We start from the raw sequence: 72,089 nt of genomic DNA on the forward strand, positions 1-72,089 counted from the left end.
TAAAAACATTGCCCACCACGAAAAGTATAACGTTTCTCATTGGCTAGACAGAATTTTTGGTAGGCGGAGCTTAAGGGTAACATTGAGACCCTGATTGGTCAGATGAAAACACAGCCAGATAGTTTTTTATTTAAACCAACTTCGGTAAATTATAGTAAGGAGAAGTTAGGAGAGAGTTGCTTCCGAGACGGCGAGGCGAGCGGAGCTGTGCTGCCCGCCGCCTCCTGACGAACACCGACAAGGTAATGAACGCACGCGATGCCGCATAACAGCACATAAAGCTTCACTCAGAACTGCAGAAGTCTCATCTGTTACACCCCCTCTTCGCGTAATACTAGTGTCGATCGTCAATTAAAGCTCATGATGTTCACATTTGCCACTTGAAGTAAAAATCTGAAACGCGATGATTTTTCTGTTATATAGTTATTGAGAAGCCGCATCAGCCACTGTAATTTACGACAAGTTAGATAAGTGATTAAAGATGATTGAGAGTCACTGTATACCATTTTGATAGTTTTCTCGTTTGTGAAACTTAATTTAAACCTAGATTAAACATGTGATATGGCATAGGTCATCCTTCGATCCATTGTAGAACTTGGAAACCCATTCAGGGAATATTCGTTCACATTTTTGTTGAACGCAGTTGGTTTTTACCATCCTGTATTAAAACATTTCCTTTTATCAATAGTGCAATTTATAAACGATGTTTTGTGAGTAGAATAAAATTTCCAATGGTAAACTTAACTGCTTTTTCGACGTTATTTTACCAGCTAGCTAAAAATAGGAAAGCCTTGAACCCCTTCCACTAAATTTAGTTAGTATTAAGATTCTTTTACAGGGAGTGCAGTGGAGTTGACGCTGAAATCATTAAGTATTTGGTTATATCATCGCTAGTCTCACTGAACTCTTCTGAATTCTACATGTCATGTGTGGTCTGGCGTCTCCTTACCAGCAACAGGTCCCAGGTTCAAAATAGTCAATTCCCTAAAAAACACGCTCAGAGCGTCGTTGCGCGAAAGTGGTAGGGAGACACGATATAGAACAAACAGACACCACGCAGAATGTTAGAAGGCGATCACATTAATGTAATTGATCAGTGTTTCTTCACTTTGCTTAAGTTTATTCATTTTTATTTTCAGTGTACATAGTGCACAAAATTTCAAAACAATTCGGCAGAAGTGATCGAGTTCCCCCTCCTCTTCCATTGCCGTCAATATCTCACAAATAGGAGGGCTCTCGTGATTACTCCTCTAATAATACTTCGCACTCGTGCATTTTGTAGTTGCAGAGGGGAATGGCGGCAGGGGGGGGGGGGGTGGGGGGGTGGGGATGGGGGCGATGGAGCGTGTGGACGAACAACCAGTACGCGCAAGTTGTACATAAAGAAGGTCGTAATTCTGTACCATCACAATTATGGCCCAAAATTTCGCACGGGATCGATTGCTGGGGATAATGCCTTGCAAGCGAGCCTTTTTCTCCTTAAAATGCGAGGTCGAGTTGCTGACGTTTTGCCTTTTGACATGAACATTCTAAAGGAAAGGATAATAACCGACTGAGTAGGGCGAAGAGGTGGTGCAGGTTAGGCGGGCAGTAGCGGCCGTGGCGGGTTCAGTGACCCACAGGCCGCCCGGCTTCCATTCATAAAGAGGTGGTCCGGGCCACGCAGGCCACGCGGGCGACACGGCCGCTGTCGAGGTGACCCCGCGACCTCCGGCACAGCCCTGGGAAGGGCCCCGCGCTCACACGGCCGACGGCCGCCTGCCTCAACCCGCCGGCCTGACCGCCGTTCACCCACCTCGCCGTCCCCACTGGCTCTTCCTGCTCCGTCGCCTCGTGGGAGGCCCGGAGAAAGCCACGCACCAAGAGACCGAGGTGTTTCTTGACTTCTCGGAAGCAGTGCCGCAAGATCTCTTATCGACTTCCCCCTCCTCTTCCATTGCCGTCAATATCTCGCAAATAGGAGGGCTCTCGTGATCTCGAAAGCAGTGCCGCAAGAGCTTATGAGATACACATGGAAATTTGTGAGTGGATTCGGGATTTCTTGGCAGGGAGGACGCAGTATATCTACATCTACATCCATACTCCGCAAGCCACCTGACCGTGTGTGGCGGAGGGTACCTTGAGTACCTCTATCGGTTCTCCCATTTATTCCAGTCTCGTATTGTTCTGGAAAGAAGGATTGTCGGTATGCCTCTGTGTGGGCTCTAATCTCTCTGATTTTATCCTCATGGTCTCTTCACGAGATATACGTAGGAGGGAGCAATATACTGCTTGACTGCCCGGTGAAGGTATGTTCTCGAAACTTCAGCAAAAGCCCGTACTGAACTACTGAGCGTCTCTCTTGCGGAGTCTTCCACTGGAGTTTATCTATCATCTCCATAACGCTTTCGCTATGACTAAGTCATCCTGCAACGAAGCGCGCTGCTCTCCGTTGGATCTTCTCTATCTCTTCTATCAACCCTATCTGGTACAGATCCAACACTGCTGAGCAGTATTCAAGCAGTGGGCGAACAAGCGTACTGTAACATACTTCCTTTGTTTACGGATTGCATTTCCTTAGGATTCTTCCAATGAATCTCAGTCTGGCATCTGCTTTACCGACGATCAACTTTATATGATCATTCCATTTTAAATCACTCCTAATGCGTACTCCCAGATAATTTATGGAATTAACTGCTTCCAGTTGCTGACCTGCTATACTGTAGCTAAATGATAAGGGATCTTTCTTTCTATGTATTCGCAGCACATTAAACTTGTCTACATTGAGATTCAATTGCCATTCCCTGCAACATGCGTCAATTAGCTGCAGATCCTCCTGCATTTCAGTACAATTTTCCATTGTCACAACCTCTCGATATAGCACAGCATCATCCGCAAAAAGCCTCAGTGAACTTCCGATGTCATCCACAAGGTCATTTGTGTATATTGTGAATAGCAACGGTCCTACGACACTCCCCTGCGGCACACCTGAAATCACTCTTACTTCGGAAGACTTCTCTCCATTGACAATGACACGCTGCGTTCTGTTATCTAGGAACTCTTCAATCCAATCACACAATTGTTCTGATAGTCCATATGCTCTTACTTTGTTCATTAAACGACTGTGGGGAACTGTATCGAACGCCTTGCGGAAGTCAAGAAACACGGCATATACCTGGGAACCCGTGCTTATGACCCTTATGGACGCACAAAACTATAGGCCTGTATTTGTGACCTCGGTCTTATGTAGAATTTTAGAACCTGTTTTCACTTGTTATGGCATTTCTGGAGACCGAGAACTTCTTCTACAGGAATCAATACGGATTCCGAAAAGAACGAGCATATGAAACCCAGATCGATCTGCTTGTCCACAAGACCGAGAAAGCAGTCGATACTGACGCCCAGGCTGATGTAGTATTCCGGAAGGCATTCGAGACGGTTCCGCACTGCCGCCTAATACGAGATTACGGAATATCATACCAACTGTGTGATTGGCTTGAAGAGATTCTAGCAAACGGAATACAGAATGTCAATCTCAATGAATAAGAATCTTCGGACGCAAAAGTAAATTCTGGCATATCCCAGGGAAGTATTACAGGACCACTACTTTTCGCAATATACTTGGTGCCCTTCTTAAGAGCCGTCAGATGCATTTTCGCTGCAGTTTCAGTACGTATTTGCAATTTCCATTTTGCAGAGTGTAGCTGGAGTCAGTGCAAACAAATGCTGCTCATCACGCCTTTCATAGGATGCCCAGTGTCAATGGAAAGCGACGGTTTCTTTCCTGTTACCAACAAAATGCAAAAGGGTTTTTAAAGCGGATTTGTACTTGTCGATTCGATAGAGCGGTCTCAAGTTAGTATTGTACGGTGTTCGTTTTGTCACTGTGTATTAACAGGGACAGTAAAACGGGAAGAATCTGCTTTAAAAACCGTTTTGGTCGTAACAGGAAACTAACCGACGCTTTCTGTTGTCACCAGGCGTCGCATGAAAGACATGATGAGAAGTATTTGTTTGCGCTAATTCAGTACACACTGCAAAAACAAAATTTCAAATGTCTTAGCTAAAACACCAGAGAGAATGCACCTGACCACTCTTAGGAGAGACACTCAGAATAATAATGACCAAGTACATAACGTCGGTAGTTCCATTAGACTTCTCGCCGATAATGTTGTTGTATGCAGAGGGGTCGCAACACTAAAAAACTGAAGCGAAATGCAACACGACCTGCAGTGAATCGACGCTTGTTGCTGGGACTGGCAGTTGCTCCCCAACGTAAACAAATGTAATGTATTGCGCATAAACAGTTAGAGACACCCATTGTTGTGTGGTTACACGATTGTAGAACGCCCACTGGAAGCAGTCACATCCATAAAATATCTAACAGCTTCCGTACTGAGCGATTAACAGGAAAGCGATCACATAAATCTAATCGCAGGTAAGGCAGATTTCATATTGACCGTCATTGCAAAAATGAAGTGTTGGCCACCCACAAAGGAGATACCTTACAAAACCCTCGTAAGACAAATATTTGAATATTGCTCGTCAGTCTGGTATTCATACCAGACACGACTGACGGAAAACACAAAGAAGAACAGCTCTTTTTGTCACAGGTACATTTGTTTTTAGTCATCAGTCTTTTGACTCGTTTTATGTGGCCCGCCACGAATTTCTCTCCTGTGCCAACCTCTTCATCTCAGTGTAGCACTTGCAACCTACATCTGCAATTATCTGTCTAACTCTACAGGTTTTGCCCTCTACAGCTCCCCTAGTACCATGGAAGTAAGTTCCTGATGTCTTAACAGATATCCTATCACCCTGTCCCTTCTCCTTGTCAGTGTTTTCCACATATTCCTTTCCTCACCGATTCTGCGCAGAACCTCCACATTCCTTACCTTATCAGTCCACCTAATTTTCAACATTCGTCTGTAGCACCGCATCTCAAGTGTTTCGATTCTCTTCTGTTCCGGTTTTCCCACAGTCCATATAATGCAGTGCTCGAAACGTATATTCTCAGAAATTTTTTCCTCAAATTAAGGTCTATGTTTCATACTAGTAGACTTCTCTTGGTCAGGAATGCCCTTTTTTGCCATTGCTAGTCTCCTTTTGATGTCCTCCTTGCTCCGTCCGTCATTGGTTGTTTTGCTGCCTAGGTAGTAGAATTCCTTGACCATAAACCCAGATGTAAATTTCTCGCTATTCTCAGTTCTGCTATTTCTAGTTACTTTCGTCTTTCTCCGATTTACTCTCAATACGCATTCTGCACTCGTTAGATTGTCCATTCCATTCAGCAGATCGTGTAGTTCTTCTTTAGTTTCAATCAGGTCAGCAATGTCATCAGCGAAACGTATTATTAACACCCTTGCACCTTGAATTTTAATTCCACTCCTGAACCTTTCTTTTATTTCCATCATTGCTTTTTCGATGTACAGATTGAACAGTAGGGACGAAAGACTACATCCCTGTCTTACACCCTTTATATTCCGAGCATTTAGTTCTTGGTCGTCCACTCTTATTATTCCCTCTTGGTTCTGTAAGTATTGTATATTAGCCGTCTCTTCCGATAGCTTACCACTTTTTCCTCAGATTTTCGAACATCTTGCACCATTTTACATTGTCGAACGCTTTTTCTATGTCGACAAATCCTATGAACGTGTCTTGATTTTTCTTTAGTATTGCTTCTATTATCAATCGCAATGTCAGAATTGCCTCTCTGGTATATTTACCTTTCCTAAACCAAACTGATAGTCATCTAGCACATCCTCAAGTATCTTTTCAACTCCTCTGTGTATTATTCTTGTCAGCAACTTAGATGCATAAGCTGTTAAGCTGACTGTGCAATAATTCTTGCACTTGTCAGCTCTTTGCAGTCTTTGGAATTGTGTGGGTGATATTTTTCCGAAAGTTAGACGGTGTATTGCCAGACTCATACATTCTACACACCAACGTGAATAATCGTTTTTTTGCCACTTCCCATAATTATTTTAGAAATTCTGATGGAATGTTATCTACCCCTTCTGCCTTATTGGATCTTAAGTCCGAGCTCTCTTAAATTCTGACTCTAATAATGGATCCCCTATCTATTCTAAATCAACACCTGTTTCTTTTTTATCATGTAACACAAATCTACCCCCTCGTAGAGGCTTTCAATGTATTCTCTCCACCTACCCGCTCTCTCCTCTGCATTTAACGGTGGAATTCCCGTTCCACTCTTTATGTTACCACTCTTGCTTTTAATGTGACCGGAGGTTGTTATGACTTTCCCGTATGGTGAGTCAGGCCTTTCGACTATCATTTCTGTTTTGATTTCTTCGTATTTTTCGTGCAGCCATTTCGTCTTAGCTTCCCTGCATTTCCTACGTATTTCGTTTCTCGGCGACGTCTATGTTTGTATTCCGGAATTTCCCAGAACATTTTTGTACTTTATTCTTTCATTGATCAGCTGAAGTATTTGTTCTGTTACCCATGATTTCTTTGTAGTTACCTTCTTTGTACCTACGTTTCTCTTTCCAGCTTCTGTGACAGCCCTTTTAGAGATGTCCATTCCTCTTCAACTGTACTGCCTACTGGACTTTTCTGTATTGCTGTTATCTACAGCCTTAGAGAACTTCAAGTGTATATCGTCATTTCTTAGTACTTCCGTATCCCACTTCTTTGTATATTGATCGTTCCTAACTAATCTCTTAAAGTTCAGGCTGCTCTTCATCAGTATTATATTGTGATCTGAGTCTATGTCTGCTACTGGGTACACCTCACAATCCAGTATCTGATTTCGGAATCTTTGTGTGACCATGATGTAATCTAACTGAAATCTTCCCGTATTACCCGACCTTTTGCAAGTATACCTTCTCCTCTCGTGATTCTTGAACAGTGTATTCGCTATTACTACCTGTAATTTATTACAGAACTCAATTAGTCTTTCTCCTCTCTCATTCCTTGTCCCAAGCAGATATTATCCTGTAACATTTCCTTCTATCCCTTCCCCTACAACTGCATTCCAGTCTCACAGGAGTATTAGATATTCATCTCCTTTTACGTATTGTATCGCCATTTCAATATCCTCATACTTTCTCTATCTCTTCATCTCCAGCTTGCGACGTCGGCATATATACCTGAACTATCGTTGTCAGTGTTGGTTTTCTGTCGATTCTGATAAGAATAACCCTATCACAGTAACCCTACCGCAATAACACACTCTCTGCCTTACTTTCCTATCCGTAACGAATCCTACTCCTTTTATGCCACTTTCTGGTGGTGGTTAGTGTTTAACGTCCCGTCGTATGCCACTTTCTGCTGCTGTTGATATTATCCTATACTCATCTGACAAGAAATGCTTGTCTTCTTTCCATTTCACTTCACTGACCCCTACTACATCTAGATTGAGCCTTTGAGTTTCCCTTTTCAAATTTTCTAGCTTCCCTACCACATTCGAGCTTCTGACATTCGACGCCCCCACTCGTAGGACGTAATCCTTTCGTTGCTTATTCAACCCTTCCCACATGGTCAACTCCCCCTTGGCAATTTCCTTTCGGAGATCCGAATGGGGGACTATTCCGGAATCTTTTGCCGATGGATAGATCATCAAGACACTTTTTCAATTACAGACCACATTTTCTGTGGATACACGTTATGTGTCTTTAATGCAGTGGTTTCCATTGCCTTCTGCATCCTCATGCCGTTGATCATTGCTGATTCTCCCCCCTTTAGGGGACGTTTCCCGCCCCAAGGACAAGAGAATGCCATGAACCTTCGTCCGCTCCTCCGCCCTTTTTGACAAGGCCGTTGGCATAAAGAGGCTGACTTCTTATGCCGGAAGTCTTCGGGCGCCAATACTGATTATTAATCAAAACTCAAGCGGTGGCGGGTTTCGAACTCGGGACCGAGGACGTTTTTGATTATGAATCAAAGACGCTCCCCTAGTGCACGCGTTCCACTTAGTATGCGCAAAAGCGTCACTGAGATACTCAAGGAATTGCGATGGCAGATGGCAGAGGCTACGAAATAGGCGTCCTGCATCACGGTGTGCTTTATTGTTGAAACCGCAAGAATGAATGTTCCTAGAAGAGTCAACCAATATATTGTTCCCTGCTATGCATATCTCGCGAAATGGCAATGAAGGCAAAGTTAGAAAGATTCCAGCTCTCACGGAGGCTTTACTATGATTTCAAGAACGTACGAAAAGGAAAAAAAGGGGCAGTTGCAGTAGTACACAAACTACTCTACACCGCCCACCGTAAGGTTGCAGAGTGTCATCGACAAATGTAGAAATAACTTACGCTGTGCTCGAGAGAACCGTGCTGGCAGCCTTGGTGGTTGTGTATTGGTGACGTGACACAGAATATTAACAGTAACGTCAAATTTTCAAATTTTCGCAGCGTAGTTATCTATCATAAAATTCTGAGTATAGTCTTAAAAATAATAATAATAGCTTGTAACGTCTCAGAGTCTGACGAACTCCTTTGAATTTTTAGACATGTAAAATTTTGCACTCAGTGGTACTATAAAAACGAACAATCCTATGACTATAATATCAGTGAGTTAAGATTACAATGAATCAACTCACACAAATACCTGGAAATAATATTTTGTATGGATGTCAAATTGAATGATCACAAACGCTCAGTTGTAGGTATGGCGCAGACTTGAAATAGTTGCTAGGATACTGGGAATATGCAATCAGCCCACGAAGGAGATTGCTCACAAACATCTCAAACAACCCATCCTATAGTATTTCTGAAGTGCATGGGATCCATAACAAATGAAACAGCTGATATGGCACGCAAAATGTAGATTTATACAAAAGAAGGGCAGCACGAATCGTCACTGGCTTATTGAATCCATGGGAGATTATCACTGACATACTGAACAATCTCAACTGGTAGGTGCCTCAAGATAGACGCCAACTATCACCCGATATGATTCTTCAGCTTCTCCCGGCATACTTCATGTTGAAATAGTTCACTGGTGAACTGCCGGGTGTCGGTGTCCAACAGACAATATTTCGGCTAACAACCGCGTTGCCATCATCTGGTACGCTGATAAACCGACTGATGGGGTGCCGGCGCCGCTCTTTTATCTCCTTCACCTCTCCCTCTGATCGGCAGCTCCATCGGCCGTCCACGCACATCATCCCTATCCTCACTGATACTGCCGAATCAGTGTTCCGTCCTAGGATCGCGCTCAGGTGCGCGTGCTGGTGGCAACTTTGCTGTTACTCCTCCTGCACTGGAAGTCAGTTGTCTAGTATCTCAATCCTCTTCTTGACCATTCTAATGGGAGGAGGGAGGGGGGGGGGGAGGTCCCTTGCCTTGCTAAGTATGTACCCGCTATCACGATTTATCAGCGGTTCCCATACTCGAATCTCAATAGATTCCTTAATGACACTACCAGAATTTGGAGTTTTATTCAAAATTTAAGCAGTGTTAGAACTCGGGGGGCGAGGACGCTAGCCCTAGATCACTAGTCGTTGGTCTAATGTACACACAACTTTCACAGTGTTTTAACTGAAAAGATTCCGATTAGAGTTTCTTCCATCTTCCCGCATATAATATTGACTAATTTCACAAGATATGTTGCTTCAGTTCTGCATCTAGGTCCCAGCTGACAGCCTCGTTATATGGTAATTCAGACTTTGCTGCGTTATGTCCGCCTTGCTCAGTAAGTCGTTAATGGAAATTAGCTTTCATTTTATCCCCTTTATATGTATTCTACCATTATGCACGTGATACAGGGTGCAACAGAATGAGGTTCGAAAATTTGGGAGATTATAGAGGAAAAATTTTTGAACGTTTTGATACGAGGTTCAAATGGTTCAAATGGCTCTGAGTACTATGGGACTTACCATCCGAGGTCATCAGTCCCCTAGAACCTAAAACTACATAAACCTAACTAACCTAAGGACATCACACACATCCATGCCCGAAGCAGGATTCGAATCTGCGACCGTAGCAGTCGCGCGGTTCCGGACTGAAGCACCCAGAACCGCTCGGTCACAGCGACCGGCTTGATATGAAGAACCTATTGCCGGAAAAATGAAATAAAGTTTTACAGCCGCCACTGCTCTGTTGAAAAAGCATGCACTACCTATACGAGAAGTTACCAGATGAGTGTCTTAGTGAACATCTGAGCTGGAATTCTTGGAAATTACCTTACTGGACCGCACATCTTACCAGATCGTTTGAATGATGCATGGTATTTGAACTCTCTGCACAATACCTCGCCTGAACTTTGGAAGAGGTTCACTTGCAGCTGCACACTTGGTCGAAGTTTAAGAACGATTCTGCTCCAGCGCGCTCTGATCGTCGAGCTAGGGCATAATTCTGTGATTATTTCAGGCAAAGAGTAATTGAAAGGGGATGTCCAGTCCCTTGGCTTGTGCAATCCGCTCTTGATTTTTTCTTTTGTGGTTACCTGAAGTCCCTTGTGTACCTAACACCAGTAGTAGCACTACCTGAGCTTACTGAGCACATCTTTACAGCGTTTTATACCATTAGAGTAGAGCGCGGAATGTTAAGAGAATCGGAGAAAACATGGTCGTCGTTGGGCATTACGTAAGTTGACGGTCGTCGTATTGAAATTTACTCTAGAGTAGTGGAGCTTCAGTTTCGGTTGAAAGTATTTGGTTGTACTACTGTCAATAAATGTTTTCAGGCCACAGTATTCAGGTGTTTCCTTTAGCCTACCGAATACATAGGAAATGCATATTGCTGCAGAAACTATATCTCACATTTCCGGCTGTAGGTTTCTTATGTGAAAACGTTTAAAATTTCGTTCTCTACAGTCTTCCAAAATTTTAAAACGTCATTCTGTCGCACCCTGTACATTTTACCATTATGTGCTAATTGTCCAAATGCGGTATTGAATGCATATGTTGGTTGTTTGTCACAGATGTATTGAGATATGATCTCAGAGATAAAAAGAGACCACTAATATAGACTCTTTGGCCTGCTCATCATTTCCGTGTTTTTGTTCAGTGACAGTGGTGTTTGATGTGGACGGAAAGTGTGGCCGTTTGATGTTTGACAGTTGCGGCGTGTACTCACGACGACCTGTATACTGCGAGGAGGCACAGATGTTGGTAATTTCCAACAATGATTGCGTATATCGAAGTCGTGTTGTCCAAACGATACATATCGAACGAGAGATCGTAATCGATCATGTGTCTCCGGCGGCGGATGTTGTGATAAATTATTTGTGATAGTCATTTTTATCTGTTTTCCGTCGTTCCCTTAGTTGCTCTAAATTACATACCACCGCGAATAGTTTAAGAGTTGTTAGGGAAACCCTGACTATTTATGTCGTTAGCGGGTGGGTTGTCTGGTGTTCTTGACGTTCCTTCGGCGGATTCTCTCACATGGAAAAATCCATGTTCATCCGGCGTAGAAAATTGTTCGACTTTTTGTCGGAAATATAGAGTACTACCGGACAAGGAAAGAAGGTACTGTGTAGACTGCAGTGGTGTGAAGTGTGTAGAACTACGTAAGAACAGTTTCGATACTGAGATACCGTTACAGTTTCATTGCGGACAGTGCGGAAAACGAACGAGTATCAAGAAGAGTACATGGTTCGACTCTTCCAAATTATCCATCCAGACCACCGTAATGGACTTCCACGTGACAATACCGACGACGAGTGAGACAAGTTGTCTTCTTTGCAATTACAAGTTTTTTCGTAACGCTCTTCTTTTGTCGTTGCTGCAGTCACCACTATAAACATGCAACACCCGCCACCGGAGTCGCATGATCGTTTTACGATCGAACGTTCGATATGTATCGTTTGGACCCCGCGAATTCGATAGGCAATCATTCTTGCAAATTATAAAACAATAAACTGGTAGTCGAGATCGCAGGAATTCATCTGCGATCTTGGCTACCATTTTATTGTTTTACAACCATCTAGATGGCTCCTAGATGAACACATTGTGCTTCCTAAAAAATTCTTGGGAATTACCCAGATGTTGGATTCTATCGTGGTCACATATACGTGAGTATATCAGATATTAAATATCAGTGGAGTTCTATGTCTGTAGATACACTTTTATTTGACATCATAGGGATTTCTCAACTGACACGTACGTCATTTGATATGGATGTCAACAATACTTAAGTAACCAATGATTCTACTGTCACGTATAAAAATGTTATTATGTCGTAGATATCGGCTGTACAGTCAGTCAGCGTAACGTTGTACCACTTCTTGCGACTTTCTGAACATACTGGCCACAAAACAAATTACACGTCACAACACACATTGTAACATTTTACACCTATAGTTACTGAGTGCTTGGAAAAGTGAAAATGTACACTAATTATGCACTATTAGAGAAAAATTTCAGTTTTAATGCTGGTACAAAGTTACACTGTCATTCAAGGTAAATTTAGACCAGTCTTAAAACGACTCTTTCGCATGCGTAATGCTTCAGATAAATTTACATTATGCGAGAAGGAAATCAGCTGTTAGTAAGAAGTAAAAAAAAAAAACAGTGTTATTACAACACTGCATGTTTACTTTAAAATATCAAGATATGCCAGCCGGTGTGGCCGAGCGGTTCTAGGCGCTTCAGTCTGGAACCGCGCGACCGCTACGGTAGCAGGTTCGAATCCTGCCTCGGGCATTGATGTGTGTGAAGTTCTTAGGTTAGTTAGGTTTAAGTAATTCTGAGTTCTAGGGGACTGATGACCTCAGATGTTAAGTCCCATAGTGCTCAGAGCCATTTGAACCATTTATCAAGATATTTGTATTGATCTGGCATTCTTTAACTTAAATCACTGTCGGCAGTAGCTCTCTTCACAGCCAATACGGTTAAAGGATAATCGCGAGTCTAAGAGATTGTAGGAAGTTGGAAAGACAACTAGAAACCACAGATGTAATAGGACTGTTACTTATAATGTAAGCAGGTAGAGCAGTAGCAATATGAAACAAAAGAGGTAAGTGGTACAAACATACCCCGACTGCTAAAAAGTTACCCTGACTGTATTCATTTGCTTGTTTGTTCTCTGAATCAGTTGCAACTTGCAACGGACACCCTGCTCAAATACCGGTTTGGCAATTAAGCATTTTTACATACGGCTCGTGGTGTAAAGCAAAATGTCTTTCAACGGAAACAAAATGTTAATTTTGAAAGAAAAACTTAGGTTCGAATGTCCTTGTTATAATATAAACTGCTATTTGAATATATGTGCTTATTGACCTAAATTTATGTTTTATTTAAATCACTTTTCTCTTTATTGTAACTGAAATATCATTCGTATTTTGAAGAAATAGTGCTTTATTATTTTTGAATAATCAATGTATCACGCTTGTTCATTTTATGTTGATAGTACGACCAAACCAGATAGCCATTTTTGACTTATTGTACTATGTAAGTACCTTTTATTGTTTAACTTGGAAAAATAACACTTATTTTTTGCGCCAGTCGTATTTACTGTTAGACACATGGGGACGTATTAACAAACGTCGGGGTAATTTGATACTAGTTAGCTATGTGTCACTAATAACAGCTTTGTTAAGTCTTGTAACCAGATAGTTGCGATACATCAGGAAATTTCGCTCTAAACTAATGCACTTCGCTTTTAAAATCTTTGTCGCAGGGGGTGGATACTAAAAATGTTGTATTGCTCTATTTGCGTTTCTGATTTCCTTTATTCGTTGAAACTACTTCTTCAGCTGTAAAGGTTGTATCGCTGTGTTTGCGTTTATAATTTCCTATATTCTTTGAAACCATTTCTTCAGTAGCAAAAAATGGTGCGAATCACTGGTTAAAAATGTGTCTTTCTAAATTTATAAAGGACCATCAGAGAGTTTCCGTTTTCGGTCTTGCTGCAACGTGTATGCAATCCAGCGCGACTCCGATGCTGATATATAGGCAGCACCATGCAGGCAAACGGTTAATGGGACATTCGAATAGAAAATTTTTTATTGCCCCTTGTAGTTACTGGCTCTGCAAGCCTCTCATTCTCGTAAAGCTCGTTAAAGCGCTCCTTTGGTGCCTTTATTCATTCGATATAGAATTTACACACCATGACACAGCTCTCACGAATGGTGTGGCAATTTGTTGAATAATAATTTGTTGTTTGCTATTTCGTAAGAGGCCTTATGCAGCTGCAGATGTTATATTAATTCCTTATAGCAGGCTACTTTGCATTGAATTATTAAGTATTACAGCGCTATAGAAATCCATTTTAAGCCCTATTGTTACATTTCATTACATTCCTTATTCGTAAAAATTATGCTTGTGACAGTCGTGAGAACTGCATTAAATTAAAAAAAGTAATCTTTTGGTTAGAGAAGTTTGATTTAGTCCAGGTCGCTTGAAATACATTTGTGGACCACTAGTTTCGGCAAACTTTAATTGCCATCTACAAATCCTTAACACTCATCAATTTAGTGCCATTTGATAAGGAGGAAGAACTTTTACGTACGTCTGCATCATTTCTTTTCTCTCCCTGTTCTCGTATCACTTAGACATGTTCTTTTCACACTCGTAACTTTAACGATTAGCTGTATTAAAATTTAGTAGTGGGAATTTTCCTTATCAGTCTAATATATTAACTTTGGGAAATGCTTATATTTGTGGTGGTGCACTAGCAGAAATCAAGCTCGAATTGTTTACCTGGCAACTGTCTGTGAGCTATTGGTGAAGTCTGAACGGGCCGAAATCCATGTGGTTGGCATTTAATTAGTTGTAGACCATAGCTGTTAACCACATCTATGCTATGGACGATTATGAACATGCATAGGCGCATTTCGTGTTTACTATATTTCCATTTCCCTTTCCACTTCAATTTTTCCTTATTTTGTTACCTTTCTTTTGACCGCCAAGGGGCCGCTTGATTTTCTGGAGCTCCGAGATAACGCATCATTTGCCCCAGCCTAGTTATGCCCCTGCAGCAAACCAACCCCAAGAACAACTGTTCAGGCATACATGCTGGCGTCACAAGCGGACAATGAAAAGAACAGAGGGAATATTTAAGTCCATTACAAGGGTAATACGATTGTGTAATGGGATATACAAATGTAATAGACATGGGAGAGAGGATGGGGAGAAACAGAAGAAAGAGTATTTAGGGGAGGATACGGTTTGTAGTAGAAGTGAGAGGGGAGAAAGAGTCCTTAATTTCAACAACATATTTCAGCTAGTAGTAGTAAAAGCTCTGTTCGAGGATCACAAGAGCAGGAGGTGTACTCGGAAAAGTATCGAGAGACATGGGAACGTGCCCAGGAGTAAATATAGATCAGACCACAATTTAGTAGTGCTGAAGAGTAGGCAGTAGTTTAAGAGAATCAGCAAGAAGAACTGATGTGGAGAACAGCGGGATGTTGATTGGCGAATGATGTTTTGCATTTGGAGTTCTCTGGGGCTGAAGAGACAGTGACAATGAATACCACAGCAGATAGTTTAGTTGATGACGAATAGATATCTCCAAAAAGATCTATCACGGAAGCTGGACAAACAGATGCAGGTAAGTGTAAATAAACCTTGTGTGGCAATGGATATACAGTACTGGCCATTAAAATTGCTACACCACGAAGATGTGCTACAGACGCGAAATTTAACAGACAGGAAGAAGATGCTGTAATATGCAAATGATTAGCTTTTCAGAGCATTCACACAAGGTTGGCGCCGGTGGCGACACCTACAACGTGCTGACATGAGGAAAGTTTCCAACCGATTTCTCATACACAAACAGCAATTGACCGGCGTTGCCTGGTGAAACGTTGTTGTGATGCCTCGTGTAAGGAGGAGAAATGCGTACCGTCACGTTTCCCACTTTGATAAAGGTCGGATTGTAACCTATCGCGATTGCGGTTTATCGGTATCGCGACATTGCTGCTCGCGTTAGTCGAGATCCAATGACTGTTAGCAGAATATGGAATCGGTGGGTTCAAGAGTGTAATACGGAACGCCGTGCTGGATCCCAACGGCCTCGTATCACTAGCAGTCGAGATGACAGGCATCTTATCCGTATGGCTGTATCGGATCGTGCAAGCCACGTCTCGATCCCTGAGTCAACAGATGGGGACGTTTGCAAGACAACAACCATCTGCACGAACAGTTCGGAGACGTTTGCAGCAGCATGGACTATCAGCTCTGAGACCATGGCTGCGGTTACCCTTGACGCTGCATCACAGACAAGAGCGCCTGCAATGGTGTACTCAACGACGAACCTCGGTGCACAAATGGCAAAACGTCATTTTTTCGGATGAATCCAGGTTCTGTTTACAGCATCATGATGGTCACATCCGTGTTTGGCGACATCGTGGTGAACGCACATTGGAAGCGTGTATTCGTCATCGCCCTACTGGCGTATCATCCGGCGTGATGGTATGGTGTGCCATTGGTTACACGTCTCGGTCACCTCTTGTTCGCATTGACGGCACTTTGAGCAGTGGACTTTACATGTGTTACGACCCGTTGCTCTACCCTTCATTCGATCCCTGCGAAACCCTACATTTCAGCAGGATAAGGCACGACCGCATGTTGCAGGTCCTGCACGGACCTTTCTGGATACAGAAAATGTTCGACTGCTGCCCTGGCTAGCACATTCTCCAGATCTCTCACCTATTGAAAACGTCTTGTCAATGGTGGCCCAGCAACTGGCTTGTCACAATACGCCAGTCACTACTCTTGACGAACTGTGGTATCGTGTTGAAGCTGCATGGGCAGCTGTACCTGTACACGCCATCCAAACTCTGTGTGACTCATTGCCCTGGCGTATCAAGGCCGTTATTACGGCCAGAGCTGGCTGTTCTGGGTACTGATTTCTCAGGATTTATGAACCCAAATTGCGTGAAAATGTAATCACATCTCAGTTCTAGTGTAATATATTTGTCCAATGAATACCCGTTTATCATCTGCATTTCTACTTGGTGCAGCAATTTTAATGGCCAGTAGTGTACTACAGTTGGTCGACAAAAGAAGGAAATACAAAAATGTTCAGGAAAAAAAGGCACGGAAAATGTAAAGACATAAAGAACAGAATGGTACATGGAAACACAGATTTTATTTATAGAAAAATAAAAATAGTTTTCCGTGAAATTAGAATTTAGGGTATCATGATTAAAAATGGAAAAGGAATTCCACTGTTAAACGTAGAGGAGATAATGGGCAGGTGGAATGAGTATTTTGAACACCTGCTAACGTGCTAGAATAAGAAATAGGTGTTGATTTATGACGTAAGGGGTTCAGTATTTGAGGATGAAAGTGCTTGGCAGGGGAAGGGGGGAAGGGCGAATACGCTAAAAGAACTAGTGATGGATGAAGGACGAATCAAGAATGTTGTAAATAGCGCACTAGCGCTGAAACAGGTGTCGTTCCTCCCTAAAAAAAAAAGTCTCCTAGTGTCAAAATATGAGCCTGCATTCGAGGAGGAAATTCCTGGGGATGTACATGTGTAGCACAGCGTTGTATGAAAGTCCATCATAAATTCTAGGAAAGCCCGAAAAGAAGTGAACCGAAACATTTGGGAAGTGATGTTAGAGAAGGATATTGAAAATTACGTGGATAGATAAGATAGAAAGTGAAATCCTCCAGTGAAAAAGGAAACTAAACAACAAAAGAAAAAGAAGAAAAACTCACCACGAAGAAATTATCCTAATGGGACCGTAATCTACATGTACAAACAAACAATGATTACAGTTTCAGAAAGAAATGGATAATTTATTCCAGACGAAGAGCTTCACATATTGAGCAAGTCAATAACACGTCGGTTCACCTCTGGCATTTATACAAGCAGTGATTGACAGATTCTTTGGATGTCTACCTGAGGGATATCGTGCGAAATTCTGTCCAATTGGCGCGTTACGTCGTCATAATCCGTAACTGGTTCGAGAGCCCTACCCATAATACACCAAATGTTCCAGTTGGGTAGCGAATCAGCGACCTTGCTGGTCAATATGGGTTTGGTAAGTAAGAAGACAAGCAATAAAATCTCTCGCCGTGTGCGGGCGGGCATTATCTTGCTGAAATATAAGCCAGAATGGCTTTCGATGAAGGCCAACAAAACGGAGCGCATTATATCGTCGACCAAAGAAGGAAATACTAAAATGTTCAGGAGAATAAACGTACGGAAAATGTAAAGACATAAAGAACAGAATGGTCGATGGATAAACAGTATTTATAGAAAAATAAAAATATCTTTCCGTGAAATAAGGGTGTCGCTGATGACAACCGAAGGGGTCCTGTTACGAAAAGAAATAGCACCCCAGACGATCAATCATGGTTGACGGATCGTATTGCGGGCGACAGTGCGATTGGTATCCCAACGCTGTCTAGGGCGTTTCCAGACATGTCACCGGGGCTCTGTTCGAAGCGGAACTCATTGCTAAAGACAATTATATTCCAGTCAATGAGATTCCAGGCCGAGTACGTGTCTGGAGATGCGCCGCACAGAAGCGGGATACCAAGCTGGATGTCGGCCTCTCATACGGCCCGATAACCAGGAGTGATGATCTGGAGTGCCATTTCTTTTCAGAGCAGGACTCATTAGATTGTCATCCGCGGCCCCCTTTAGTGCAGGAACCTCGAACCAGCTCCGGATATTGACGACATAACGTGCCAGTTGACAGAGTTTAGCACGATATCCCTCAAGGACGAATCCAACATCTCTGTCAACCAACGACAAGCCAAAAAACTGCTTTTATAAGGGACAGAGGTGGACCAAAGTGTTATGAACTCAACGTTACATCGTCACTATAATGTCTGAATTTAACTGAGGGCTCCCCAGCAGATTGCGTCCACCTCATCTCCGTCGCTGCACATTCTCTCGGATATGATACAGCTGCACATATGACAGTAGTGGCTCAAACGATCGGTGAGATATCTGAAGATACTGTTAAATGCAGAGAAGAGAGAGCGGATAGGTGGAAGGCATTTGTGAGGGGGATGACATCCGTCTGATGACGTGATGGAAGAAGAAACAGGAGTCGAAAGAGTAGAGACAGCGGATCCAGTATCAGATCATAATTTGAAAGCGCTGTGAACGATGAAATAAGGCAGAAGAAGGAATAGGTAACATTCCATTGGAATTTCTAAAATAATTGGTGGCGCGGGGGGGGGGGGGGGGGGGGGAGTGGCAACAAAACAACCATTCACCTTGGTATGTATCATGTATGAGACTGTCGATATGCCATCAGACTTCCGTGAAAACATCATCCACACAATTCCGAAGATAGCAAGAACCGAAAAGCGCGAGAATTGTCGCACAATCAGCTTAACAGCTCATGCACCCAAGTTATTGACAAGAAAAACATACAGAAAAATGAAAAAGAATACTGAGAATCTGTTATGGAAGCAAGATTGAAGAAAAAACAAGACACGGACACGATCATAGGATTTATCGACCTGGAAAAACGTAAAACCGTACAAGATGTTCGAAATTCGTAGGAAAATAGAGAAAGACGGGTAATATACAACATGTAGAAGAACCAAGAGGAGAAAATAAGAGTTGAAGACCAAGAACGAAGTGCTCGGATTAAAAATTTTGTAAGACAGGGACGTAGTCCTTCGCCCCTACTGTCCAATCTGTACATTGAGGAAGCAATGACGGAAATAAAAGAAAGACTGGGATTAAAACTCAAGGTGAAAGAACATCAGTGATAAGATTCGGTGATGAGATTGCTATGCTCAGTGAAAGTGAAGGAGAATTACAGGATGTGTTGAATGGAACGAATAGTCTAGTGAGCAGACAATTTATATTGAGGGTAAATAGAAGAAAGTTATGAGAAGCAGCAGGAATGAGAACAGCGGGGAACTTCACATCAGAATTGGTTAAGAAATTTTGCTACGTAGCCAGGAAGATAACCCATTATGGACGGAGCAACGACATAAAAAGCAGGCTAGTACCCGCAAAGAGAGCATTCCTAGCCAAGAGAATTCTGCTCGTACCATATATAGTCCGTAATTTGAGGAAGAAATTTCTGAAAATGTATAGCTGGAGCACAGTACTGCATGGAAGTAGACCATGGAATGGGGGAAGCAAAAAATGAAGAGAATAGAAGCATTTGAGACTTGGTGCCACAACAGATTGCTGAAAATTAGTTGGACTGATAAGGCAAAGAAAGAGGATGATATCAACAGAATCGACGAAGAAAGGAGCATAGGGAAACCACTGGAAAGCAGAAGGGACAGGATGATTGTGTTAAGACATCAGGGAATAACTTTTTGGTACTAAAGGGAGCTGTAGAGGGTAAAACTTGTAGAAGAGCTTAGAATACTTTCGGGAAATAATTGAGGTGGTAGCCTACTCTGAGATGGAAATTCACGGCGGGCTGCATGAAACCAGTCAGAAGACTGATGACAAAATGGCTAATTCAGAAACCAGTTATTCTGAGCAGTTTTAATAGTCAGCTTAAACTGGAGAGGAAGAAGAGCGATTTAGCCGTAAACTTGTTGTTTTGGCGATAACCGCCTTCTTTACTGGGAAGAGGCTTGGCGTGGTTTACGCATACGTGAGACAGTGCTGGGCCTCCAGGTGCCGTCGCAGGCGGCCCTGTCCAGCACGTACTTTGGATCGACAGGGCCATATTTGTGTACTCGTGCACAGCAGCCGCACAAAATACTGGAAAGCACAGCACCGTTCAAATGGAAGCAACACTCTGAATGATTTGGTGCCCAGATTGTATCACTGCATAGTATATTAAAATGTGTAGTTGATCCAAAAGGCACAGAGTAACGGACGAATCTAAGAAAATTACTAACCTTTAAATACCGAGAGACAGAAAGATCGCGAAGGGACCCTTCTGATGAACCAATTTTGTTAGAAAGGTCATGCTTCAACGACGAAAAGTAATTAGATGCAAAATGAGGTAAAACGAGCTTAATTAATCATACAATACAATACACCTGTTAGCCGTAGGGTATGAGCTGCAACACGAACAGTCTCATCACATACCTGTTTTAGGTAATGTGATCTACTGTTTTATGTGTCGTAATTAATATTTTAGCTCGAAGACTTCATGATTAAAATTGACGATAATTTGCGAAAGTTTAGAGAACACACGGCAAAACGATTCTGACGCTACCAAAGTACATCTCACATAAGGACTACGAAAAGAAGAGAGGTTAAGGCTGTACGGAGACAGACAGACAGTCGTTTTTCACACGCTCCATATGCGAGTTGAATGGGAAAGACAATGACTAGTAATGGTCTAAGATATCCTCCGCTAAGTACCGTATAATGGCTTCCGTTGTATATAAGTAATTTTACATGTAGATGTACAGGCATTTTTTTTTTGCTATAATGATTACTCCGAGCAGCGGGACCAGCGTAAATTTCGTACAGTATCATGGCAGACAGAGAGAGAGAGAGAGAGAGAGAGAGAGAGAGAGAGTCTGAAAGAACGCATTTTCCTTTCAAAGATTCTCACTGAGCTTCCCTTAGCATTTGTGTTACGCTTTCGTATGGGCTACATCGCTCTGTTGCGGTTCTGGTAGGGCGTCTCTGAATTCATTCGACGTCTGCTGTCACGCCTACTTGATGAAGACTCCAGACGCTCACACAGTATTCTAGAATCGGTTGTACCAGCGACTTGTGTGCACTGCACTTTCTGGCAAACCTTTCGAATGTTCCAAGTCTTTAGTTTGCCTTCTCGTCCTTGGACCTTCCGTGGTGCGCCGCGAAGACCCAGTCGCGGTCGCGGCAAGAATTCACGGACTCTAAGCGGTACGAGCGGGAGACAAATTCCTTGTCGTACTGCTCCGCTGTTGTACTCTTATACGTTCGCTAACGGACACTGGTTAATACTTTGCACTACTACTTTATTAGATTAGTGCATATAACAATCAACAGTCTCGCTTCGATCCGCGAGATAGAGTTAAAATTACTAATGTTGCTCCTATATCACTCATAAATGCTCTATAACATTTGAGTTCTTTCATAAATGCTCCGAGATCCCACCACCACACTGGAAAACGTACACCGCTAACAGTGCATACACCACCCTCAACTGGGCTCCTCCAAAATGGAAATGAGCGTATGGCATCGTCGGCCGGGAGGCCCCTATTCGGGGAGGTTCGGCCGCGAAGTTCAAGTCTTATTTCATTCGACGCCACATTGGGCGACTTGCGCGCCGGTGATAAGAATGACATGATGATGAGGACAACACAACACCCAGTCTCAGAGCTGAGAAAATCTCCAACCCGGCCGGGAATCGAACCCGGGCCCGCTTGCATGGGAGGCGAGCACGTTACCACCGGGAAAAGCCAAAGACGCAGCCACGACTATTGATTTTATGTATTTACTAGCGAACCCGGCAACATTTCGCATTTGCCTTCTCCCTCCTCTCTACCACTCTCTCTTCCTCCCCCTCCCTCTGCCACCACCTTCCTCCCCGTTCTCTGTACATCTCTCATCCCACACTCCCTCTATCCATCTCCTCCTCCCTCCTATATGTGTTCACATCCACGTTCCCCTTTTTATATGCGTTTTCTTTACCTGTCTCTGTCCATCTCCTACTCCCTCTTTCTCTGACCTTATTTACTGTTACTGCAAACAGAACCTTGATTCAGAATAAAAGCCAAAATGCAATTAGCCATAGATACAACTTTCTTATTTTCTGTTAACAATGACTGCGGAAAGGAAAAGACAGCCGCACATTTTTACAGCACAGCTTAGCATGTTCTTCCTCGGAGACAGTTTAACAGAATGTCTTTATTGTATAACGTGCCTATATCTCCAGAAGTTTAGGCTTTGCATTGTTTGTCAGTCAGTCAGTTGTCGAGAAGGGATTCATCCAACCGAATCTTTACTTGAATTTGTGTGAATTGGAACAAAACAGTTTCAGTAATATCACGAATTTATTGAAATTAAATAAATCGGAATTCATTGTTTTGACACTAATTTGTTGGGGTTTATAATGCGTTCATCGCAACGCTTGGTGATGAAAGATATTTTTTGTCTTTCCGTCCGGAGAGAGAACGAATAGTGGCGATGGTTTACAGACTCACGAGCACGCCACTTACAACTACCAATGGGTAAAACGCGGCGATTCAAAATTTATTCCACACACTTCCAACGACTGGTCTTGCGATGCAAAGCGAATCAGAAGCTGGACGCGCTTAAATTGAAATGGAAAGTCGGCTGCAGTCAGTGGTAGTCTTATAATCAGAACTTTCCTATGATTATCGTTACTTCAATCACTACGTTCAACAGCTTCATAACTGCGAGTCTTGTTCCAGTGCATAGTCTCGGCTGGTTCAGATTGCGTAACATTACCACCGAGCCGACCTTGAGCTGCAAATTGTGCGGTGGCATTCCTGGCAAATCCAATCAATTCAGGAATTCGACGGATAATTGACGACTTCATCTGGTTAGGTAATAGAATCGATCGATTTAAATGAATGCAATTGGCCAGCGACTTGACTTTGAATATTTTATATTGAAACCTCTACGTCCTTATTTTTCTCTGCCAAAATGGCTCGTTTACTCAACCAAACATGGTTTTTGTAATTTGAAGCAATATTCGGAAACACTTTCGTGATCAGTTCTTCTTTCGACATTGTGAATTGACAGAAATTAGGTATAAACGAAATGAGGCCAGTGGAAGCGGCAACCGGAACATTTCCATTGCCAATGTCTAATAATTGCTTGGAAAACAAATGTATCTCCAGAGAGTCGATGACTTCAACGAAGCGTTTATTTCATCAGCAGCTATTGATCTTTGCAACACAGAAAAGATATAAGCTCCATCGATAACATACTGAAATATCACTTTCAATTATATTCTTTTTCTCACATATGAATATTCAATGCGGAGTTTGTTGTTATTATGAAAACATGCAACAGCGGAACCGTCACACGGAACGTGACTTCTTTTTTTGTTATCAATGCATGTGACCATCACATCTCTTTCAGCCAGATTTTCATATAAAAATGCAATCTAAATTTCCAACTTTTCCTGTAGATTTTCCAAAAATTCTGCTTCCTCATGCCTTTGTTCATTGCTGATTCTTCCGCCTTTCCTACACCAAGGGCAACAGAGTGCCCTGAGCCTCTGTCCGTTCCTCCTCCCTCTTAGACGAGACCATTGGCTGAGAGACGGTGACCTCTTATGGTCGAAGTTTCGGCCGCAGTGCTGATGACTTTTTTCTCAAAAGTTAAGCAATGGCAGGGTTCTAACTTGGAATCGAGGACGTTTTTATTACTAATCAAAGACGCTACCTCCTTTCATCCTGTTTTTCTTTTTTCATTTTTTTCGTCTTTGTGCTCGTCATTTGGTCTGGGCGGACGTGACATGACACCCTTTCAAGTTCATCATTGAATAGTTCGCTCAGTTCTTTATTATTTATTTATTTATTTCTATTACAGGGAGGCAGCATGTCCTCTGGCTGAACACGCTGACCTATCATGGCACCTGTCCTAGACCACAGTCTTAGTGATAGTTGGGCTCCTAGTAGCACTGAACTAGGTGATTTCCCACAACTACCCTGTGCAATATGAGGTAGTCCCTGTCCGTCTGTACATACATCTGCTAGTTCTTCGTGAAGCTGTGTGTGTCACTTCGGGTTTCCACTTCACAATGACATTGCCAACAGTCTACTAGGGAAGCTTTAGAAAGGTTTAAACGTCGTTGGTGGATTTATTACGTGACATTCAATGACTGTTGACTAGTCCTCATTCGGAATCACTGTAATCTCCTGGCCGATTCATTCTTCTGTTATTGCCTCTCTATTGACAGTAAAATACTTCCCACCTCTTTTTATACAAGCGGAAACGCCTCTTCTCACATGTAGTGCTCAGTTACACATTACGCAGGGATGTCCGGATACTTCTTATGTCTATAATAGCGGTAATATAACGCTTTCTTTGGGTACATCAAATATTACATTCGCTTCTGTTCGTTGTAACGTACTCGGTTACAGAAAAACTTCTTCGAGTAAAACACGTATCTAGGAAGACACTCATAGCTTGAAATTTCCGGGCAGATGAAAACTGCGTGCCTGACCGAGACTCGAACTCGGGACTTTTGCCTTTCTTGAGCAAGTGCTTCACCGACTGAGATACCCAACCGCCCCTCGCAGACCCATCCTCACAGCTTCACTTCTGCAATACGTCATCTCCTGTCTTGCAAAACTTCACAGAAGCTCTCCTGCGAAACTTGCAGAACTGGCACTCTTGGAAGAAAGGATATTGCGGAGACATGGCATAGCCACAGCCTGGGGAATGTTTCCAGAATGAAACTTTCACTTTGCAGCGGAGTGTGCGCTGTGATATGAAACTTCCTGACAGGTTCAAACTCTGTACCGGACCGAGACTCGAACTCGGGACCTTTGTCTTTTGTAGGCAAGTGCTCTACCGTAGCTCAATCGGTAGAACACTGGCCTGCGAAAGGCAACAGTTCCGACTTCGAGTCTCGGCCCGGCACACAGTTTTAAGCCGCCAGGACGTTCCATATCAGCACACACTCCGCTGCAGAATAACAATTTCATTCTGGAAGTTCAGAGATTGCTGTCTTGGTTATCAGTCGACAGTGTGACACAAGACGGTCTTTCGGAAATATAGGTAGATGAAATCTATCTCTTCATTCACATATACAGTTTGGAAGGAGCTGTCTGTGTTTCACACCAATTGTTTTGTCTGATTCGACGATTGCTTGTGAAAAGCTTTTTTCATGTTGGAATGTCGTAATGCTGAAGGTTAAAACACCCTCTAGGGTACTTCAACAGGCAGATTTTAGCGTCTGGTGTCCCTAATTTTTTGTGTCCGTTCGTTGGTTCTTTTTATATACAGGAGTGAGTTGCGCTCTTGCCTATCTACGCGAGACTATCCGTTGCGTGAGAGATTTACTACATAAAATTTTCCAGAATGAGCACTACACTTGACTTGGTTCAACTTACCGACCAAGGTGGTTTTCGCAAAGGACTTAGTACAGATCGTAACCTCAGTCCTCACTCTAGGCGAAACAGTAGAAGAAATGAGTACCACCTACCTCTTTGTCTTGCCTTCATTGATTTAGAAAAGGCTTCAGATTGCTCTGTTATCCAGTTGGTTTTGAGCCTCCAACAGAACAAGGAGTAGAGCGGGGCTACACTAAATCTTATATAACATTATACAAAACTTCCATAGCGTTTGTGAGTGTCATTGAAGAATCCAGTGAATTCCCAACTGAAAAGGATGAAAAACGAGGTGAATCTATATCTCCAAAAACTATTTTCGGCAATGTCCAAATAGAACTGGAAAACAAATGTAGGCAAAGTTCTGGAAGGGACATTAACCTGAGAGTTGCTGATGATACTGCACTGTTTGCAAGTAGTGTAGAAGAACTTCAAATTATAGTTAGCGTATCTGCTGTGAAGTTGGTCTAAAATTTGTTGGAAGTACACATCTGCAAAGGGTCACTGGATCAACTTGTAAATATAAGAGGTGTCTTAAAATCAGAAGTTATTAAATTTGGCTGGCAGATTTACCGAGGGTACCCTGAAGTTTTGAAGTCTAAGATTTCGGATGAGGATAACGAACAATTTTCGGTCAATGTGTACTACCAGTAATAACGCATGGCTGTGTCTCAAAGCGTAATGGCAAGATCAGTGTTGACCTACACCGGGGTGTCCAACTATTTGGCCTCTGAGCCACACTGGAAAAACACGAGTATTTCTGGGTCGCACACAATTTACTTAACACTAACAATAATCGCTGAAAAAAAGAAGAAGTGTGGACCAATGACAGAATTTGATCGTGTGGCGGAGGTTTCAAAATGGAAAATTCGATTTATCATACATTTACACAAACTGATTTTTTTTTCACGATCGTGTGATAGTTGCTCACTTCTTGGGTGGCATTGATACTTTATTTGGGCTGCGTGCGGTTCGCTGCCCGGGGGTTGGACACCCCTGGCCTACACAAAGAAAGAAAGAGAGCAATAGATATCAGACGTATATAGCTAGTGACATAATGGAAAGAGCAAATACGTAGAAATGGCAGTGGAGTGGTCCTGTTACTCGAATAATGCAAGTAGATGGTCAAAACAAATGCTAGACTGGAGCCCAAAATACCTGAGAAAAGACAGAAGGGAAGACCGTCGGACAGATGGGTCAGAGACTTCTGAAAGACAGCTGGATTCAGTTGCGGTATTCAAGATGGAGAGAAATGGAAGAATCAGCTGGGATCTTATGTTGCACTCCGAATCAAAGAAATCACGTCACTAATTAGTTGAATCATAGCTATGGAAGGGGCTGCCACTGCTGCGTGCTCACTGTAAAATGAAATACAATTTCCTTCAGGTGGTACTCATACTGATATCTCTGATATTAACTGGTATGGTAGTATCCACATGCGAGTCATTTTTAAATGCGAAGTAACAGTCGGACCTTCTGCCTTCTGTCTCCCTTCCAGCACCACATTGATCTAGGAGAGACAGGATCAGCTCTACATGTAACCAGGGCTTCCTATGATAATCTGAGAGACGGTCTGACTGGAAATTATTGTTTTCTTCATACAGAGTTCTTCTTATGGAAGAACTAGTTCTCATTTTCTACACCACTACGTTTTCTTTCTAGCGAGAATGTAACAGTCTGTTTCCGTAAGATTGTACAAATATCAGTAAACCACGATATTTGTCTTTTATTACTTCACTTGATACACATTTATCTAAAGAGCGATTTGTGAAGTGTTTGTGTTTTATCTGCAGTTTTTCTGCGTTTTCCAGATTTCATCTACGTGTTTACCGTTCGTCTTTTAAATAAGTACCTCTTTAATGTCCATAAGTTCGAGCAAATAGAAATTCGTCTTACCTTCCCTCATGTAATAACATCGTGCCCACTAATTCTGTATCTGGTGATTCTCGTTTATTATTGTTGTTGTTGTTGCTTCTTTAGGATGCGGTCGTTAGCGTCAACACAATGACTGTAAGAGACGAAGTGATACTCGAGTGTTCTCGTCCACTTGTATTCGAGAGGTCAAAAATTTTTATTTTTCCTGTAGACTGTCGGATTATTTTTTGAGGAAGTTAGCTGCTAATGCGTTCAGCGTCATTTTACAAGCCTCTTTGTTCTTACAACCGATGACGTATGGATATTTGTCCCAGTCGACACTAGCAGCCAAATTACAATCTCCCCCCCCCCCCCCCCCCATTACTAACGTGTTGTACGTAGGTGTATTCCAGTACTCTAGAGTTTTGGTTATTATTTAGTGACCGCACTGCGGATGTTTCGAAACCTGGTGGCTACAAGAAATATCCGTTATTTAACTGAAACCAGCAACACTAATTTCTTCCATCTGAATTCGCAGTTAGAGTTTGTTTTGAACCTTGCTATACTCGGACTATAGTTTGACAGATTCTTGTAGCCAAAAATGAAGTTCTTGAGGAATTCATCACGGAATTCAGTTCACGGCTCTACACATCACTGGTGTAGAAGAAAACAACTTTGAAAACTTTCTGTATTAAATTTCAAGTTGTCTTTTGTAACATATGTATAACAATAGGAATATGTCGGTCCATACTACGTCGTAGTAGACAAAAACATACTAACACCTATTTTGCGTCACACTGTTCATACTGAATAGCCTAAACTAGCTATCCCACTTACTACTTCAGCTTTCAACCAACTCTCATTTATAATATGATTTGGAAAAATAAACAAATAAAATACCGGATGCTCGTTTCTGATTAAAGATGCACATTTTAGCTATCGGGGATTTTACAAGTCTCCATCCTCCAGCTCATGTCGACCCTATACAGCCGGGTTCATCGCATAAGCGACGGCGAGAAGGTCTAGTATGGAGCATCATCTCCAGACCAGAAAAATGCGACCAGTTCTGGAAACGGTGGTGTAAATCGAATGAGGCTAGCTGTCTTCACTACTCGAGCTAGTCTGCGAACAGAACTGGAGTGTTACCGAAGATTGACAGAATCTTTTATAAGATTGTCGACCCTTAATTTTATGTAAGTACTTTCGTCGGTTGTGTTTAGAATAATCTGAGTGCCCGACAGCAAGATGATTATTATTTTGCATTATAGTGCCCAAAATCGTTTATTTGTCGTTATTACAGGGGTAGTGAAGAAGGCTGCGTTGCAAACCACCGCCACCCATGGCTCAGATGACAAAAAAATCAGTGGTTGTCGGGGACTTGTGAGTACAGTACAGGGAATGAACTAGGAATATACCTAGATTTTAGCTACTACTACCTGTTCCAGTGACTGTGTTACGAAACAGGAAGTTAAGATCTGTACAAATGATAATTTAATTAACCATGACACGGGCTACAACCGCAGCAAGGCGTGGGATGCCGTGCTAGACTCACAAAGACTGCAGAAGACGGCACAGCAGGAGGTGTGGGAAGCCACTGCTTTCTGCCCTCAGGTTTGACAGTGAACCGACAGTCTGCTGTCACTGTTTTACTACAGAGTGTGCTTTTCCCGGAGTGTCGCAGCTACAGATCTTTGGTTCGCGCATGTGCACTGGTGCCGAATCACAACAATAGACGCTGTGTTTGAGGTCGACATCATCGAGTACAGATAATGGACTAGGAGTTTTCGTCACAATAGGCCAGAATATTAGCATCGCCGTACATGAGGAACCTCATACGCTGCGAGAGGAGCTGCTACAAGAAAACCGGCAATCCGTGGTAAGCTGTTACGAGCGGCGCTGCCCGGAGTGGCGCAGGCGCGCGCGGGCTTCGAACCCGGCTGCCGGACAGGCAGACGGCGAGCGCCGCGGCGAGACGGGCGCCGCTGGCTGGGGAGTCAGTTGACCCGCCCGCCTGGACAATCTCGGCCTCAATTACTTCGACCTGCGTCATCGGTTAAGGAAGGTCAACAAGTGCGGCGGCCGGACCCCCACCCTGCGCCCCTCCCCCCCCCCTCCCACTACCCCCACCAAGCGACGGTGGAGCCGGCCCGCTTTTCGGCAGTCGGGGTTCTGCGGGGTCAAAGGAAAGTTTCCACTCTCTCTGTTTCTGCGGAAAGTGAATCACGTACGCCGTGAATCAGCCGCAGGTATTACGCCACTACTCTGAGACTTTGGATGTAATGAAGTTTATTATATTTTATGTTGTTCACGTGTCTGCATCAAGGCCTCCTTCAGCTAGGCATATTAGTTTCATAACATTAAGTAACACCGTAAGTCACTGAAACCAAAGTACAACTGTTCTCAGCCCACTCGTTGATTTGAATACCACGGTGCTGTACCAGGCATGGTTGTACTGGAGGTGGCAAACTGTTGCCTTCTCCAGACCGGTGGACTGATTTCCCTAGCCTTATACAGATAGACATACTAGGAGATTCGGATATTGTGAAAGATCGTTCACGTTTCTGAGCTGAATTTACCACCCGAATGGTTAAAATGCCTGACATCAAAAGTAACTAACTTATTTGTGATAAGTTGTATGTTGTGAGAAAGCAATTTGCAAAAATTATTCTTATTAAAGAGAAATTAAAAAAGTCTCAAGTTCAGGGCAGTATGATATTGTCAGGTACTGTGGAATAGAGGGCACAAATACAGAAAACTACATTTGGCAGAAATGTGTATGGTATCCGTAAAACTAAAACACGCATGTTCTGTAATGGTGGTAATTAAGTTCAGTGTAAAACTGCCCTCATTAAAGACACCCTCTTTACCTAGTGAATATTATCATCGAACTAACAATTGAGTTGAAGACACGATATCATTTTTCTTATTATTCCTATACGGTTCAAATGGCTCTGAGCAATATGGTACTTAACATCTGAGGTCATCAGTCCACTAGAACTTAGAACTACTTAAACCGCATGCGCAGTCGCGCGGTACAACAGTATAAAGGGACGAAGCAAGCACTGGAGCGGCAGTCTTGCGGCTCACTCAGAAGATGGCTGAACGTTTTACAGCCGAAATATTAGAAGAAGAAGGAGATTTCTTGCGGCTGCACACCCGAAACTTAATGGAACACTTGGTTGACAGTTTGTCCTGGAGGATGTAATCTCACAGGAGTAGGCAGAAATTCGATGTTTTCGTTGGTTTTCGAAGTTAAAGATCTCCCTGAGCGAGGTTTATGTTCACTCTGCTCTCGGCCTTTCAAAAGTGCTTTGCGCCAGCGAAAAACTTGTGCTCTTGATAAGGAATGTTTCCCATAGGCGTGATTCAACTTTTCAAAGGTCGCTCTCGCGGGTTACTCGAGTTCAATACAAAACTTGGTGGCATAACATTGCCTTAAATTCCACTGTTTTCGTAACACATAACAAAAACACAACTTCACTGATAGCGCCGTCAAAAATCAAGTGATTGCTGTACGGAGCTGAAACTCGAACTGAGCGTCTGGAAAGAATGAACACATCGGTCAATACAAGTAGAACAACACAGGATTGCCATATCCCTGGCGGTGTTGTCGGTCTCTTAACTTTTCTCACCATCCTCGTGTAATCCCCAAACTGCTTTCAGATATTGCTCTTCGCCTTTTTCAGTTTATTCTACCTCGCTCAGAAACGCACTGTACCACACACAAGCAAAAGCGTACCTACACTCCAGAACAACTCAAACAGGATCGGACGAAGAAGGAAACTTTGTTCACCTTTAAAACTGCAAACCAGTGTAGCACATGCAGCAGTGAATATTTGGAATATCGATTGTTAAAATTCATGTATCTGAGGCTTTTCGGGCGTAATCCATCATCAGAACATGAAATAGAACGATTTAATATGTAGTAAGTATCGTGTAACTACATTATTGACATTTGTGCTTCACAATGTGCGCACTGACCACTAATGTCAAGAATGTAATTATGTGAAGCAATGCTATGTATTTTACATCATGTTTTCAAGACGGACTATACCTGAAATACGTCAGAAATATAAATGATTTGTTGACTTTAGGAAAATATTAAAGCACTGAAAATCACAAATATTATCTTCCTTCTCTGTACCAGCACAATCGACGTGGATCCACATAGAGCAAGAGTAACATTGCAGCTAAATCAACGTCACAGAAGGGACATTGAGCAGCTCTTCTCCCTGTATTATAGATGGCACGAAGTTTATTTCAGATAATACATCATTACGGAAAGATACAAGTACATAATCGCAAATTGAGTCATCCTAACAAGTTACAATTTCTTGAAGAGTTTCTGTTTCTAGCAATTCATCCTCTCTTCGTTAGAAATTCTGTTGCCTTTAGACCAATGCTTAGCTCCTACGTAGACTTCTAATGTACTTTTACATGGAGAATACGTTAGTATGGATGAACTGCAACATTTACTACCTGTATTAGGTGCCTTCTTTTTCGAACGTTGTATCTGAGCGAGAAAAATATCTTTCCCACACCCGTACAAAAAGCTGCCAACTAAAAAAGGGGCCAGTGCGTAATAAACTAATACCCTTTGAATGTACATTACACTAAACCACAGTGTCAGAGACAAACATCCAATAATTGACACAAAAGGTTTAAAATTTACCTGCAGGAATTTCACAAAACTAACAGAAACTTTACTGACCAGTGAAGAAAGCAATACTGAAAAACGGTCGATACTTATTATTACAGATCATCATGGCAACCTTCAGAAATAGTCTACGACGTTCCCGTCTGACAGCCGCGCATAAAAGGGGAGAAACATCGGTATTCCGCATTGCCCGACTATTCCACAACACTCGAATCTTCTCTATAATTTATAGTGGAGAATAAACTGCTGCAAATTAGAGTTTCACGTATCTAAATTACTTCTGTGTTGAAAGCATAGTGTGATAGAAAAAAAAGTTCAACAGAAAGTACGTTGAACGTTTAGCTTTGTAGTCTGGCTTTTTATCTAATAAACCACTAGGTGAGAAACAAAAATCGACGATAATGTAAAAGTGCAAGCCTTGAGAGAAGGTCGCCTTGTGACTTATCTGGCTGTTGGTTGTATAACTAGAAATGATCCCTATCCCGTGTACCTACCCGGACTAGATTGTCAAAGATCAAACAATGAATGTGGTTGTGATGGAACGGAACGGACGCCCCAAAACGTGCGTGTGTGTTCATCCTTTGCCCGAGAACAGAGGCGTACACTGAAAACCATAGACATTGATAGCTGCTTATTGAACGGGCACTTTCCATTTTTCAGTAATTTGGTTTCAGTAAATCGCAAACTTGTCCTTGCAGAAATTTTGCAATTTTGATCTGTAACCATTACCGCTACATACCCTGTAGATTCTTTGAGATGTCTCTCTGAGATGTTGTGCAGGATGTATGGTCACCTACAACCTCTTCCGGGAGCTTTCAGAAAATCAGCTCACTGACGGTTGGAAATGCATCCTTGCAGACAGATTTGAAAAACACGTGTTCCGTGAGACATGCTATGGATCGTTGGAGGTCAGATGTGGTGTGGCATGTTTGCAGTTATTGGTGAGAAAAAATGGTTCAAATGGCTCTGAGCACCATGGGACTTAACTTCGCAGGTCGTCAGTCCCCTAGAACTTAGAACTACGTGAACCTAACTAACCTAAGGACATCACACACATCCATGCCCGAGGCAGGATTCGAACCTGCGACCGTAACAGTCGCGCGGCTCCGGACTGAAGCGCCTAGAACCGCTCGGCCACCGCGGCCGGCTTATTGGTGAAAACGTTTCATTTTTTCAGAGAAGTTGCTCATAGACAAGGCTTTGCAGTCAGTTCAGTCATGTAGTGTTCGTACGCCATTGCTTATTTTTCACAATCTTCGAATGTTAAACTTGTTATGAATTGTGAAGGTGAGTTGATATTCAGGCACGTGGTATTAAAAATTTCTGATTTATACCTCTAGTAAGCTTGAAGCTGGTTACAGGGTCGTGTTTTAACTCCCCCTCCCTAATCGGCCTTCTGGATTGCGATATAACTGACCGTGATCACATAAGATTAACGAAATTTTACAGTGAGTGAGGGTATCATTGCCGAAGGAAAATAACATCAGTTAATTGGAGGAAAGTGTTGAACAGATGCTTCTGATGGAAGAATCTATTCTAAACTTAAGCTTAACACACATGATAATTTTCAAATGAGTGAAATATAGTGCAATCGCTCACGAATCGCAGAGGGGGGGGGGGGGGGGGGGGTCTCGAGAATGTTAAGAAACGTAATGACAAAAAATGGTTCAAATGGCTCTGAGCACTATGGGACTTAACTGATGAGGTCATCAGTCCCCAACAACTTAGAACTATTTAAACCTAACTAACCTAAGGACATCACACACATCCATGCCCAAGGCAGGATTCGAACCTGCGGCCGTAGCGGTCGCGCGGTTCCAAACTGTAGCGTCTAGAACCGTAATGGCACAGAAATTTAATCATTGGCGTGGCAACAGAAGGGTGTCACGCTTTCCCACAGCACAACAGTTTACGAGAAAATAAATGAATCAGAAACCCCTGAGTTTGCAGTTACTTATTCTGAAATACTAAATTTCAAAAGTAAAATTGAATGCAGTTACTGGTTAAATAAATGATTGGCTTAACGTAACCTTCGTTATGCAAAAAAATTACCTCAGTGTAACGTAATGCAAAATTTAGGAAAAGGCAAGCAATTAGCTTTTGATTATTGAAAGATTGAATTGAATTTACTCCAAGTAAACGAGCAACTGATTTTACTTTTTAAATAACAATGAAATACATACCAAGCCAGCAGAAGTCTCTCGCTAAACTAAATACAGAATAAATGAGATTTCGTACTCTGTGCTGTATCTTGTGTTATTAGTTTTGGCAGTGAAGTTACTTTAAGTGAATGAAGTTAATACTCAACATTACAAATTACTCAAGCCTCTATATTGCAGTACAAGAATGAATAGTTACTCAGGAAGAAAATTTAGACTGAAACGCTGTTGCAGCTGTTTGAATTCCCCGAGTCGTTTCCAGAGACAAGGATAATTATGGGACATGCAATAGTTGGAACTGCAACTTCCTCCCCTGTCCACTCCTACCGCGCTCTCAACACTCGCGGGTTGACGTATCAGGCGCGTCTACACTGGCGTGATCATAGCTGCACACCACATCTGGGGGAGCGCCCAACAAACACTTCCGCACTCTTTCCTAACTCAAGCTGCCCTGCTTTGTCTTTACTCGCAACGCGACAGAGACTTTCCATACGCAAAGATAAATAACGGCACAGCTACTGCCATTTCATCGTTGCTATCGATACATTTAAATAAAGTTCCCTTGGCTATTACCAAGCAATTTTCAATATTTTCATCATAATTACAATCAATTATATACAGTCAGAAATAAGTACCCTATTACATCGATTACATATTAACTGATCAAAGGAGAAACCATAACAGTGCAGTAAATGAAACAGGCAAAAAGGAATACAAACGTCGCAAAAATGAGATCGACTGGAAGTGCAAAATGGTAAGCAGGGATGGCAAGATGACAAATGTAAGGATGTAGAGGTGTATCTCACTAAGGGTAAGACAGATACTGCCTACAGGAAAATTAAAGAGACCTTTGGAGAAAAGAGAACCACTTGTATGAATATCAAGAGCTGAGATGGAACCCAGTTCTAAGCAAAAAAGGGAAAGCAGAAAGGTGGAATGAGTATGTAGAGGGTCTATACAAGGGCGATGTACGTGAGGACAGTATTATGGATGTGGAAGAGGATTTAGATGAAGATGAAATGGGAGATATGATACTACGTGAAGAGTTTGACAGAGCACTGAAAGATTTAAGTCGAAACAAGGCCCCCGGAGTAGACAACATTCCATTAGAACTACTGACAGCCTTGGGAGAACCAGCCCTGACAAAACTCCATCATCTGGTGAGCAAGATATGAGACAGGCGAAACACCTTCAGACTTAAAGAAGAATATAATAATTCCAATCCCAAAGGAAGCAGGTCAAAATTACAGGTGAAAATTACCGAACTATCAGTTTAATAAGTCACGGCTGCTAAATACTAACGCCAATTCTTTACAGACGAATGGAAAAACTGGTAGAAGCCGGCTTCGGGGAAGATCAGTTTGGATTCCATAGAAGTGTTGGACACGTGATGCAATACTGACCCTACGACTTATCTTAGAAGATAGGTTAAGGAAAGGCAAACCTATGTTTCTAGCATCAGTAGACTTAGACAAAGCTTTTGACAATGTTGACTGGAATACTCTCTTTCAAATTCTGAAGGTGGCAGGGGTAAAATACAGGGAGCGAAAGGCTATTTAAAATTTGTACCTGGAAAAAGCGTTCGACAATATAAAATGGTGCAAGCTGTTCGAGATTCTGAAAAAAGTAGGGGTAAGCTATAGGGAGAGACGGGTCATATACAATGTGTACAACAACCAAGAGGGAATAATAAGAGTGGACGATCAAGAACGAAGTGCTCGTATTAAGAAGGGTGTAAGACAAGGCTGTAGCCTTTCGCCCCTACTCTTCAATCTGCACATCGAGGAAGCAATGATGGAAACAAAAGAAAGGTTCAGGAGTGGAATTAAAATACAAGGTGAAAGGATATCAATGATACGATTCGCTGATGACATTGCTATCCTGAGTGAAAGTGAAGAAGAATTAAATGATCTGCTGAACGGAATGAACAGTCTAATGAGTACACAGTATGGTTTGAGAGTAAATCGGAGAAAGACAAAGGTAATGAGAAGTAGTAGAAATGAGAACAGCGAGAAACTTAACATCAGGATTGATGGTCACGAAGTCAATGAAGTTAAGGAATTCTGCTACCTAGGCAGTAAAATAACCAATGACAGACGGAGCAAGGAGGACATCAAAAGCAGGTCGCTATGGCAAAAAAGGCATTTCTGGCCAAGAGAAGTCTACTAATATCAAATACCGGCTTTAGTTTGAGGATGAAATTTCTGAGGATGTACGTCTGGAGTACAGCATTGTATGGTAGTGAAACATGGACTGTGGGAAAACCGGAACAGAAGAGAATCGAAGCATTTGAGATGTGGTGCTATAGACGAATGTTGAAAATTAGGTGGACTGATAAGGTAAGGAATGAGGAGGTTCTACGCAGAATCGGAGAGAAAAGGAATATGTGGAAAACACTGATAAGGAGAAGGGACAGGATGATAGGACATCTGCTAAGACATGAGGGAATGACTTCCATGGTACTAGAGGGAGCTGTAGAGGGCAAAAACTGTAGAGGAAGACAGAGATTGGAATACGTCAAGCAAATAATTGAGGACGTAGGTTGCAAGTGCTACTCTGAGATGAAGAGGTTAGCACAGGAAAGGAATTCGTGGCGGGCCGCATCAAACCAGTCAGTACACTGATGAAAAAAAAAACAGAAACCAGATGGCAGTTATTTCGATCTTAGCTCCCATCGGCTGGCGTTCTAAAAATCCAACTGATTTTGTCTTCGTAATGGAGATGCTCCGACTGAATTCTCTGGGTATTATACTGAAATTAAAAACAACATCTTGTAGATCATTTTCATACTAAAAGTTACTTGTTCGTCAGCAAAAAGCGTATGCTAAGATCCACACTGTTAATTTTAAAATGTTTTATTGCCTTTAGCATGTTTTGGTTACATCGTAACAAAAGTGGATGAAAGGGGTACCCTTTTTGTAACTCCTTATTTCAGTTATATTACGTCTGCTACCGGCTATTGTTATTTATATTTTGTTACTGGTATATAAACCCTGTAAAACTCATAAAAGATGAAATAGGATCCCTGCGTTAAAATGACTCGCAATTTGTTCCGGCTTACTTTAGCAAAAGCTTTTTCGTAGTCCATGAAGTTCGAGCTATTTGCAATAGTCGAGTTGTTAAAATTCTAACATACTACATATAACACACACATACAAAAGACTAACACGTCTGTAGTTTCTACATTCATGTCTGTTTCCTTTGTTATAAATGGGCATATCTGTGCTATATTCCATTCTTCAGGTATATAACCACTTTGCCAGCACATACTCTGGTGCAAATTTCATCAATTCTATTCTGAATTTGTCACATCCTGAAATATCCCTGTTCTTGCTAGAAATTGTTGCATCCTGTAGTTCTTCCAGCGTTATTAAGTCTGCATTCCTATTTGCTTCAGTAAGAAGCATCTGAGTATCTTGCACATCTGTTCGCAGTGTTTAGCAGTAATGTAGCCAACCAGTACCAGATATTGGGTTAATTTTTAGATTGGCCTTATTTCCTTTGTTTAAATGCTTCAGTATTTTGTGTGTTTTGTCTCGTCTTCCTCTTGCATCATGTTCAGTCTCTGTAATACATTTTTCCCAATTATGTTTTTTAACTTTCCTGACTTCTCTTTTCACTTGAGCAGACTTTCTTTTGTAGCCTAGTCTCTGATCCTGATCACCTAGGAAATTTAAAACTTTAAAGTGGTAATGTTTCTTATCTTCAATTGCGCTACGTACTTCATCACTGCATACCTCTTTTGAAAATACCATTGTTTCTTGTGCTAAGTGCTTCTGATACTACTTTAATTAGTATTAGCTTTATATAATTCCGTTCCTGGTTGATTTTTAAATTTAAGCTTAGCTATTCTTCAGACCTTTTGTGATACAATAATCGGATGCTCTCTTCCTGGAAGAAATAATACTTTAAATAATATATTAACGTTATTTTGTTTCTGTGTAGAATTTATTTTCCCTCTTTTAAGTAATTTTGTTTTTGACACTAACAAGAAATGATGAAGAGACGTCTGGACCTCTGAATACTTTTATGTCTTTTCCTATTTCCTATTACGTAGTTCATAATTGTGGCAGAACCTCTAGGTGACCAGGTGTGTGTCACTGAAGAAAGTGTTTTTCACCGTTAACTTTTATTTAATCAGAATTCCTTTAGCCTATATCCATTGTTAACTATTGCATTTTCTCCTTCGAACCAATAACATTTGACACCGTAGTGTTACCCACCATTGTGCTGTTATCAGAAAATAGTTTCTATCTTATGTGACGTTCTTTGCAAAATGTTGTTGAATTTTCAGAATTACTATCCGTTCCATCTTCTAAGGCGTGTACTCAAATTACCAGTAGATACCCTCTTGGCATCTTTATTCTGACAACAATTATCCTTTCATTTTGGAAGGTGTAAGAGCGTATTTTATTCCACAGAACACCAATTCCAGCACAGTCTCTTTGGTTTTGAGTGACTCTGCTGTAGATAATGTTATATCTTTTATTGTTGTAGAATATCTTGCTACCTTTATGGTTTCTGTTATTATGGCCAGTTCAATATTGTATGAATTTCGTTTTCCAGTTCTGCTTCTTTAACGCAGAAATTACGGACATTCCACGTAACTAGTTTCAATACGCTGTCTACTCCAGGTCGTTCACTCACGTTGTACGCCAAGGTCGGCTTCAACTTATCTGTGCAATTTGCTTTTTCTCTAGAGCTTCTGGCTAATATTATAATTCCGTCGTTACAGGATACCTACCTGTAACTACCGGTAGCTAAGTGGTGAGGGGCGGGCTGCTGGTTTTAGGTACTGCAGCACACCTGTTTTTCTTTTGGGTTTGTCCCCCTTACATGATCGCCTTCACTACGGCTGTGGCTCCATCTCTCCAGGTTTTGTTGGGTGTCCTACCCTATTTTTCATCAAAGTGGTCTCCTCTAAGCGGATCGGTTTCCTCTTACTTAAGAGACCTGTCCGACTTTTTGGCGGCTTAAGCTCCAGCCAGCATAGCTCTCTGGGTCGCAGCAGAGTGCAGAAACCGCCTCACCACGGTGGCGGTTGTCCACGTGGAGGAGAATCCTTAATGCTGATTGGAAAAATTGTATCTTCGTGCTCATAATTATGAATAAATACGCAAGTTTAGTTCTTACACTGATGCAGTCAGTCTGCTCTGTGATACAATTTGTGCACTTTTACTTAGCCAGTGTAGTACAAAACAGTCTTAACGAAGATTCGTAGTTGTATGCCACTTGGACTCGAGTGTACGTCATTTCAAGTTCAAATAGTCTGTCCCACTTTGGATTAAGTCCTTGTAGTTATTCAAGTGTGTAGCGTTTCAGCCACTGGTTATAAAAAATGGATATGGCTGGACTGTGTGAACCGCTTCCCGCTGCACCGAACCAAAAGAACACATCACATTTTCCTTGACTTCCGGAAGGCATTCGATACAGTTCCGCACTGTCGCCTGATAAACAAAGTAAGAGCCTACTGAATATCAGACCAGCTGTGTGACTGGATTGAAGAGTTTTTAGCAAACAGAACACAGCATGTTGTTCTCAATGGAGAGACGTCTACAGACATTAAAGTAACCTTTGGCGGGCCACAGGGGAGTGTTATGGGACCATTGCTTTTCACAATATATATAAATGACCTAGTAGATAGTGTCGGAAATTCCATGCGGCTTTTCGCGGATGATGCTGTAGTATACAGAGAAGTTGCAGCATTAGAAAATTGTAGCGAAATGCAGGAAGATCTGCAGCGGATAGGCACTTGGTGCAGGGAGTGGCAACTGACCCTTAACTGTAATGTACTGCGAATACAAAGAAAGAAGGATCCTTTATTCTATGATTATATGATAGCAGAACAAACATTGGTAGCAGTTACTTCTGTAAAATATCTGGGAGTATGCGTACGGAACGATATGAAGCGTAATGATCGTATAAAATTAATTGTTGGTAAGGCGGGTGCCAGGTTGAGATTCATTGGGAGAGTCCCTAGAAAATGTAGTCCATCGACAAAGAAGGTGGCTTACAAAACACTCGTTCGACCTATACTTGGGTATTGCTCATCACTGTGGGATCCGTACCAGGTCGGGTTGACAGAGGAGATAGAGAAGATCCAAAGAAAAGCGGCGCATTTCGTCACAGGGTTATTACGGAGATGTTTAGCAAACTCAAGTGGCACACTCTGCAAGAGAGGCGCTCTGCATCGCGGTGTAGCTTGCTGTCCAGGTTTCGAGAGGGTGCGTTTCTGGATGAGGTGTCGAATATATTGCTTCCATCCTACTTATACCTCCCGAGGAGATCACGAATGTAAAATTAGAGTGATTAGAGCGCGCATGGAGGCTTTCCGGCAGTCGTTCTTCCCGTAAACCAGGAAAGGGAGGTAATGACAGTGGCACGTAAAGTGCCCTCCGCCACACACCGTTGGGTGGCTTGCGGAGTGTAAATGTAGATGTGGAGAGTGTGCCGTGCCGTCTTCACGTCATAAAAATCTTCTAATTGACATCACAACATTCAGTCAAGTAGCAAAATGTAGTGTCATTGACACTGAGTAAGCTGTACTGCTTTTCAGTCTCTTCTCGTTATAAGGACAGAAATACAATAAATACGTTCCAACGTCGTGAGCACCATCCGCCATGGTCGCGGTGCCTCGAGACCTGTCGCTGCAATGACTGTCATTACTGTGGTACAAAATACAGGCTGTTTCAAGGAAGCTCATCCGATTTCACAAGACTGTTCCTTCTGCGTGAATGAAGATAGAAACATTCATTGAATTTTATCGTACAGTTGCCGCTTCATGGAGGGGCGGATCCAGAATGGACTCCAGGGAGAAGCGATGAAAAAAAAAATTTCAGTAATCTGAATCTGTTGCACACTACCACTTAATTAAACCTTTAATGGCACTTACCGTTACCAACAACCAGACTTAGGACATTTAGGGCTGTTGGGAAAAATAGAAAAAATTATGTCATTGAAATAAACTTTCTTCAGAATGTGAATAAAAGAGTGTTGAAGAATCTGGAAATCGGAAAAATCTGGCGCTTAAATTCTAGAAGAACAGCGACCGAAGATTGTCTTACAGGTTAGTGTTGCGTATTCCTTTTTTTTTAATTTTAGACGAACCTCTCAATTGAACATCCCATATTCACATTAATATCTCTGTCGATGTAGAGCAAAGCTAAGCCCGTCAGTCTTAGCACATATTTGACGATGTGTGTCTTTAGCCTAGGGAAAGAAGAAAACGACGTGTCAAATGAAACACTGCTAACTGACAGCGTCGCTAAGAAATGGGGGCCATGTACAGCTGTCAATAGTCATGTACAGCCCGCCAATAGTTGATGACAGAAGTTTTTCGCTGGGGTAAGTGTTCACCCAGTCAGTCCATTTCTGTCGCCACGTGGTGGCTTCAGCCTGAAGTACGGTTTCCGAAACGATGTTGTTGTCCGTCGTTACAATGCACATTGTAAAGGTTGATGAGAGGCCCTCAATGGTGTAGCGTAGCTCCCATTCCGACAATGCAACGATTGTGTCTGGGAGAAGACGGTATCATCTAGCATCATCCAGCAGGACACATATGTATACAGATATTCTGAAATATTCTACACCCTAAGCAGCCACATGGTTAGACCTTTGGGTCTGATGATTTCTGCGACGGAGTGCAGTGGTTACATTTCCGAGATCACAGCTACATGTTTACTTTCAAATCACACCTACGTGACTGGCAGTGGATTCATCGAACCAGTTTCACTCTGTTTCTCTACCGATCCACTGTCGAACAGCGCACAGGAAAAAGGATCACTTAAATCCTTCCATCCAAGCTCTGACATCTTTTATTTTATTACAATGGTCATGTCTTGTTATCTAGGTGGGTATGGACAAAATTTTCGCATTCGGAGGACAACATTGCAGATTGAAATACCGTGAAAAGATTGCGCTGCAACGACAAACGCATTTGTTTTAATGATAACTACCCCAACTGGCTTATTGTATTCGTGACAATCTCTCCCCTATTCCTGGATAGTACAGAACGAGCTGCCATTTTCCTATGTCGTAATCTGCTCCGACAAGCATACGATTTAGAAGTCAAGTAGTTTGTTCAAACAAGTGACGGATAATGAAAGCAATGGAAATTAAATCCCAAGAAGACACCCTCACGGAATTTTGGCAACTTACCAGCTAATTCCAGTGCAAGACCGTAACCTTCATTCAGCTGAATACTGATAACTATCCATTTCATCACTATCCGCAAGAATCAGGACAGTACTGACGTAATTTCTCAGTGTATTAATAAGTCTGTAGCTTCGCTTCCGAATAGTGATGTAGTCATTTCTAGAGGCACTTGGTATGGATTTATTGTGTTTCAATAGCGGATGCCAACACTGTATTTCACTGAAGGAAAGAAAGGAGCTAAAATGAGGGTTTAACCTCCCGTTGTCGACGAACCTATTAAAGATGTGGCACCAACTCGGCTAATTTAACGGTGGGGAAGGAAAAAGGTAGTTTTCTTCTCTTAGAAACCGTTACAACACCCGCCTTTACCTGACTATAGACACAATGGAAATCTTAACGTTGAATGTCCGGACGTGGATTCGAACCCCGTTCCTTCCCATGTGACGCATCCACAGTAAAACTACACTCGGTGTTTCACATGTTGTTCATACTGTAATTGTGCTCTTTCAACAACCTCGACAAAACTTAGTGCTCAGTCTCCTATGAGAGGGGAGAGGAAGTAACACTGACTTTGATTAAAGTTCACCATCTGCCTCTTAACTGTGATCAGTTCAGAATTGTCTTTTCGTCGTGTAAGGTCGTAGATCATTATCGTAGTCTTGCGTATAGCAAACAGAATATCTGAAGAGAAAGACGAAGGTGTCTGATTGTTGTTGCCGTCCACTTACACAAAAAGTTAATGGCTAACTGAAACCACACTGGGCTACTAAAAGACAATGAATTAGTCTCTGATCATATTTATTGCCAACTGCGAACTCTGTGATGGCGTAATATGAAGTGTAAAATGTCCTCTCTTACGTAAAGGAAATAACTCAAGGCTTGCAGAATTTTACCAAGTCATGTAACGAGTTTTTCTCAGTTCAATCTCCGTGTCAGTGGCTCTTTTGCAATTAACTGTACCTTTTTTCCTTTTTTTTCAGAGCGAAACCTGACGACAGCGTAGCACGTTTTCGTATTAAAAGAGGAGTTGAGTTACGCAGAAGAGAGGAAAGTTAGAACTTAATACGCCGTTTACGTCGAAGTCATGCGACAGAGCACTAACCTGGAATGGATGAGGATGAGAAAGAAAATGGACCACATACTCGTCCAAGGAACTAACCCTGCAATGGACTTGCGTGATTTAGGGAAATCACAGAAAATTTTATTGACCCACTCCTGAAAAGAGTCGACTGGTTTTAACATTGCGCCACCGCGCTCTAAAGAAAACATTAGTTGGTTTGCCACTTGTTTTGACACATTTTTTCCATGTCTCACTGGTATCTAGGCCACGAACATTACAGAAACGTAAGTATATAACCGGGATTTTGCTGCCTATGCTGAGAGATTTATTATTATTATTATTATTATTATTTTGTCAGTGTTGTGACTGGTTTGAGGAGACTCACTAAGATTTCTGTGATTAGATGGAGGATTAATCAAAAGTTTACACTTCAGATACATCTGTGCTAACTAGAACAACATTTCATACTGAAGTAAATGCGGCTCTTAATGTCAAAATTGCATTTATCTCGGAAGGGGCTCATTTGGCGTACATGTTTACATGTTTATGTGAAGATTTCGGCTTCTGTTAACGTATAGTTTCACCCGTGTCATCTTTCACTGTTTATTGTGATGCACCTTGTAGATATAACAACAAAGTTATAATAATAATGTCTCCAAATACACTATGTGATCAAAAGCATCCGGGCACCCCAAAAACATACGTTTTTCATATTACGTGCATTGTGCTGCCACCTACTGCCAGGCACCCCATATCAGCGACCTCAGTAGTCATTAGACATCGTGAGAGAGCAGAATGGGGCGATCCGCGGAACTCACGGACTTCGATTGTGGTCAGGTGACTGGGTGTCACATGTCATACGTCTGTACGCGAGATTTCCACACTCACAAACATCCCTAGGTCCACTGTTTCCGATGTGATAGTGAAGTGGAAACGTGAAGGGACACGTAAAACACAAAAGCGTGCAGACCGACCTCGTCTGTTGACTGACAGAGACCGCCGTCAGTTGAACAGGGTCGTAATGTATAATAGGCGGACATCTACCCAGGCCATCACACAGGAATTGCAAACTGCATCAGGATCCACTGCTAGCACTATGACTGTTAGGCGGGAGGTGATAAAACTTGGATTTCACGGTCGAGCGGTAGCTCATAAGCCACACATCACGCCGGTAAATGCCAAACGACGCCTCGCTTGGTGTAAGGAGTGTAAACATTGGACGATTGAACAATGGAAAAACGTAGTGTGGAGTAACGAATCACGATACACAGTGTGGCGATCAGATAGCACGGTGTGGGTATGGCGAATGCTCGGTGAACGTCATCTGCCAGCGTGTGTAGTGCCAACAGTAAAATTCTGAGGCGGTGGTGTTATGGTGTGGTTGTGTTTTTCATGGAGGGGCCTTGCACCCCTTGTTGCTTTGCGTAGCACTACTACAGCACAGGCCTACATTGATATTTTAAGCAGCTTCTTGTTGAAGAGCAATTCGGGGATGGCGACTGCACCTTTCAACACGATCGAGCACCTGTTCATAATGCACGGCCTTTAATGTACTGGCTTGCACGGAATCCTGACCTGAATCCTAAAGAACACCTTTGGGATGTTTTGGAACGTCGACTTCGTGCCAGGTCTCACCGACCGACATCGATATCTCTCCTCAGTGCAGCACTCCGTGAAGAAAGGGCTGCCATTCCCCAAGAAACCTTCCAGCACCTGATTGCCCGTATACCTGCGAGAGTGAAAGCTGTCATCAAGCCTAAGGGTGGACCAACACCAAACTGAACTTATGAGTAATTTTCAGTCATATGATCGGATACTTTTAAACATTTAGTGTAAATAATAAAGCTCATCTGGTTCGCAGGTTGGTGAAAATATTTCCATTTGATGCCATTCAGTGATGGTCATGTTATTTAAGTTGGTGCTACTACCAGAAATCGAATGTAGGTCTGCCTATTGAGAACCGTGAACGCTACCATTAAGTGATAGAGGGGATTATTTACGACATGACTAAAATCTTCCGATTGTGTATTTTTAGCATCAAGGGATTTTGACTAATAGATTGGAACTGCTCTTCACAGCAAAATAGCAAGAGCTTCGCCAGTGCTCAGTGATGAAGAATGAACTGTTTACAGATGCAGAATCGCGCGCCCCAGATGGCTGAGGCGCCTTGCTTCTTCCCTTCTCTACCATACACGATAAACATCAATGATACAGGCAAACTGCAGGGCGGGAGAAAGGTCCTTCGAACAAGTGTCCGGGAATGGACGGTGTGCTTGCAGCACAGTACACAGCTGCATAGCATCCCGGTCACACGTTCGCCTCGTGGCAGGTGACAGGAATAGTAGCGGTTGTTATGCAGGATACACATAATCGTACTTTGGCTTAAACCATGTTGGCGGGCCACTTGCCTGCAGCTTGTCCCGTAGAACCCGGCCCCCAAAATCTGATGTACACACAGTCCGCCGCCTCCCTCCACTCTCACCTGTCTGCGAGGATCCATGATCACACAGACGCCCAAAAAGGGCTTGAAATGTTGTGTGATGTGGTTGGTGTATGTGAGGCTACTTTTTGATATTGCTGTGCTGTCTCTCGACCATTTTCATCCGCTTGCCGAACACAAACACCATCTCGGCTTGCTCCCGTCATGAATACCGGACAATTCTGCTGCTGCGTCAGTCACAAAGTCTGCAACACACAAGGTACACAAGGCACGTGGTCAGAGGAACTTCCTCTCGTCAGCGCCATCTATCATGCCAACGATGCATTTCCGTATCATGATCATAGTACTTTTTTTTTCAAACAATGCAATAGCAGCACTTGGTTCCAGACCGCAGTATTCAACGAATATAAAGTGCTCTTGCCCAGTGCTCTTCCTTCCGTCGTCCAGAACGTTTGCAAAGTTACGCTGCATTTTCGTAACCACGAACCAACTGGCGAAAATACGACTGAAAAAGGAAATAAATTATCTGGAAATATTATCTAGACATAGAAACAAAAGAAACGAAGGAAAATGAGGAGGAGCTAAGGTTGTGAAACTTTTTATTCATTTATTTATAAACGTCGTCGCCTTGTACAAGTAGCGAAATTCTTGTAGAGATGATTACCTCCCTACAGTTCCACCTGTCTCTTCAAAGGCTGAGTGGTGCAGCAAGAGCATTTTTTATTTACTTTTTGCCAAATTAAGTTTCTTCTGTTCAAAAGCTTACAAATTTTATATGAAAAAAATGGTTTTTACGTGTAATTTTTAATTATAATAGTCAGCAACTAGGCTTGTAATCCAACACGCATTATGACGTATACAATATAATTTAGATTATCTGGTTCGCAACTATTTAACCCTCCGTGCTACACAACCATCACAAAATCGCATCTTTCTGAAGGCAGCAATCGGGCGTTTTTGTCTCGATCCCCTAAGTACCGTGTGAAAACTATGTTGCATCATGAAAAGCATGGATTTCCTTCTGTACCATGTAGATCATTTCACCTGCCGCGTAATGAAGTTAAACATTATAACATTTATCTTAAAAGTATACAATATTTTTATTCTTGGATGTAGTTTTCTGTATGTGTTTATAAAACGTACAATTCAGTTCGTAAAAATACCAGACTGATTTAGTAGGCCAGAAAATGTGAAACCCCAGCAAGTTCGTTTTTTGGCAGAATTGTTCTTGTCGACAGTATGGGTTCCATCCGCCAACATGTAAGGTCCATGTCTTCTAAGCTATTGCTCTTCACACCTCTGACAGTGCCGTAAGTTTTAGTACCATGTTATACTTCTCATACTTTCGACAATCCTGACCATGGATGTCAACGAAACGTCAGAAAACTATCGACTGTTGCCTGTTTTAAGAAACGAACCTGCAGGCGGTCACGAAAACCTGCACGATTTTACGTGAATAAGACGTGTTTTTAATTACACAGGGGACCAGTTATAGACCTTCATCCTTCTCCAACCTTATTGTTATTCAACCTGCTTTCTCACGACCTTATGCCAAGTCGTCCGGAGCGCACTATATGCTGACGGAAGATTCCACAGCGCCTTGGCTCCTCAGTAACGCATTATCCGTTTTACGTGATCCCTTTCTTCCTCTTGTTCAACACTTCGTCCGATCATTAATTACAGCTCATGTACGTAATAAAAATGTTGGTTGTAGAGCACGCTGTATCATTTATCATCACGTTATGAACTATTCTCATTATACACACAGTTTCATGATACAAAGATGGTTGACAATAAATAAGTTTTGTTGCAGTAATTGCTCGGCGATCTGCCGTCAGATATCGTGTTTGGAACAACGCATCTGGCATTTCCATGGAAGTGTCTCACTCAGCGGTGTACAGCCGTACGGACCAGCTCTGTTGCATTTCGGGAGCCACGCGAAGTCTGCGAGAAATAATTTAACCTTTTTTTGGTTCTGAAAGTCAGAGTCTCAGTATGGTTAGCTGAGCTGAGAGATGGCAACCACATTGCTCGAAGAAACAGATCAAACTTTCTAGAGTGAAACTACTAGGCTGTTGCCCATACAGCGCTCTGATGACTCGATTATCGCGAGGCAACACAACACGGCACCCTATTATCGGTTTCCTGTTTGAAGTCTGAATGTCTAGTCCATTTCGAAAAATCCACAAATTAAGTGCATACCAGTCATGGCGAGAATTAACTTGCGTCTGCGTCTAGGTAAAGTGCTTGATGAGGAGAATCAGAGACTTATGCAGACTGAGACTGAACATTCCTATGAAGTATTAGAAATGTTGACAAGCGTAACGTAGGTCCTGGGGACACTAGAGCTACCATTTCTGGAACAATACGTACTCTCTTTAATGCAAGTATCGGGAATAACTTGAAACTAATACAACACATCGCTACGTTTGACATTGTGTCGAAACAGCGTTTGTGAAGAGTAATTTTTCGTAAAACCATTGTTCACTATCTCGGTAAACTAATGGAAAATGAATTCATAGCTTTGTCATCAACGCGTACTCAAGATTATATTTTAAATGAACTTCAAAAAGCGACATAATACTCAATATCAGTTATTTTGGACTGTACGCCTGACGTGAGTCACATAGGACAAAGGTCAATGGTCGTCAATTTTGTTATGAAAGATTCTGATGAAAGAATTATCAAAGAACATTTCCTACGCTTTATTCCAGTTACAGATACAATTGGTGAATATCTACTCGGTGTTATCTTAAGCTAATTGGTAAGAAGGCAGATAACTCTGAAAAATACGCCAGGTCAAGAATATGATAGCGGTTTGAATATGAAAGAGGAAAATATAAGAGTTCAAAGAAGAATTAAAGATCTTAACCCTCGAACATATTTTTGTTCCATGTGAGGCTCATTCGTAAGGCCTTGCCCAGGATAATGAGGAACTATCGTGCCTTTGCCGCTGTGGGCTTTTCCAGTACAGTTGCCGGCCGGGGTGGTCGAGCGGTTCTAGGCGCTACAGTCTGGAACCGCGCGACCGCTACGGTCGCAGGTTCGAATCCTGCCTCGGGCATGGATGTGTGTGATGTCCTTAGGCTACTTAGGTTTAAGTAGTTCTAAGATCTAGAGGACTGATGACCTTAGAAGTTAAGTCCCATAGTGCTCAGAGCTATTTGAACCATTTGAACCAGTACAGTTCAAGAAGTTTTCGGTTTCTTTTCTGCATCTGTCGATGTGGTGGTTTGAAGAAGAAGCGTACATAAGTTGATTGTAAAACATCTCAGAGGTACCCGGTGGGAAAGCCTTGGAGCCACTTAGATATCATGTTGGACAACTACACACAGTACTGCATCAACACATATGATAGTTTTACTGAAGCTGGAAGACTACAGTAGGCCTAGTTCTTTTTGCTATCACTAAAAGCTTTTAAAAATCTCGGCATTACCTCAAATGGAAATGAAATGTTTCTATTCTTAATAGTTAGCACTGAAATAATATTGGGAAATTTGTTTCTGTTTCTGAGAATTGCCTGTGTAGCATTTATTTTGAAAGAAAATGCAACCCATTTCCAATCGTTAGGTTTATTTTTAACCAAGAGCGCAAATGATATGTCGCTGGTGTGGAAAAGTATTCCAGAACAGGTGCGGATTGTATGTATTCAGTTACTGCTTCCACAAGAGTCTTTGGCATTTACGGCTCACTCTAGTACCACGGCAGCGTATTCCCTGAAATTGTAAAACGTCCTATCGTACTATTCCTTCTTCTGGTCAGTGTTTTACAATTATTTCTCGCCGATTCAGCTGATAATCATATCATTTTTTACTTTCTCAATAAACTTTTCAGTGTTCTTCTGTAACACTACATCTCAAACGTTTTGATTCTCTTCGTTTCTAGTTTTCTGACAGTCCATGATTCACGATCATACGACATTGTCCTCCAGAATGACATTTACAGAAATTATAACTGAAATTAAGGCCATTGTGCTTGATTACTTCTTATGATCTCCTTGTTTTGTCCGTCAGTTTTTTTATTTTTTATTCCAAGCTATCAATATTCCGACTTCTCATCTACAACGTAGTTCTTAATTTTTATGTTAAGTTTATTGATAATCTCTGCACGTTAATACCTCCAGCCTTCTTTGCTTTATTCTCAATCCGTATTTGGTTGTCAGCAGACTATTCATTTCATTTCGGTCAAGAATCGAGTAATTTTTCCTTACTTTTGCAAATTGCATAAGACTGACTTCCTTTTACACTGTATGTTAATCCTGTTGCTTAATGTTTCTTTTAATTTCTTCATTGATTACTCGACACACATGTTGAATGTTAGAGGAGAAACACGGCATCCTGTCTATAACTTTTTAAATCCAAACAGTCCTCTCTTCGTTTTTGTTCTAATTTCTCACTCTTAGTTCTTGTAGATACTTTTTGTATGTCATTTATCTTTAACCATAGGCCACGTCTGTTTTGCTGATATTTTCAAACATCTTGCACCACCGTGCGCTGCTGAACGTTTTTTTCTGCAACTGAAAATCCTGCGAACGTAGCTTGGCTTTATTTAAATCTCGCTTCAGTTATCAACTACATCTCCGGAGCCTTTAACTTTCCTGTAGCCAAAATGATCGGCACATAATTTTCTTTCCTGTTCTTCCGTACACATTTATTGTCAGCAACTTTGGCGCTGTTAATGTGACTGTGCAACAGTTATTTCGTTTATCTGCTCTTACTATCCTCGGAATTATGAGGATAATATTCTTCCTGAAGTTCTGTAGATTCTGTGCTCTAATGCGGAATACATGTGAGATAGTACGGAATCATATCTAACACCTGAATCTAACAAGGTAGTAATAACCACAGGAGTTCTTTCTTTGGTCACAAAAAGTCTATTATATCTTGAAAGAATTGCTCTTATGTGTTGAATATTGTTTGCTGAAAATCTAACACAAAAAGCAAGCAAGAGTAAGTGTTTCTATATATTCCTGTTTCTTATTCTTGTCAATAAAATACCTGTCTGAAAGACAACGTCAAAATAACGGTAAGACACCATTCAACAGTTTCACGAATTAGACTACGAGAAATGTGTATGATGATAAATGAATCGTTTGCAAAGTATTGCCAGAGCGCAGCCGCTGCAAGTCTACAAGAACGCAAGGGAGAATAATAAATATTAAAGAGCAGGTCAGACATTAATCTCGCTTGACAGCTGCTTCCGGTGACCTCTCGGACTTGCAGAAAGAGTGATCGATATGACCCAGATGTTTCCCTGTGCTATTCAAGCTGACCATCTGTGAGGGTCCTTCCTTTCTTCTCTGCGACGGTACAAAATAATTTACTGCCGTGACTCTGTCAAACTTGTTAAGTGTGGACATATACGAAGACCTTTCACTTCAGTGCTGTCACCTCTTCGTTGCCAGCTCACAGGGCACAGAGCTTTCCAGTTTGAATCTTTGGTCCACGTACTGTTTCTCTCTATATGAACTATTCATAATGGCAGCTAGTGGATATCCAGTGCTCTCATGTACCATTTCATTTGTTGAAATAATGATTTTATACGCACTTTAACTTTCTTTCTTGTAATTTTAGTCCTAGTTGCATATCCTTTCTTAGATCTGAAATTTTTCTTTTTTACTGCTTTACTCGTACCTAAATTAATTGTTATCTTATTGTCAAATATCACTGTATTTGGTTTTCGGGGTACACCCATCCTAACCTATTTTCTCTAATATCTCGTCTTCCGTACAATAACATTTAAAACACTTGTAGTTTTCCCTCCTCCAATTTTCTAGTGTTAACATTTCTATTCTGTACCACACTCCAGACGTATATTTCACAGGTTCGTTAGTTTTAGATTAAATTCTAATGACAGGAGATTTTTTTGTCCTGGAATGTTTCTTTGAATCTCCGCAGCTTTGTCATAGTTTTCTCACTTCGTTCATTTTTTGGGAACTTAATTTATATACAGTTCACTGTCTTAATTTGTACTGTGTTTTCCCAAAGTTTGACCTTTAACTGCTACTTGTTTTTTCTATTGCTGCTCCTGACTACTTTTGTTGTATGCTTTTCAACCTTCGGCTGTAATTTTGGTTTATTTTACATTATTGCGCAGTTTCGCCTATTATGGTATTTATAAGCGGTAGTTGACGTACATGGGCACAAGCCACTAAGCTGTCTAGCCACCAGCATGTGGAGGGTAAGTTCAATGTTTGTCGACCATATGATGGTGGGTCGATAGCTTGGTGGCTTGTGGTCATTCACGTCAACTACCGTTTGAAACTGGCTAATAGTGGAAAGTCAAGCACAATTACAGTTTAACACGGAAGACGTTGGCACTTTTGTCACAGGTTCTTTGTCAACACACCATTTTCTGCTACACTAATTTTTGGTTCAACTTTGATACTACTTGTAACGATTGTTATTTGTAACGATTATTATTTATACACAAAAATAGCTTTCTGACACACGAGTCAGCGACGCTGTGTCACCTTTCTGATGATCATACATGAGTTGGACAAAACATGGGAACACCACGAGAAGTGCATGCTTGATCATAAGTGCAGATGCTACTAATGCTAGTCAAGCCCGCAGGCTGTGGCGATGTACTTGACCATGAAAGGCACCTGTCCATTGTCCCCAAGACGTTGCAAGTGTCAGTTGTGGTTAGAACACTGTTCTGTGTGGTTGTGAATGCATTATGTCTCACCTAAGTGAATTAGTCCACTCCGTCTACAGGCCACAAGTGGCCCATCGGGACCATCCGATCGCCGTGTCATCCTCAGGGGAGGATGCGGATACGAGGGGCGCGGGGTCAGCACACCGCTCTCCCGGTCGTCATGACGGTATTCTTGACCAAAGCCGCCACTGTTCGGTCGAGTAGCTCCTCAATTGGCATCACGAGGCTGAGTGCACCCCGAAAAATGGCAACAGCGCATGGCGGCCCGGATGGTCACCCATCCAAGTGCCGACCACGCCCGACAGCGCTTAACTTCGGTGATCTCACGGGAACCGATGTAACCACTGCGGCGAGGCCGGTGCCTAAGTGAATTAGAGCGTGGGAAAATTGTTGGTGCTCGTATGGTGCGTGCTTTCATAAACAAGATAGCCGAAGTGCTAGATCTTGCAACAGGCACCGATGGAAGATTTACATGGCAGTCAGAAGAAACATCGTCCGATAAGAGACAACGCGGATGAAAGTGTGTGTTTGTGTGTTGTGTGTGTGTGTGTGTTTGTGTGTGTATGAGAGAGAGAGGGAGAGAAAGAGATAGAGAGAGAGAGACGGTCATTGAAAACTCCGATTTTGACTGATCAGGTCCATCCCTCTGTACAATGTACAGAGATGCTGTGTTCCAAGAAAATAAGGCCTTTGTTCACAGAGCTCGCATCGTCCCGGACTTCTTTTGTGAGCACGAGGATGAATTGTTGCATCTCCTCTGTCCATCAGTGTTATCATATCTTAACTTTACTGAACCTCTGTACTCTACTTTGGAGAGGAGGATGCCTGATCGCTCTCTACCTCCATCATCGTCACCAAAATGTACCAATCGCACAGGATTCTCTCGAATACAACACAGGGCTGTATTTATCCATTGCGGGAGGATTTGAAGCTGTTTTAAATGCTAGCGTTTTTCCAACACCCATGTCGTAAATACGATGGGAAACGACAATTTGGTTGACTGAGCCTTCAGACTTCAGAACAGACAACGCGTGCAAGGTGCCGGATACAACGGCGCAACCTGCAGGCGTAGCTAGCATCTGAATTTGTTGCATCTTTCCAAATTTAATAGACTACAAACCTGAGAGGATTCAAAATGATTCGCCACCAACTTTAAAGCAATAAACAGGATATTCGTGAAAGAGTTATTTTTGTCTTGGCTTCATTAAAATATTGTGATAGTTAACGAAGGGAAGTCAGATACCTGTGGCAATTTCTATACTGCTGTTTTTAATTTGAACCATTACATCACCTTGAAATATTCCTTTACAGGCATAAGACTTCCATACATACTTTTCGAAAAGCGCATTTTGTACTAGATGTGGCAGCAAATGAATCCTACTTGTCACCTGCCGTAGACTCTTGAAGTAAGAGCTTGGTTTTCTTTAATTCTACTTTTGTAACGTCTGGTGGATCAGTTGTTGACCATTGACTTCGTAAGGGGATAGTCATTTTGATTGCCTAACTGAATTAGTACTCAGTGATCTCTTTATTGGCGATGGGCATTAAAGTCAAACATTAGTTGTATTGTGTGTACAGAGTTAGTCGTTGTCACTTATCAATTGGAGACATAATCTTTTCTGGGAGTTCGTTTTGAAACTGCTCTAGGACACCTGACTGCAGTGCCATTTTGTCATCTGATAGTTGCCGTTATTCAAGCGTCCCAAATTTTTAGCTCAGCCTTTCCTTTACATGCACTCCCTCATAGGAGGATTATGATAAATAATTTGAAAAAAAAAAAAACTGAAGGATGGGTTACAGTCAATCAATAAACACTCAGTGGAAATACAACAGAAATACGATTTTTGCTTGAGTAATATTCCTTTGACCATGTTTGATGAGAACAATTCTACAAGCTCCATTTTAATAGGATTGCAGGAGAACTGAAAAACTACGAATGTTAAACCACAGCTATTCATATCTCCATGTAAAGGATATTTTTTGTGAATCATGTAGTCTATGCAGTGACTCGTTTCATGAGCGAGTAACTGTTGGACAGAGCATGAGGACAAGTAAATGAACAGTATCCAGAATGAGATTTTCACTCTGCAGCGGAGTGTGCGCTGATGTGAAACTTCCTGGCAGATTAAAACTGTGTGCCGGAACGAGACTCGAACTCGGGACCTTTGCCTTTCGCAGGCAAGTGCTCTACCACGCACACTCCGCTGCAGAGTGAAAATCTCATTCTGGAAACATCCCTCAGGCTCTGGCTAAGCCATGTCTCCGCAATATCCTTTCTTTCAGGAGTGCTGGTTCTGCAAGGTTCGCAGGAGAGATTCTGTAAAGTTTGGAAGATAGGAGACGTGGTACTGGCAGAAGTAAAGTTGTGAGGACGGGGCGTGCGTCGTGCTTGGGTAGCTCAGATGGTGTCTGCTTTCGGCTGCGGTGGGGCGAGGACGTCCGCTGCGCCCCGCAGTGCGCGACCGTGAGCGCTTGCTTGTGTTTACCTTCTCGCGGCGCGAGTTGTATTTGTTCCAAGTTCAGTGCGGCTATGGCACACACATGGCGCCACGATACGATCAAAATTACTTTCCAACCAGATCACGCGCGTCCTCGAGCCTATGAAATAGAACAGTTCATACGCGATGATCTACGGTTAGATCCGGCGATTGTCGGAGGAATACATTTTTCTATAACGGCGAACGTGGTTTATGTTAAAATGACCAGTGCAGAGGTCTGCGCGACAATGGTGTCTAAATACTCGAACTCACTCAGATTCAAACATTCTGACGGGCATATCGGTGCAGTGACGGTGGATCATGCAGGCATGGGCCTAAGGACTGTAAGGGTTTTTGAGCTCCCCTTCCGAATCCCAGAGGAGGTTGTCAAGGACGCCTTCCGACCATATGGCAATGTCATCAGTCACATTGCTGAAAAGTGGCAAACTCTCTCGACGTATAAGGTCTACAATGGTGTGCGACAAATTAAACTTGAGCTCAAGAAACATGTGCCGTCCTATTTGAACATCGGTGGCTGTCGTGCAATCATAATGTACGACGGTCAAAAACGTACCTGTTCCGGATGTGGGCAGGAAGTCCATGTTCGATCGAGCTGCTTACAACGTAGAATTACGCAGACACCAGTGGGAGACTCCGTTTCCCCAACGGGGATGACAATCCTGCCCCTCACGTACGCTCAGACGACGATGCGCACCATAGATGGGGACGAAACGGGCGATCGGGCACATCCATCGACGTCAGAAGGACCAAGGGAGGAAGAGGAAGGACCCCAGATGCCAACCCATATGTCGCCTCCTCCGCAGCAGCAAGAGCAGCAACAGTCCCACGGAATCCAGACCCAAAATAACAATCAGAACGAGATGGTTGTGGACGCGAACACTGTCCCGAGCGCGGCTTTCCTAGCGGAAGGTGATACGACGCTGGATTGCCTCCCACATTCGGATACGGATGTCTACGTTCGAAAGCAACGTTCGCCTCGATGACGCAAGCGACATCGGCGGACCCCTTCTGACGATTGCCTCCTACACACGGACGGTCAAGAAGGTGACATCTCGTCAGACGGCATGGATGCTGCGCCTGCTGAGGATCTAAGTGGTGTAGACGGTTCACTTGCCCATACTACGAGTGCCCAGTTACTTCCTGCACCACAGATGCAGCAGGTCGCGCCGATGGATGGCACTCCGTCTACCTCTACCAAACACGACGTGCGTGAGAGAAATTTAGGTGCCGATCAGCTACACAGCATCGTGTTGCACCCACTGTGGTCGGACGATGTTGAGGAACTTCATGGAGAGGGCACGGGTGACAGGGGAGGGGGTGGCATTGGGGATGCCACTCCTAGCGTGAAAGACTCATAATTTTTAACGGGTTCGGTGGGTCTGGCATCTCTTGCGGTTATCTTTGATTGTCATGGCGTCTACCCTAGGTGAAGAGGCTAGGCAACACACCTTTCGCCTTGCCACAATCAATATCAACGCGATAAGGGCACCACACAAACTGACAATGCTACAACGCATGCTCGATGCGGCGGATGTCGACGTGGCCCTCTTACAGGAAGTATGTGTCGCTAGTTTCCCTGACTTCTACGGATATACCGCCCACATCTCCCACGCGTCTTCTACCGATTGTGGTGTGGTTGTCCTGCTAGGGACGGCTTGGCGGCTACGGACGTACTATACTTACCGAGTGCAAGAGCCATGGCAGGAACTGTCAACGGTGTACGACTCATCAATGTATATGCCCCTTCAGGATCAGGGACACGGAGAGATCGGGCCCGCTTTTTTTCGGAAGATATTTCGCGTCTATTTATGGGCCGCATAGACGATATGGTGATCGGAGGAGATTTTAACTGTACATTATCTCCGTCTGATCAGCAGCCACATCACATCCCGTGTGCGGAATTGGAAATGCTAGTGCCTAGTGCGTGATCTCTACCTGATCGACACGTGGCGCCACATCCATGGCCCAGCTCCTGGTTACACCCATTATACAAGTCATTCATCAAGTCGGTTAGACAGGATTTATATCACAAGCACCCTTTCGACGTCGACGAGAGAAGCAGAGCTGTGGCCCACTGCATTCACCGACCACACAGCCTATATTTGCACCATTGCCCTCCCACCAGCATGTGTGTGGCGCAGTAGGCCCGCCTGGAAAATGAACGTCGCCCATCTGGACGGGCCGGCATGTAAAGGTGCTGTCGAAGAGTCGTGGAACGCGTCCTTATAGCGTCGTGGTCGTTACCGATCGACCCTCAGTGGATTGAATATGCGAAGCCTTCTCTTAGGCGCGCCTTCATGGCTTACGGCCGGGAAGCGGCGGCATGGAGGAGGAGCACGGAAAACTTTTATTACACCGTCCTACGGGAATGTCTTGCCATGGAGCCCTCACCTGACAGGCAGATCATTGTCAATCGCGCGAAAGCGCAGCTCGTCTCCTTAGCACGCCATCATTTACAGGGCGCTGTTATACGGTCGCATGCTCCAGACATGATACAATCAGAAAGGCCATCTATGCACCACGTGCTCTTAGAACGCAGGAGGCGCCGTAGGGCACGGGTAACCGACATGATAACGGACGACGGACGACACGTGGCAGAACAAGCAGATATAGCAGAAGCCTTCTATGGGCATTACGCTCAACTTTATTCAGCAGTGCTCCCTGATATGGCGACGGTAGACACCGTTTCAGCACATGTCCACGGTACAGTTCCACCAGACATGGTACCGACTTTACTGGGAGAAGTGACAGAAGAGGAAGTGCTCGACGCCATTGGTAAAGGTGCTCCCCATAAATCACCAGGAATCGATGGATTACCATTACAGTTCTATCGAGCATTTAAACAACTATTGGTACGGTGTTGGGTTGAAATTCGTCAGGAATTGATGTCCCCGGGTATACCGTTGCCTGCACCCTTCTTGGAAGGGACGGAATCATGTCCGCGATTATCGCCCCTTAACGTTATTGAACAGCGACTTCAAGATCTTTTCGAGGCTGTTATCAGAACGTATTCGCGACACACAATTGCACGTCCTGTCCAGCGATTAGACGTCCTTGGGGGGACCCAGCAACATCAGAACTGCGTTATGTCGTTACAGGGATCTCATCTCCCTTGCACGGGTGAGACGTTTGCCGGCAGCCCTGGCGTCTATCGACTTTAGCCAGGCTTTTGACCGTGTGGGCCACACTTTCCTCACGGCCGTTCTACGGCGCATGGAATACCCCGACCCCTTTATCACAGTGTTGACACGCCTACTACATGGTACTACTTCTCAAGTTCTTGTTAATGGAAGACTGACGGCACCCATGCCGATCCGCCGATCAGTACGACAGAGATGTCCATTATCAACATTGTTATTTGCATTGGCCTTAGAACCTTTGTTGTGTGGTCTCATAGACAGGCTCACTGGGATACAGTTCGGCGGCTCCATCTATCGCTGCACCGCATATGCGGATGATTTGATGATCGTCATACGTGGAGCTGACGACATGGCTGCGGCTTTGGACTGGATTGCAACCTATGGTACAGCTTCTGGTAGCCAAATCAACGTTCACAAGTCCGTCGCCTTGAGCATCGGGATTGGGCTACCGCAGGAACACATTGTCCCCTTACGCTTCAGTGATACTGTACGCTGCTTGGGCTTGGATTTCATGAACGACATGCGACGCGCGACGACGCTCAATTATCGACGCCTTCTTAACCAAATTGGGGCCGGAATTGCAAGTCAGCGCTTGCGATCCCTCAATATCGTTCAGCGGGCGTATTATGCCAATGTCTACCTTGCGTCCCGCATACCGAATGTCGCCCAAACGCTACCCATTCCGAAACCCTTGGCTCGTAGCATTATGGCAGCGCTGGGATACTCCGTCACCGCTGGTATGTTGCTGAAGATCAGATACGTATCTCTTACCCTCCCCAAGGAAAAAGGTGGTCTCGCCCTAGTTAACGTCCATGATAGGGCCATTGCCCTCTATGTTAGCTCACATTGATGTCTGCTGCGCCGTTGTCCTACGAGCCTCACGAGTCTGCTACTGACGGCGCTACGACCTTCTTCACTAAGAGCGCCCGTGCCATTACAGGACATCCCAGCGCCCCTCTTTTATATAGGACGTTTCTATTTAGAACAAAGTTATTGCAGTGTAGCGCTCACGACACCGCGAATGGCCACAACTCGACGCCTATATCACGACATGCTGCAACGCCGCCCCCTAAATGTGGTCGAACTAAAATATCCTGACGTACGGTGGCGCGTGGTGTGGAAGACTGTACACGATTCCATGCTTGATTCCGATGTTGTTTCCCAATGGTACGTAGTCGTCAATGGGAAACTGGTGACGCAAGAATGTCTCTACAATATCCACATGGCAGAATCTCCCAATTGTGTGGGTTGTAATACAGTAGATTCTGACGAGCACCGCCTCGGCTGTGGAGAGGCGGAATCGGTTTGGCACCTTGTGCGGCGGATGCTGGCTTATCTCTTGTGAGTTAGGCTGGAGCATATATCTACACGCACGTTATTGTTTCCGGATGAGACATTTTACCCCACGACTCGAACCAACTCTGTCACATGGATACGTGGACATGCGGTCCATTACCTCTGTCGTGACGGACACAAGAATTTACTTGACTTCTGGCTCTATTTGCAAGAAAGACATCATGCTATTTCCAGGCATACCAGATATCGACAGTGCTTCGCAAACTACCTCTGGAGTGCCTTTCACAGCCCGCCGTGTAGCTGGAATGTTCCAGGCAGTGGTAGATGAGGTCAGAACGAACTGCAAACGATCATATATCGAACAATCTTTATCAATGGGCGCAGTCGCTGGGAAGCCTAACTGGCTTTATTTTCATGTTATTTATGTTTACTATCTTCGATGGTGTCTTCATTATGTTTTAGTTTTCCAGGCTTGATTAACTATGACTGTTCGCACATTGATATCTATATAAAAAAAAAGAGAGAAAGAAAGAAAAGATGGTAGAGCACTTGCCCGCGAAAGGCAAAGGTCCCGAGTTCGAGTCTCGGTCCGGCACACAGTTTTAATCTGCCAGGAAGTTTTCAAATGAACAGTAGTTTAATGAATTAACATTGTGACTGTCGTCGCGCTATGTGAAGCGTAGCCATAAACGTTTAATTATTATCTCCAAAAATAAAGTTACGTAATTAGTATGGGGCAAAGTACCACCAGAGCTGTATCTTGAGAATGTTTTTATTCTACCGAAAGACTAGTTTCAGCAGCTTATTGCCGCCATCCTCAGGGCCCATCACTGCCGAAAGAGTATTTGGTTTCCACGGCGCATTTGTTCTGTGGGATCCTTGTTACTAACACACGTGCACTACCTGTCATGAGTCTACACTGTGTCGACACGGTGTCGATTGTAAACACCTGATGAAAGGTAGCCCGCGTGTGCTAGTAACAAGGATCCCACAGAATAAATGCGCCGTGGAAATCAAATACTCTTTCGGCAGTGGTGGGCCCTGAGGATGACTATAATGTGCCACCGAAACCAGTCGTGTGATATAATGAAAACGTTCTGAAGGTACAGCTGTGGTAATATTTTTCCTCATATATATCATCAGCTGAAGTCTCTCGTCAATGCAATAAGATAACTTTTAACTTAGTTGCGGGTACATGTCTATAGTCCTGACACATGTTGAGATCCAATTGCTGCGGTATCGCAGCTCGACGCTAGAGGAGACCAAACAAAATGCATCAGGAGATTGTGAGTAGGTGGAGTTGTACGGCAGCAATGCGCTGTCGCATGACATAGGGTGAGGAGGCGCAGACACTTCCAGGTTGTCCGAATGACGGGGAAAGACCCTGCAGAAGGGCGAATCGCAAGTTAAGTGGAATTTCTGATACTCAAAGATTGGTGTGTCACGAAGTCGAGGCGATAGTGGAAAAGTCAAATCCGGTCATGGACCACTTTTCAACTCTTTTATGACAGCTTGAACATGACATAAGCCGTTACCTGCTGGGATACGCGACTGCTCACACTCAGACAAACAGCGTAATCATAGGCAGCAGCGGAACTGTCGCAGCTGTGTCAGGACAGTCGAGATATCTTTAGCCGCCTAATCGGCGAGGACGAGGAATAGGTGAATCATTGGGAGTCCGAGACAAGGAAGGCATTGGAAAAGGTGGAAAGAGGCGAACACCCACCCATCGTCAGACAAAGGGGCGCTGAAAAATTATGCTCGTAAGGAGCAAGACGAAGCACCAAGGCAAGCTGTACCCTGGAGTCCTACGGCTCCACAACAGCGCCTTTGCTCAATCTGTCCAGGGCGCACTTATACATGCTCATCTGGGTTGTCAAATTCCGCTCCACCCCCACTTTCTCGGATGAAGAACCGTGCGTGACGAGCGTTTTTATAATGACAACTCTACAACTCTCACTTAAGCGCCTGGCAGACGGTTTCTCGAACCACTTTCACACTATTTCTCTACCGCTGCACTCTCGAACAGTGCGCTGGAAAAAAGAGCGCGTAAATCTTTGCGTGTGAGTTCTAATTTCTTTTATTTTATTACGAGGATCATTTCTCCCTATGTAGGTGGACATTAACGAAACATTTTCGCATTCGAAGGACAAAGTCAAAATTTCGTAAAAAAATGAAACACGCCTTTGTTTTAATGACTGCTACCCCAACTCGCCTATCACGTTTATGGCACTCTTTTTCCTTATTACACGATAGTACAAAAAGAGATGCTCTTCCCTGAACTTCTTCGACGTCAATCCATCTGCACAACAATGCATTAGCAGAGGACGGGCTAGCGTAGGGTACGCAGTCGCTTTAGTGGATCCGTTGTATCCTCTGAGTGTTATGCTAACGAAACGCAGTCTTTTCGATGTGGAACAACCAAAGTCCCTGCCAAATCACCCATCATTGGAAGAAATGTTCGAATTAATGGGTTAATGTGTAGAGGAGGTGCATGAGCAAGTTTTGCTGTCGCAACTTGATTTTTCGAGATTACAGTTAAAACTTTATGATTAACTGTCGTAGGGACGCTGCACATCTGTACTGTCCTTAACTGCCACCGACCTCATCTTCTTCAGCAGTTCGATCCTATATTGTATGAATATATGATAGCGGAACAAACGCTGGTAGCAGTTACTTCTGTACAATATCTGGGAGTATGCGTACGGTACGATTTGAAGTGGAATGATCATATAAAGTTAATTGTTGGTAGAGCGGGTGCTAGGTTGAGATCCATTGGGAGAGTCCTTAGAAAATGTAGTCCATCAACAAAGGAGGTGGCTTACAAAACACTCGTTCGGCCTATACTTGAGTATTGCTCATCACTGTGGGATCCGTACCAGGTCGGGTTGACGGAGGAGATAGAGAAGATCCAAAGAAGAGCGTCGCGTTTCGTCATAGGGTTATTTGGTAAGCGTGATAGCGTTACGGAGATGTTTAGCAAACTCAAGTGGCAGACTCTGCAAGAGAGGGGCTCTGCATCGCGGTGTAGCTTGCTGTCCAGGTTTCGAGAGGGTGCGTTCCTGGATGAGGTATCGAATATATCGCTTCCCCCTACGTATACCTCCCGAGGAGATCGCGAATGTAAAATTAGAGAGATCTGAGCTCGCACGGAGACTTTCCGGCAGTCGTTCTTCCCGCGAACCACAGGAACAGGAAAGGGAGGTAATGCAGTGGCACGTAAAGTGCCCTCCGCCACACGCCGTTGGGTGGCTTGCGGAGTACAAATGTAGATGTAGATTATTTTCCAAAATCAGTCGAGGCAAACGCAGGGAGTCATTCAGTAAGGTACCTTTCCCGTACCTTTTCCCTTTTAAACGCAGATGAGTTTGAGCTGCGCCCCTGGTGACAATGCAGTCTGGGGGACATTAAAGTATTGCATCCACTCCTTTTCGTTCCAGTGCGGAATGCAGACGATATTTGTTATGAGTGTTTAGGGTAGAATAAAAGATCGTGTTAAGAGCTATTACTCGAGAGCCCTGGAGATGAGGGGGGGGGGGGGGGGGTAGGCGGCCAGCTAGCTGTGCACGTGGTGTGCAGCGCCGGGGCCGGGAGACCTGCGCTCTGGCGCAGCCGGGACGCCCACGTGGCGGCGGGGGCCGACATCGACCGCCGCCCACGCGCCGCGCGCCACGGGACACCTGCCGGCTCCCAGCCCGCCAGCTCATCTCCGGCACGCCCACTTGTCCGGGTCGCCTCCATTCTCCTGCAGCCTGTGCGCTCTGGGATGAGTCTCTCAGGCACTGCACTGTTACCTGTCTTCCTGCACTGAAAAGGAACTTTCCAATGCTGAAGGCGTGCTGTTCATGTGCAGCGTTATTCATTAGTATACAGTCGTACATTTATTTTACTTGGCAAGATCAGGGTCTTCGATCTCTAACCAGAGATCCATAACTAACATTACAATACGCATACTTTGTGAAAAGTACATATTACTACACAAAGGTGACAAAAGTCATGAGATAGCGATACGGACATGTACAGAGGTGGTAGCATCGCGTAAACAACGTAAAAAGGGCAGTGCATTGGCGGAGCTGTCATTTGTACTCAGGTGATTCACGTGAAAAGGCTTCCGATATTTTATGGCCATATGACTGGAATTGACACACTCTCAACGCGGAATTGTAGTTTCAGTTTGACACATGGGACATTCCATCCTGGAAATTGTTAGGGTATTCAATATTCTCAGATCCACAGTATCAACAGTGTGTTGAGAATATCAAATTTCAGGCATTTCCTCTCACCACGGACGTCGCAGCGCCGACAACTTTAACAACCGAGAGCACCGGCGTTTGCGTATAGTTGTCAGTGCTAACAGTCAAGCAACTGTATCAAATACCGGCAGAAATCATTGTGGGATGTACGACTAACGTATCCATTAGGACAGTGCGACTAAATTTGGTGTTGATGGTCTACGGCAGCAGACAACCATGGCGAGTGCCTTTGCTGAGAGCACGAGATTGACGGCAGCGCCCCTCCAGGGTGCTTGACCACATGTCTTGGACCTTAGATGACTGGAAAACAGTGGGCTGGTCAGATTAGACCCGATTTCAGTTGGTAACACCTGAGTGTTGCGCAGTCCCCACGAAGCCACAGGACCCAAGTTGTCAATAACGCACTGTTACAGCTGCTGGTGACTCCTCCACAGTGTGCGCTGTGTTTACATGGGATGGACTGTATCCTCTGGGTGTTCTGATACTTGATGACGATTTCCAGCCATTCATCGACGTCATTTTTCCAAACAGTGATTAACTTTTGTGGGTGACAATACGCAATGTCTTCCGGCCACAGCTGTTCGCGATTTGTTTGAAGAACATTCTGGAGGATTCGAGCGAATGATTTGGCCACTCAGACCGCCCGACAAGAATACCATGGAACAGTTAAGGGACATAACCGAGACGTCAGTTAGTGCGTAATACAATACAAAATTGTGGATTGCTATAGAGACATCATGGCTCAATATTTCTGCAGGGGACTACCAACGACTTGTGTAGCCCATACAACGTCGAGAGTTTGCTCTTCGATGTGTGAAAGGAGGTCCGACACGATATTAGGAGTTACTCCATGACTTGTTACTATTAGTAATAATGATAATAGTAATACTACTAGTACTACTACTACTACTACTACTACTGCTACTACTAATAACAATAATAATAATAGTACTTAGAAAAACAGTCTAGACAGCACAAATCACATTTATTGGCGACCGGTTTCAGTCCAAAGGCGGACCATTTTCAGGCCGTACTCGAAAGTTGATGCGTGGAGACGTATCCAAGGAGCAGGTACTGCAGAAGCCTCCAGATGCTGTCAACAGCTCGAACTACTTGACAACATCTGGAAGCTTCTGCAGTTCTTACTCCGTGGATCCATCTCCACCCATTAACTTTAGAGTACAGTCTGAAAATGGTCGTCCTTTGGACAGAAACCAATCGTCAATAAATATGATTTGTGCGGTCTAGACTTTTTCTAAGTGCAATTGTGAAATTGGGTCGCTGTTTTCCCCAAAATGTTTTCGAAAATAAATAATAATAATATTTATGGAGTCTTCACTTCTTAGTAGAACAACTTGAGTAACAATAAACTGCTTTTGTTCTACTGATTTTTGATCACTAGTTTTAGAAACAACTTACTAGCGTCCGCAAAGGACACTGCTGTATTTCTTAGTGAGACAGACATTATAAGCAAAAATAAAATTCACTTGCACAGAATACTGAGCACCAAACTTGTTTATGACACTGTAAGTTAAACTTGACGTATTTGCATGAAAACATGTTTGGTGCACAACATTCTGCACAAGTGGATTGTAAGTTTCGTTACAATGTTTGTTTAACTAAGTGACAATGTTCTTTGCGGACGATAGTCGATTGTTTACTGAAGATGCCACAATAAGCCGAAAACTAGTAAGAAACAAACAAAAATCAGTGCAAGAAAAACAGTTCACTTGTTATTCAAACTTAAACAATAATAAGGCCGAGTGATGTGGCGCTTTGATCCGCTGCAACTTATGCCAAAATTTCCGTCTGCCGTTGGCAACAAACAAGCGCGACCACAAGCTGGAAAAATTTGTTCAAAACGAACACGCAAAATTACTTTGGGACTTACAACTTTAGAGAGACGTGCTGGAATGCAATAGACCAGACTTCACAGCCGTAGGGAAAAACAGTGTATTCTTGACATTTGCATCCCAGGTGGCAGCAGAACAGACAAGAAACACATTGAAAAGTTTGCCAAATGCATGGGCTAGAAAATCTAACTTCATCGGTGAAAGTGACCCCAGTGTTTCTCCCTACACTGGGAGAAGTGCCAGAATATCTCGCGGGCACCTGAACACCAACGGAATTGATGAAATATTCATTTGCCAACAACACGAAGCCACTTTACTAGTATCTGCACGAATCATTCGCAGATAGATTACGCAGTCCTACCATGCTTAGCATGTGTCCAACAAGTGATAAGTCACGAAATTCAAAAATGGTTCAAATGGCTCTCAGCCATTAATGTGAAAAGATGCGAAGAGGATCGTAAAATCTTGCTGCCATGTGCAGTAACTGGAGATTCGGCAGGTATCGTCCTGATGATAATGAGACGGTGATCGACGAAGGTTGCATGTGATTTCGTATAACTAAGACTGTAATATGTTCTTTAAGTTTTCCATATGACCTTTAGTACATTACGATTTGTAGCCCATTTTGCTATAGGATCTGTTGCAGCAGAACTGTGAGATGACAGTGCGAACCATCAGAGAATGTTCTCGTAAGAACTGTCAATGGATGGCGCTGTCTCGAATTATTGTAACTTGGGAACACTCAAAGATAGTTGTAGTGCAGATAAACAATAGATGACGTCGTTTGTTGTACGATATATTATGACCTTAAACCGTCTCTACTTCTATTGTTGATAGCAAAGCATTGTGTGCTCTGTCCATGCATAAACTTCACTGCACATTTCTCAAAACACTGAGGCATATTATTTAAATGCTGCACCGATATTATGTGACTATAGGTTGCACCGCTGTATGCTGTCTTCGCTCTTACCTTGCTTGGACGTGTTTTATGGATTTCATAGACAAATAGGATGTTGAAAAAAGAAGAACTCAGTATACAGTACATGAAAAGCCATTGCGGAGGTCAGTCTAGGGACGGAGGGTCCTGGAGACTAAACCTATTGGCCATGCATAGCACTTTATTTATTTAACATGATCTGCTTAGGGGCAACAGACCCTCTCTTACATCGGACTAGAGTTTCACACATGCAGATCTTTTTTACGTCATAGTTACCTAAGAAATAACAATTCAAAAAAAATTTCAAATGTGTGTGAAATCTTATGAGACTTAATTGCTAAGGTCATCAGTCCCTAAGCTTACACACTACTTAAAGTAAAATATCCTAAGGACAAACACACACACCCATGCCCGACGGTGGACTCGAACCTCCGCCGTGACCAGCCGCACAGTCCATGACTGCAGCGACTTAGACCGCTCGACTAATCCCGCGCGGCAATAACAATTCAATGAGACAAATATAATTACAATGATTTCAGTATCTGAAGTGACGATGTGAGTAAACAGTACTGACCATGAACTACCGAAGTCAGTACAGGCAGTACTTTTACTACTGCTGCTGCCACCAGCGACTTCGTTATGTTTGCAATTATGATATTATGATCACTTCCATTTTGAAACATTTATTATAGAGTTGGTTTATTCTGAAGAAGTTCAATTAATTTTTCTATGCCGAATGATGGTTAGTAAAAATAAATTAAAACATGCTGCAGTTGGCATACAAACTGAGATCCCAGAGGGTGTTCTTCTACCTTGCTCTTCTTTGTTTCACTGTTTACTTTCGTTGGTTTCTCCGTGGTATTTCTATAACCAATGGGTTTGGCGTTACGCAAAGTCATGGCTTCCACTGGATCATCTTGGTAGCACTTCGTTCATCTACAAACATATTACGATCATAGTTATTATGTTTGGATGCCCTGTGTATGTGGCCATGGAAAAATTTCTTGATAAAGAAGCAAGTTTCTTCTACTAGCTCTTTTCTAGAAGCGCCTGCTACAGTCGTTCTCCAGATCTCATGTGCTGACAAATTACTAACGGGAAATTTACAGAAAGATCTGTCTTGTTGTGGCAGTATACTTAGGTTCCCATGAATGGCTCTCGTGAATCATGCACAATTCCTGCACCAATGTTTGGGATCCTATCACGTGCTAATAGAATCACCCGCATGTCATATCACTTTACTCATACGTTTTCCACCGCTTACACATATTTCTGCTTCAATACAAAAGCAAAAATGTCAGGAGAAAAAGAAACGGACAAGATACAAAATTAACGTCACAGTGTGAAATGAAAGGCTCTATGATAAAGAAAAATAGCTGCAGAATTGTTTGCACACACCCGCCATACACTGTACAACTAGAAATTAATGAAGTGTAGAATTATCAGAGGAAATGTGTGTTTGCTGACACCTGTGCAACTGAAAGACGGAAGAGTAGCAACAATAATAACCCCAACATTCACCATTAGACCCACAAACACCTTTCATAATTATATAATTGGAAAACAAGACTGGATACGTCCAGCACCATTACAGTACTTACACCATGTGATGAAAAGTATCCAGACACCCCCAAAAACATACGTTTTTCATATTAGTTGCATTGTGTTGCATCTTACTGCCAGGTACCCCACATCAGCGACTTCAGTAGTCGTTAGAGATAGTGAAAGAGCAGAATGGGGCGCTCCGCGGAACACACGGCCTTCGACCGAGCTCATGTGAATGGGTGTCACTTGTGTCATACCCCTGTACACGAGATTTCCACACTCATAAACATCCATAGGTCCACTGTTTCCGATGTAAAAGTGAAGTGGAAACGTGAAGGGTCAATAACAGCACAAAAGCGTACAGGCCGACCCGGTATGTTGACTGACAAGAGACCGCCGACAGTTGAAGAAGGTCGTAACGTGTAATAGACAGACATCTACCCAGACTATCATACAGGAATTCCAAACTGCATCAAGATCCTGCGTCAGGATCCACTGCAAGTACTATGACAATTAGGCGGGAGGTGAGAAAACTTGGATTTCATGGTCGAGCGGCTGCTTAAAAGCCACACATCACGCCGGTAAATGCCAAACAACGCCTCGCTTGGGGTAAGGAGTGTAAGCATCGGACGACCGAACAGTGGAAAAACGTTGTGTGGAGTGACGAATAAGTACACACTGTGGCGATCCGATTGCAGGGTGTGGGTATGGCAAATGCCCGGTGAAAGTCATCTGCCAGCGTGTGTAGTGCCAACAGTAAAATTCTGAGGCGGTGGTGTTATAGTGTGGTCATGTTTTTCATGGAGGGGCCTTCTTGTTTTGCGTGGCACAACCACAGCACAGGCCTACATGACGTTTTAAGCATCTTCTTGAATCCTACTGTTTAAGAGCTGTTCGGGGATGGCGATTGCATCTTCCAACACGATCGAGCACCGGTTCGTAGCGCACGGCCTGTGACGGAGGGGTTACATGACAATAATATCACTGTAATGGACAGGTCTGCACAGAGTCCTGACCTGAATCTTATAGAACACCTTAGGAATGTTTTGGAAGGCCGACTTCCTGCCATGCCTCACCGACCGACATCGATATCTCTCTCATTGCAGCACTCCGTGAAGAATGGGCTGCCATTCCCCAGGAAACCTTCCAGCACCTAATTGAACGTATGCCTGCAAGAGTGGAAGCTGTCATCAAGGCTTAGGGTGGGCCAGCACCATATTGAATTCCAGCGTTACCGATGGAGTATACCAGGGACTTGTAAGTCATTTTCAGCCGGCTGTCCCGATAGTTTTGGTCACATAAAGTATCCACAATACTAAACCTTACTCCATTTCGTTTTCTGTTTCAGATATACGATTTTGAAACAAACTACCCAGTAATCTTTGTGTTACGCAAAACCGGTTTGCATTCTGTATGAGACTAGAGCTTTATTCAGGTTATTCCTTATTATAATAGAAAATGAGTTCACTCTGCTGGATTTAGTGTCTGCCGAGCGGTTCTAGGCGCTTCAGTCTGGAACCGCGCGACCGCTAAAGTCTCAGGTTCGAATCCTACCTCGGGCATGGATGTGTGTGATGTCCTTAGGTTAGTTAGGTTTAAGTAGTTCTAAGTTCTAGGGGACTGATGACCTCAGAAGTTAAGTCCCATAGTGCTGAGAGCCATTTGAATCATTTTTGAATTTCGTATCTTATCACTTGTTGGACACATGCTAAGCATGGTAGGACTGCGTAATCTATCTGCGAATGATTCGTGCAGATACTAGTAAAGTGGATTCATCAATTCCGTTGGTGTTCAGGTGCCCGCGAGATATTCTGGCACTTCTCCCAGTGTAGGGAGAAACACTGAGGTCACTTTCACCGCTGAAGTTAGATTTTCTAGCCCATGCATTTGGCAAACTTTTCAATGTGTTTCTTGTCGGTTCTACTGCCACCTGGGATGGAAATTTCAAGAATACACTGTTTTTCCCTACAGCTGTGAAGTCTGGTCTATTGCATTCCAGCACGTCTCTCTAAAGTTGTAAGTCCCAAAGTAATTTTGCGTATTCGTTTTGAACAAATTTTTCCAGCTTGAGGTCTTAAAAAAAATCTTTTACAAGGCACATGATGTAGAGGCATACGAGGGGACGAAATTCTGACTCGAGACTTAGTCTCCAGACAGAAAATTTTGACTTCGCAACTCGCTCATTTGCAGACATTAAGAACAGTCACACGGATAGGACTGCACAGTCAACCTCCAGAAGCTTCACAAGTTCATGTATTTTGTGATGCTTTGGAATGAGCTTACGGAACTACGCTGTCCATCAGAATTCCCGAGGCTAAACACATTATTTCGTCTGGTGGTCAGTAAAAACAGAATAACTGCTATCAAAAGAGTGAGGATTCTGCGACGTCAGTTATTAGCTGTCTTACTGGGCTCGCAAGATATTTTTGCCAGTCGTCTGGATTTAACGTTGTAAGGGCAATAGCGCGGAGCGATGCTGTGGTGACACAGGGCCGGATACGAAGCGATCCAAATCGGTGGAACACGTTTGTTTGTAAGAGATTGTCGTTCGACGCCATCGCAGTGGCGGCACTGGCCCAGTATATTTGGTATCAAGTCGGACGCTTGACTGAGGCGGGTAAAGAAACACATCTTCGAAATGTGAAAGGATTCGAAAGACTGAGAGAACACTAGTAACACGGTTCAGTACGGCAACTGATGAAGGAGATACATGCGAAGATACAGATTATGGTACTTTCGGACGAGATCGTAAGAGACGTTAGATCACTTGATAGTGCTTGACGATGCAATTGAGGATCTACTTTCGGAGGCGGACTATGTTGCTGACTTCGTGTAGTTCGAAGAATCTGTCATTATCGTCAGAAAGGCAACAAAAAAGACTGCAGGTAGTTTCTCTTCATCTGTTGCAAACTTGAGACTTAACGCCAGCTTCAGTTGCGACAGCACCTCCTGTACCTGAGACACATAGCGTCAAATATTCAGCACGCGCCAAAAGACTTTCTGAATGCTACATATGTCGGATGGAAAATGGAAATGCCGCGTGGCTAGGACTCCTGTCGAGCAGAGCGTTCGCCTGGTGCAAGTCTTTCGAGTTGACGCCACTTCGGCGACTTGCGTGTCGATGGGGATGAAACGATGATGATAAGGACAAAACAACACCCAGTCCCTGAGCGGAGAAAATCTCCGACCCAGCCGGGAATCGAAAACGGGCCGTTAGGTATGAGACTCCGTTGCACTGACCACTCATCTCCCAGGGGCGGACATATATCGAATGTAAGAAACACTGAGTATTACAGTATTTCACGATTTAGCCGCAGTTGAGAACTGTACTTATTTGTGGGTTGACGAACAATCGGGATTTGTTTACAGCTGGTGTTTCTGTCTAGCCTATTAAGTTTTGTATTAGCTGTTGTTGGGACTTGTGTTTATGTTATGGAGCACCTAAGAGTCGGGTTTGGCAATTATTCTTCGTTTACCGAACATTGATTTCCGTATAAGCTGTATATAAAAAAAAGTCCTTATATACTGGGTGTCAAAAAAAATAAATAAATAAAAGTATGGCCAAACTCTCGGGCAGCATTCCTCACACATAGGGAAATAAAATGGCTTTTATACACATGTGCCAGAGAACACTTTATTTTTATGTAAGAGGTCATTTGCTGCTTTTTTTTCCAAAATCAAGTTAGTCATGAGAAACACAGAAACAGAATGTACCAGCATTACCGGTAAATGAAATCTTTTCTTATATGAAATGACAAAAATACCTTACGTTT

This window comes from Schistocerca piceifrons, chromosome 1, assembly GCF_021461385.2.
Source record: "Schistocerca piceifrons isolate TAMUIC-IGC-003096 chromosome 1, iqSchPice1.1, whole genome shotgun sequence".
Classification (NCBI taxonomy): domain Eukaryota; kingdom Metazoa; phylum Arthropoda; class Insecta; order Orthoptera; family Acrididae; genus Schistocerca; species Schistocerca piceifrons.